The sequence below is a fragment of the Mytilus edulis genome, chromosome 12 (assembly GCF_963676685.1).
Source record: "Mytilus edulis chromosome 12, xbMytEdul2.2, whole genome shotgun sequence".
Taxonomy (NCBI): domain Eukaryota; kingdom Metazoa; phylum Mollusca; class Bivalvia; order Mytilida; family Mytilidae; genus Mytilus; species Mytilus edulis.
This window is the reverse complement of record NC_092355.1, coordinates 46,246,906-46,318,994: the sequence shown is the minus strand read 5'-3', so window position 1 is coordinate 46,318,994 and position 72,089 is coordinate 46,246,906. Positions and strand designations below refer to the sequence as shown.

Genomic DNA, 72,089 nt, shown 5'->3' with positions numbered 1-72,089 from the left:
GTTTTGTAACATTACGAAGTTTATCTCTGATTTATATACTTGTTACCTATGTAAATGACAAATTGGTGCCATTCATAGCAATGAAACAGAATCCACATGATATATGCGACCATTATTTGATAAAATTAATATTACTTTGATATTACACTTTTTGAAACCATTTCTATCAATTTTCAGATTCCATTGTCTAAACTTGTTCATGTGTTGTTTCCATATATTCTAGCCACTAATCTTGAGTCTATCCCTTTATTCAGATAACACCCCATATAGTAATTAAATTATGCTTGTAATGTCATTCATAACTCTTAACAGACCAATTAACAGACCGAGTTTTATACATCCGACCCATTAACAGACCACATTTTTATCAAAAATTGATTTATGTCACCAAAATACAGTTTTTCGTGTAGATTTTTCACATATTGATGTTAATATGGTAAACAAACATAATGCCTATCTTTTTTCGATGTTCAAAATATTGCATGCAAGTAAACTCAACCAACTTGTCATTTTTGTGTACATTTTGTGTGTGTAAAATGTGTATAAATTTACTGATGAGTAACTCGCCTTTTCATTTTATAGATCGTTTATTGAAGCTAGAAAAAAAATAATTACACCACTGGATTCAGTATTCCAAATCGTTTTGTCAGACATGAATAGTTTTTATGATACAAATATAATTAAAAAGTTATACAATGAAACATACTGACCTTGCAATGATTTTCTCGATAACACCTGATTAACAGACTTTAGCCAACCCGATTAACAGACCAACCGCCGATATAGCCGCATACTCAATATAGATTAACCGACCAACTCTCGGTTAGCCGAGTGTCGGCCGTGATCAACATCATTTGGATTACCTTCATTCTTAAATATTGGACATATATAACCTTCTGACCAACTATCAGGTATAATACGCAGTACCAGTTGTGAAATACAATATTAAATATTATAACAAAAACAGGCATTAACTTTATTGTAGCATATTTCAAGATGCTACATTCATTCAATATAAGATCACCACCACATGCTTTATTATTTTTCAACGATTTGACAGCATATAATACTTCGTCTTCAGTTTCAGATTTTTGAACATAGCGCCCTTTGATACCTAGCGCAAAAGAAGCGCCTGTTTCTCCCCTACAAGACCTATATAGTCATACCCCGTGACACCCCTCATTATTTTTCTCTAGAAGCCCTTGAATAGGCCGACCCTCCTGTTTATGCCATTTTTTTTTAAATTTTGAGCGTTAGTTTCAGATTTTTGAACATAGCGCCCTTTGATACCTAACGCAAAAGAAGCGCCTGTTTCTCCTCTACAAGACCTATATAGTCATATCCCTTGACACCCCTCATTATTTTTCTCTAGAAGCCCTTGAATAGGCACACACCCCTGTTTATGGCATTTTATCAAATTTTGAGCGTTAGTTTCAGATTTTTGAACATAGCGCCCTTTGATACCTAGCGCAAAAGAAGCGCCTGTTTCACCTCTACAAGACCTATATAGTCATACCCCGTGACACCCCTCATTATTTTTCTCTAGAAGCCCTTGAATAGGCCAACCCCCCTGTTTATGCAATTTTTGTTTCAAATTTTGAGCGTTAGTTTCAGATTTTTGAACATAGCGCCCTTTGATACCTAGCGCAAAAGAAGCGCCTGTTTCTCCTCTACAAGACCTATATAGTCATACCCCTTGACACCCCTCATTATTTTTCTCTAGAAGCCCTTGAATAGGCCGACCCCCCTGTTTTTGCAATTTTTGTTTCAAATTTTGAGCGTTAGTTTCAGATTTTTGAACAAAGCGCCCTTTAATACCTAGCGAAAAAGAAGCGCCTGTTTCTCCTCTACAAGACCTATATAGTCATACCCCTTGACACCCCTCATTATTTTTCTCTAGAAGCCCTTGAAAAGGCCGACCCCCCTGTTTATGCCATTTTTTTTTAATTTTGAGCGTTAGTTTCAGATTTTTTAACATAGCGCCTTTTGATACCTAGCGCAAAAGAAGCGCCTGTTTCTCCTCTACAAGACCTATATAGTCGTACCCCTTGACAGTCCTCATTATTTTTTCTCTAGAAGCCCTTGAATAGGCACACACCCCTGTTTTTGCAATTTTTTATTCAAATTTTGAGCGTAAGTTTCAGATTTTTGAACATAGCACCCTTTAATACCTAGCGCAAAAGAAGCGCCCGTTTCTCCTCTACAAGACCTATATAGTCTTACCCCGTGACACCCCTCATTATTTTTCTCTAGAAGCCCTGGAATAGGCCATTCCCCTGTTTTTGTCATTTTTTTTCTACAATTTTTGAGCGTTAGTTTCAGATTTTTTAACATAGCACCCTTTGATACCTAGCGCAAAAGAAGCGCCTGTTTCTCCCCTACAAGACCTATATAGTCATACCCCGTGACACCACTCATTATTTTTCTCTAGAAGCCCTCGAATAGGCCGAACCCCTGTTTATGCCATTTTTTTAAATTTTGAGCGTTAGTTTCAGATTTTTGAACATAGCGCCCTTTGATACCTAGCGCAAAAGAAGCGCCTGTTTCTCCCCTACAAGACCTATATAGTCATACCCCGTGACACCCCTCATTATTTTTCTCTAGAAGCCCTTGAATAGGCCGATCCCCCTGTTTATGTCATTTTTTTTAAATTTTGAGCGTTAGTTTCAGATTTTTGAACATAGCGCCCTTTGATACCTATCGCAAAAGAAGCGTCTGTTTCTCCTCTACAAGACCTATATAGTAATTACCCTTGACACCCCTCATTATTTTTCTCTAGAAGCCCTTGAATAGGCCGACTCCCCTGTTTTTGCCAGTTTTGTTTCAAATTTTGAGCGTTAGTTTTAGATTTTTGAACATAGCGCCCTTTGATACCTATCGCAAAAGAAGCGTCTGTTTCTCCTCTACAAGACCTATATAGTAATTACCCTTGACACCCCTCATTATTTTTCTCTAGAAGCCCTTGAATAGGCCGACTCCCCTGTTTTTGCCAGTTTTGTTTCAAATTTTGAGCGTTAGTTTCAGATTTTTTAACATAGCGCCTTTTGATACCTAGCGCAAAAGAAGCGCCTGTTTCTCCTCTACAAGACCTATATAGTCGTACCCCTTGACAGTCCTAATTATTTTTTCTCTAGAAGCCCTTGAATAGGCACACACCCCTGTTTTTGCAATTTTTTATTCAAATTTTGAGCGTAAGTTTCAGATTTTTGAACATAGCACCCTTTAATACCTAGCGCAAAAGAAGCGCCCGTTTCTCCTCTACAAGACCTATATAGTCTTACCCCGTGACACCCCTCATTATTTTTCTCTAGGAGCCCTGGAATAGGCCATTCCCCTGTTTTTGTCATTTTTTTTTCTACAATTTTTGAGCGTTAGTTTCAGATTTTTTAACATAGCACCCTTTGATACCTAGCGCAAAAGAAGCGCCCGTTTCTCCCCTACAAGACCTATATAGTCATACCCCGTGACACCACTCATTATTTTTCTCTAGAAGCCCTTGAATAGGCCGAACCCCTGTTTATGCCAGCGTTAGTTTCAGATTTTTGAACATAGCGCCCTTTGATATCTAGCGCAAAAGAAGCGCCTGTTTCTCCCCTACAAGACCTATATAGTCATACCCCGTGACACCCCTCATTATTTTTCTCTAGAAGCCCTTGAATAGGCCGATCCCCCTGTTTATGCCAATTTTTTTAAATTTTGAGCGTTAGTTTCAGATTTTTGAACATAGCGCCCTTTGATACCTATCGCAAAAAAAGCGTCTGTTTCTCCTCTACAAGACCTATATAGTCATACTCCGTGACACCCCTCATTATTTTTCTCTAGAAGCCCTTGAATAGGCCGACTCCCCTGTTTTTGCCAGTTTTGTTTCAAATTTTGAGCGTTAGTTTTAGATTTTTGAACATAGCACCCTTTGATACCTAGCGCAAAAGAAGCGCCTGTTTCTCCTCTACAAGACCTATATAGTCATACTCCGTGACACCCCTCATTATTTTTCTCTAGAAGCCCTGGAAAAGGCCATTCCCCTGATTTTGTCATTTTTTTCCTTCAAATTTTGAGTGTTAGTTTCAGATTTTTTAACATAGCGCCCTTTGATACCTAGCGCAAAAGAAGCGCCTGTTTCTCCTCTACAAAACCTATATAGTCATACCCCGTGACACCTCTCATTATTTTTCTCTAGAAGCCCTGGAATAAGCCGACCCCTCTGTTTTTTGCTATTTTTTTGCTATTTTTTTAGATCTAGTTTGAGATTTTTGAACATAGCGCCCTTCGATACCTAGCGCAAAAGAAGCGCCTGTTTCTCCTCTACAAGACCTATATAGTCATACTCCGTGACACCCCTCATTATTTTTCTCTAGAAGCCCTGGAAAAGGCCATTCCCCTGATTTTGTCATTTTTTTTCCTTCAAATTTTGAGCGTTAGTTTCAGATTTTTTAACATAGCGCCCTTTGATACCTAGCGCAAAAGAAGCGCCTGTTTCTCCTCTACAAGACCTATATAGTCATACCCCGTGACACCCCTCATTATTTTTCTCTAGAAGCCCTTGAATATAGGCCGACCCCCCTGTTTATGCCATTTTTTAAAAATTTTGAGCGTTAGTTTCAGATTTTTGAACATAGCGCCCTTTGATACCTCGCGCAAAAGAAGCGCCTGTTTCTTCCCTACAAGACCTATATAGTCATACCCCGTGACACCCCTCATTATTTTTCTCTAGAAGCCCTTGAATAGGCCAACCCCCCTGTTTATGCAATTTTTGTTTCAAATTTTGAGCGTTAGTTTCAGATTTTTGAACATAGCGCCCTTTGATACCTAGCGCAAAAGAAGCGCCTGTTTCTCCTCTACAAGACCTATATAGTCATACCCCTTGACACCCCTCATTATTTTTCTCTAGAAGCCCTTGAATAGGCCGACCCCCCTGTTTTTGCAATTTTTGTTTCAAATTTTGAGCGTTAGTTTCAGATTTTTGAACATAGCGCCCTTTAATACCTAGCGAAAAAGAAGCGCCTGTTTCTCCTCTACAAGACCTATATAGTCATACCCCTTGACACCCCTCATTATTTTTCTCTAGAAGCCCTTGAATAGGCCGACCCCCCTGTTTTTGCAATTTTTGTTTCAAATTTTGAGCGTTAGTTTCAGATTTTTGAACATAGCACCCTTTAATACCTAGCGCAAAAGAAGCGCCTGTTTCTCCCCTACAAGACCTATATAGTCACACCCCGTGACACCCCTCATTATTTTTCTCTAGAAGCCCTTGAATAGGGCGATCCCCCTGTTTATGCCATTTTTTTAAATTTTGAGCGTTAGTTTCAGATTTTTGAACATAGCGCCCTTTGATACCTAGCGCAAAAGAAGTGCCTGTTTCTCCTTTACAAAACCTATATAGTCATACCCCGTGACACCCCTCATTATTTTTCTCTAGAAGCCCTGGAATAAGCCGACCCCTCTGTTTTTTGCTATTTTTTTTCAAATTTTGAGTTCTAGTTTGAGATTTTTGAACATAGCGCCCTTCGATACCTAGCGCAAAAGAAGCGCCTGTTTCTCCCCTACAAGACCTATATAGTCATACCCCGTGACACCCCTCATTATTTTTCTCTAGAAGCCCTTGAATAGGCCGATCCCCCTGTTTATGCCATTTTTTTTAAATTTTGAGCGTTAGTTTCAGATTTTTGAACATAGCGCCCTTTGATACCTATCGCAAAAAAAGCGCCTGTTTCTCCTCTACAAGACCTATATAGTCATACCCCGTGACACCCCTCATTATTTTTCTCTAGAAGCCCTTGAATAGGCCGACTCCCCTGTTTTTGCCAGTTTTGTTTCAAATTTTGAGCGTTAGTTTTAGATTTTTGAACATAGCACCCTTTGATACCTAGCGCAAAAGAAGCGCCTGTTTCTCCTCTACAAGACCTATATAGTCATACTCCGTGACACCCCTCATTATTTTTCTCTAGAAGCCCTGGAAAAGGCCATTCCCCTGATTTTGTCATTTTTTTCCTTCAAATTTTGAGTGTTAGTTTCAGATTTTTTAACATAGCGCCCTTTGATACCTAGCGCAAAAGAAGCGCCTGTTTCTCCTCTACAAAACCTATATAGTCATACCCCGTGACACCTCTCATTATTTTTCTCTAGAAGCCCTGGAATAAGCCGACCCCTCTGTTTTTTGCTATTTTTTTGCTATTTTTTTAGATCTAGTTTGAGATTTTTGAACATAGCGCCCTTCGATACCTAGCGCAAAAGAAGCGCCTGTTTCTCCTCTACAAGACCTATATAGTCATACTCCGTGACACCCCTCATTATTTTTCTCTAGAAGCCCTGGAAAAGGCCATTCCCCTGATTTTGTCATTTTTTTTCCTTCAAATTTTGAGCGTTAGTTTCAGATTTTTTAACATAGCGCCCTTTGATACCTAGCGCAAAAGAAGCGCCTGTTTCTCCTCTACAAGACCTATATAGTCATACCCCGTGACACCCCTCATTATTTTTCTCTAGAAGCCCTTGAATATAGGCCGACCCCCCTGTTTATGCCATTTTTTAAAAATTTTGAGCGTTAGTTTCAGATTTTTGAACATAGCGCCCTTTGATACCTCGCGCAAAAGAAGCGCCTGTTTCTTCCCTACAAGACCTATATAGTCATACCCCGTGACACCCCTCATTATTTTTCTCTAGAAGCCCTTGAATAGGCCAACCCCCCTGTTTATGCAATTTTTGTTTCAAATTTTGAGCGTTAGTTTCAGATTTTTGAACATAGCGCCCTTTGATACCTAGCGCAAAAGAAGCGCCTGTTTCTCCTCTACAAGACCTATATAGTCATACCCCTTGACACCCCTCATTATTTTTCTCTAGAAGCCCTTGAATAGGCCGACCCCCCTGTTTTTGCAATTTTTGTTTCAAATTTTGAGCGTTAGTTTCAGATTTTTGAACATAGCGCCCTTTAATACCTAGCGAAAAAGAAGCGCCTGTTTCTCCTCTACAAGACCTATATAGTCATACCCCTTGACACCCCTCATTATTTTTCTCTAGAAGCCCTTGAATAGGCCGACCCCCCTGTTTTTGCAATTTTTGTTTCAAATTTTGAGCGTTAGTTTCAGATTTTTGAACATAGCACCCTTTAATACCTAGCGCAAAAGAAGCGCCTGTTTCTCCCCTACAAGACCTATATAGTCACACTCCGTGACACCCCTCATTATTTTTCTCTAGAAGCCCTTGAATAGGGCGATCCCCCTGTTTATGCCATTTTTTTAAATTTTGAGCGTTAGTTTCAGATTTTTGAACATAGCGCCCTTTGATACCTAGCGCAAAAGAAGTGCCTGTTTCTCCTTTACAAAACCTATATAGTCATACCCCGTGACACCCCTCATTATTTTTCTCTAGAAGCCCTGGAATAAGCCGACCCCTCTGTTTTTTGCTATTTTTTTTCAAATTTTGAGTTCTAGTTTGAGATTTTTGAACATAGCGCCCTTCGATACCTAGCGCAAAAGAAGCGCCTGTTTCTCCCCTACAAGACCTATATAGTCATACCCCGTGACACCCCTCATTATTTTTCTCTAGAAGCCCTTGAATAGGCCGATCCCCCTGTTTATGCCATTTTTTTTAAATTTTGAGCGTTAGTTTCAGATTTTTGAACATAGCGCCCTTTGATACCTATCGCAAAAAAAGCGCCTGTTTCTCCTCTACAAGACCTATATAGTCATACCCCGTGACACCCCTCATTATTTTTCTCTAGAAGCCCTTGAATAGGCCGACTCCCCTGTTTTTGCCAGTTTTGTTTCAAATTTTGAGCGTTAGTTTTAGATTTTTGAACATAGCACCCTTTGATACCTAGTGCAAAAGAAGCGCCTGTTTCTCCTCTACAAGACCTATATAGTCATACTCCGTGACACCCCTCATTATTTTTCTCTAGAAGCCCTGGAAAAGGCCATTCCCCTGATTTTGTCATTTTTTTCCTTCAAATTTTGAGTGTTAGTTTCAGATTTTTTAACATAGCGCCCTTTGATACCTAGCGCAAAAGAAGCGCCTGTTTCTCCTCTACAAAACCTATATAGTCATACCCCGTGACACCTCTCATTATTTTTCTCTAGAAGCCCTGGAATAAGCCGACCCCTCTGTTTTTTGCTATTTTTTTGCTATTTTTTTAGATCTAGTTTGAGATTTTTGAACATAGCGCCCTTCGATACCTAGCGCAAAAGAAGCGCCTGTTTCTCCTCTACAAGACCTATATAGTCATACTCCGTGACACCCCTCATTATTTTTCTCTAGAAGCCCTGGAAAAGGCCATTCCCCTGATTTTGTCATTTTTTTTCCTTCAAATTTTGAGCGTTAGTTTCAGATTTTTTAACATAGCGCCCTTTGATACCTAGCGCAAAAGAAGCGCCTGTTTCTCCTCTACAAGACCTATATAGTCATACCCCGTGACACCCCTCATTATTTTTCTCTAGAAGCCCTTGAATATAGGCCGACCCCCCTGTTTATGCCATTTTTTAAAAATTTTGAGCGTTAGTTTCAGATTTTTGAACATAGCGCCCTTTGATACCTCGCGCAAAAGAAGCGCCTGTTTCTTCCCTACAAGACCTATATAGTCATACCCCGTGACACCCCTCATTATTTTTCTCTAGAAGCCCTTGAATAGGCCAACCCCCCTGTTTATGCAATTTTTGTTTCAAATTTTGAGCGTTAGTTTCAGATTTTTGAACATAGCGCCCTTTGATACCTAGCGCAAAAGAAGCGCCTGTTTCTCCTCTACAAGACCTATATAGTCATACCCCTTGACACCCCTCATTATTTTTCTCTAGAAGCCCTTGAATAGGCCGACCCCCCTGTTTTTGCAATTTTTGTTTCAAATTTTGAGCGTTAGTTTCAGATTTTTGAACAAAGCGCCCTTTAATACCTAGCGAAAAAGAAGCGCCTGTTTCTCCTCTACAAGACCTATATAGTCATACCCCTTGACACCCCTCATTATTTTTCTCTAGAAGCCCTTGAATAGGCCGATCCCCCTGTTTATGCCATTTTTTTTAAATTTTGAGCGTTAGTTTCAGATTTTTGAACATAGCGCCCTTTGATACCTATCGCAAAAAAAGCGCCTGTTTCTCCTCTACAAGACCTATATAGTCATACCCCGTGACACCCCTCATTATTTTTCTCTAGAAGCCCTTGAATAGGCCGACTCCCCTGTTTTTGCCAGTTTTGTTTCAAATTTTGAGCGTTAGTTTTAGATTTTTGAACATAGCACCCTTTGATACCTAGCGCAAAAGAAGCGCCTGTTTCTCCTCTACAAGACCTATATAGTCATACTCCGTGACACCCCTCATTATTTTTCTCTAGAAGCCCTGGAAAAGGCCATTCCCCTGATTTTGTCATTTTTTTCCATCAAATTTTGAGTGTTAGTTTCAGATTTTTTAACATAGCGCCCTTTGATACCTAGCGCAAAAGAAGCGCCTGTTTCTCCTCTACAAAACCTATATAGTCATACCCCGTGACACCTCTCATTATTTTTCTCTAGAAGCCCTGGAATAAGCCGACCCCTCTGTTTTTTGCTATTTTTTTGCTATTTTTTTAGATCTAGTTTGAGATTTTTGAACATAGCGCCCTTCGATACCTAGCGCAAAAGAAGCGCCTGTTTCTCCTCTACAAGACCTATATAGTCATACTCCGTGACACCCCTCATTATTTTTCTCTAGAAGCCCTGGAAAAGGCCATTCCCCTGATTTTGTCATTTTTTTTCCTTCAAATTTTGAGCGTTAGTTTCAGATTTTTTAACATAGCGCCCTTTGATACCTAGCGCAAAAGAAGCGCCTGTTTCTCCTCTACAAGACCTATATAGTCATACCCCGTGACACCCCTCATTATTTTTCTCTAGAAGCCCTTGAATATAGGCCGACCCCCCTGTTTATGCCATTTTTTAAAAATTTTGAGCGTTAGTTTCAGATTTTTGAACATAGCGCCCTTTGATACCTAGCGCAAAAGAAGCGCCTGTTTCTTCCCTACAAGACCTATATAGTCATACCCCGTGACACCCCTCATTATTTTTCTCTAGAAGCCCTTGAATAGGCCAACCCCCCTGTTTATGCAATTTTTGTTTCAAATTTTGAGCGTTAGTTTCAGATTTTTGAACATAGCACCCTTTGATACCTAGCGCAAAAGAAGCGCCTGTTTCTCCTCTACAAGACCTATATAGTCATACCCCTTGACACCCCTCATTATTTTTCTCTAGAAGCCCTTGAATAGGCCGACCCCCCTGTTTTTGCAATTTTTGTTTCAAATTTTGAGCGTTAGTTTCAGATTTTTGAACATAGCGCCCTTTAATACCTAGCGAAAAAGAAGCGCCTGTTTCTCCTCTACAAGACCTATATAGTCATACCCCTTGACACCCCTCATTATTTTTCTCTAGAAGCCCTTGAATAGGCCGACCCCCCTGTTTTTGCAATTTTTGTTTCAAATTTTGAGCGTTAGTTTCAGATTTTTGAACATAGCACCCTTTAATACCTAGCGCAAAAGAAGCGCCTGTTTCTCCCCTACAAGACCTATATAGTCACACCCCGTGACACCCCTCATTATTTTTCTCTAGAAGCCCTTGAATAGGGCGATCCCCCTGTTTATGCCATTTTTTTAAATTTTGAGCGTTAGTTTCAGATTTTTGAACATAGCGCCCTTTGATACCTAGCACAAAAGAAGTGCCTGTTTCTCCTTTACAAAACCTATATAGTCATACCCCGTGACACCCCTCATTATTTTTCTCTAGAAGCCCTGGAATAAGCCGACCCCTCTGTTTTTTGCTATTTTTTTTCAAATTTTGAGTTCTAGTTTGAGATTTTTGAACATAGCGCCCTTCGATACCTAGCGCAAAAGAAGCGCCTGTTTCTCCCCTACAAGACCTATATAGTCATACCCCGTGACACCCCTCATTATTTTTCTCTAGAAGCCCTTGAATAGGCCGATCCCCCTGTTTATGCCATTTTTTTAAAAATTTTGAGCGTTAGTTTCAGATTTTTTAACATAGCACCCTTTGATACCTAGCGCAAAAGAAGCGCCTGTTTCTCCTCTACAAGACCTATATAGTCATACCCCGTGACACCCCTCATTATTTTTCTCTAGAAGCCCTTGAATAGGCCGACTCCACTGTTTTTGCCATTTTTTTAAAATTTTGAGCGTTAGTTTCAGATTTTTGAACATAGCGCCCTTTGATACATAGCGCAAAAGAAACGCCTGTTTCTCCCCTACAAGACCTATATAGTCATACCCCGTGACACCACTCATTATTTTTCTCTAGAAGCCCTTGAATAGGCCGAACCCCTGTTTATGCCATTTTTTTTAATTTTGAGCGTTAGTTTCAGATTTTTGAACATAGCGCCCTTTGATACCTAGCGCAAAAGAAGCGCCTGTTTCTCCCCTTCAAGACCTATATAGTCATACCCCGTGACACCCCTCATTATTTTTCTCTATAAGCCCTTGAATAGGCCGATCCCCCTGTTTATGCCATTTTTTTAAATTTTGAGCGTTAGTTTCAGATTTTTGAACATAGCGCCCTTTGATACCTAGCGCAAAAGAATCGCCTGTTTCTCCTCTACAAGACCTATATAGTCATACCCCGTGACATCTCTCATTATTTTTCTCTAGAAGCCCTGGAATAAGCCGACCCCCCTGTTTTTGCCATTTTTTTTTTATTTTGAGCGTTAGTTTCAGATTTTTGAACATAGCGCCCTTTGATACCTAGCGCAAAAGAAGCGTCTGTTTCTCCTCTACAAGACCTATATAGTAATACCCCTTGACACCCCTCATTATTTTTCTCTAGAAGCCCTTGAATAGGCCGACTCCCCTGTTTTTGCCAGTTTTGTTTCAAATTTTGAGCGTTAGTTTTAGATTTTTGAACATAGCACCCTTTGATACCTAGCGCAAAAGAAGTGCCTGTTTCTCCTCTACAAGACCTATATAGTCATACTCCGTGACACCCCTCATAATTTTTCTCTAGAAGCCCTGGAAAAGGCCATTCCCCTGATTTTGTAATTTTTTTTCCTTCAAATTTTGAGCGTTAGTTTCAGATTTTTTAACATAGCGCCCTTTGATACCTAGCGCAAAAGAAGCGCCTGTTTCTCCTCTACAAAACCTATATAGTCATACCCCGTGACACCCCTCATTATTTTTCTCTAGAAGCCCTGGAATAAGCCGACCCCTCTGTTTTTTGCTATTTTTTTGCTATTTTTTTAGATCTAGTTTGAGATTTTTGAACATAGCGTCCTTCGATACCTAGCGCAAAAGAAGCGCCTGTTTCTCCTCTACAAGACCTATATAGTCATACTCCGTGACACCCCTCATTATTTTTCTCTAGAAGCCCTGGAAAAGGCCGACTCCCCTGATTTTGTCATTTTTTTTTCCTTCAAATTTTGAGCGTTAGTTTCAGATTTTTGAACATAGCACCCTTTAATACCTAGCGCAAAAGAAGCGCCTGTTTCTCCCCTACAAGACCTATATAGTCATACCCCGTGACAACCATCATTATTTTTCTCTAGAAGCCCTTGAATAGGCCGATCCCCCTGTTTATGCCATTTTTTTAAATTTTGAGCGTTAGTTTCAGATTTTTGAACATAGCGCCCTTTGTTACCTAGCGCAAAAGAAGTGCCTGCTTCTCCTTTACAAAACCTATATAGTCATACCCCGTGACACCCCTCATTATTTTTCTCTAGAAGCCCTGGAATAAGCCGACCCCTCTGTTTTTTGCTATTTTTTTTCAAATTTTGAGTTCTAGTTTGAGATTTTTGAACATAGCGCCCTTCGATACCTAGCGCAAAAGAAGCGCCTGTTTCTCCCCTACAAGACCTATATAGTCATACCCCGTGACACCCCTCATTATTTTTCTCTAGAAGCCCTTGAATAGGCCGATCCCCCTGTTTATGCCATTTTTTTAAATTTTGAGCGTTAGTTTCAGATTTTTTAACATAGCGCCCTTTGATACCTAGCGCAAAAGAAGCGCCTGTTTCTCCTCTACAAGACCTATATAGTCATACCCCGTGACACCCCTCATTATTTTTCTCTAGAAGCCCTTGAATAGGCCGACTCCACTGTTTTTGCCATTTTTTTCAAATTTTGAGTGTTAGTTTCAGATTTTTGAACATAGCGCCCTTTGATACCTAGCGCAAAAGAAACGCCTGTTTCTCCCCTACAAGACCTATATAGTCATACCCCGTGACACCACTCATTATTTTTCTCTAGAAGCCCTTGAATAGGCCGAACCCCTGTTTATGCCATTTTTTTAAATTTTGAGCGTTAGTTTAAGATTTTTGAACATAGCACCCTTTGATACCTAGCGCAAAAGAAGCGCCTGTTTCTCCTCTACAAGACCTATATAGTCATACTCCGTGACACCCCTCATTATTTTTCTCTAGAAGCCCTGGAAAAGGCCATTCCCCTGATTTTGTCATTTTTTTCCCTTCAAATTTTGAGCGTTAGTTTCAGATTTTTTAACATAGCGCCCTTTGATACCGAGCGCAAAAGAAGCGCCTGTTTCTCCTCTACAAAACCTATTAGTTATACCCCGTGACACCCCTCATTATTTTTCTCTAGAAGCCCTGGAATAAGCCGACCCCTCTGTTTTTTGCTATTTTTTTGCTATTTTTTTAGATCTAGTTTGAGATTTTTGAACATAGCGCCCTTCGATACCTAGCGCAAAAGAAGCGCCTGTTTCTCCTCTACAAGACCTATATAGTCATACTCCGTGACACCCCTCATTATTTTTCTCTAGAAGCCCTGGAAAAGGCCATTCCCCTGATTTTGTCATTTTTTTTCCTTCAAATTTTGAGCGTTAGTTTCAGATTTTCTAACATAGCGCCCTTTGATACCTAGCGCAAAAGAAGCGCCTGTTTCTCCTCTACAAGACCTATATAGTCATACCCCGTGACTCCCCTCATTATTTTTCTCTAGAAGCCCTTGAATATAGGCCGACCCCCCTGTTTATGCCATTTTTTAAAAATTTTGAGCGTTAGTTTCAGATTTTGGAACATAGCGCCCTTTGATACCTAGCGCAAAAGAAGTGCCTGTTTCTCCTCAACAAGGCCTATATAGTCATACCCCTTGACACCCCTCATTATTTTTCTCTAGAAGCCCTTGAATAGGCACACCCCCCTGTTTTTGCCATTTTTTATTCAAATTTTGAGCGTTAGTTTCAGATTTTTGAACATAGCACCCTTTGATACCTAGCGCAAAAGAAGCGCCTGTTTCTCCTGTACAAGACCTATATAGACATACCCCGTGACACCCCTCATTATGTTTCTCTAGAAGCCCTGAAATAAGCCGACCCCCCTGTTTTTGCCATTTTTTTCAAATTTTGAGCGTTAGTTTCAGATTTTTGAACATAGCACCCTTTGATACCTAGCGCAAAAGAAGCGCCTGTTTCTCCTGTACAAGACCTATATAGACATACCCCGTGACACCCCTCATTATGTTTCTCTAGAAGCCCTGGAATAAGCCGACCCCCCTGTTTATGCCATTTTTTTTTTTTAATTTAGCGTTAGTTTCAGATTTTTTAACATAGCGCCCTTTGATACCTAGCGCAAAAGAAGCGCCTGTTTTTCCTCTACAAGACCTATATAGTCATACCCCTTGACACCCCTCATTATTTTTCTCTAGAAGCCATTGAATAGGCCGACCCCCCTGTTTTTGCAATTTTTGTTTCAAATTTTGAGCGTTAGTTTCAGATTTTTGAACATAGCACCCTTTGATACCTAGCGCAAAAGAAGCGACTGCTTCTCCTGTACAAGACCTATATAGACATACCCCGTGACACCCCTCATTATGTTTCTCTAGAAGCCCTGGAATAAGCCGACCCCCCTGTTTTTGCCATTTTTTTCAAATTTTGAGCGTTAGTTTCAGATTTTTGAACATAGCACCCTTTGATACCTAGCGCAAAAGAAGCGCCTGTTTCTCCTGTACAAGACCTATATAGACATACCCCGTGACACCCCTCATTATTTTTCTCTAGAAGCCCTTGAATAGGCCGATCCCCCTGTTTATGCCATTTTTTTTAAATTTTGAGCGTTAGTTTCAGATTTTTTAACATAGCACCCTTTGATACCTAGCGCAAAAGAAGCGCCTGTTTCTCCTCTACAAGACCTATATAGTCATACCCCGTGACACCCCTCATTATTTTTCTCTATAAGCCCTTGAATAGGCCGATCCCCCTGTTTATGCCATTTTTTTAAATTTTGAGCGTTAGTTTCAGATTTTTGAACATAGCGCCCTTTGATACCTAGCGCAAAAGAATCGCCTGTTTCTCCTCTACAAGACCTATATAGTCATACCCCGTGACATCCCTCATTATTTTTCTCTAGAAGCCCTGGAATAAGCCGACCCCCCTGTTTTTGCCATTTTTTTCAAATTTTGAGCGTTAGTTTCAGATTTTTGAACATAGCACCCTTTGATACCTAGCGCAAAAGAAGCGCCTGTTTCTCCTGTACAAGACCTATATAGACATACCCCGTGACACCCCTCATTATGTTTCTCTAGAAGCCCTGGAATAAGCCGACCCCCCTGTTTATGCCATTTTTTTTTTTAAATTTAGCGTTAGTTTCAGATTTTGTAACATAGCGCCCTTTGATACCTAGCGCAAAAGAAGCGCCTGTTTCTCCTCTACAAGACCTATATAGTCATACCCCTTGACACCCCTCATTATTTTTCTCTAGAAGCCCTTGAATAGGCCGACCCCCCTGTTTTTGCAATTTTTGTTTCAAATTTTGAGCGTTAGTTTCAGATTTTTGAACATAGCACCCTTTGATACCTAGCGCAAAAGAAGCGCCTGTTTCTCCTGTACAAGACCTATATAGACATACCCCGTGACACCCCTCATTATGTTTCTCTAGAAGCCCTGGAATAAGCCGACCCCCCTGTTTTTGCCATTTTTTTCAAATTTTGAGCGTTAGTTTCAGATTTTTGAACATAGCACCCTTTGATACCTAGCGCAAAAGAAGCGCCTGTTTCTCCTGTACAAGACCTATATAGACATACCCCGTGACACCCCTCATTATGTTTCTCTAGAAGCCCTGGAATAAGCCGACCCCCCTGTTTATGCCATTTTTTTTTTTTAATTTAGCGTTAGTTTCAGATTTTTTAACATAGCGCCCTTTGATACCTAGCGCAAAAGAAGCGCCTGTTTCTCCTCTACAAGACCTATATAGTCATACCCCTTGACACCCCTCATTATTTTTCTCTAGAAGCCCTTGAATAGGCCGACCCCCCTGTTTTTGCAATTTTTGTTTCAAATTTTGAGCGTTAGTTTCAGATTTTTGAACATAGCACCCTTGAATACCTAGCGCAAAAGAAGCGCCTGTTTCTCCTCTACAAGACCTATATAGTCATACCCCGTGACACCCCTCATTATTTTTCTCTAGAAGCCCTGGAATAGGCCGATCCCGCTTCTACATATGTGTATGTTAGTTGAATTAAATAATGACATCAAAGGTGCTATATTTTACAGGGTAGGACTACTTTTACGTTCTAAATTGAAGTGGTTGCATTAAATGGTGGTCCTACACCTACAAATAATCCGTTGATAGATGCAGAGTTACTGTTGTACTGAATATTAGCATAAAAAGAGATGCGACTTGTTTTATCAATGGATGGGATAAAAACCGTTTCAAAATTGAGTTAAAATAGCTATATTCTGACGGATTTTCTGCCTTTTTGAATATTTTTTTATTTAACGGCCGTTGTTGTCTTATTCTGTTTTTTGGTTTCTCGATATACCGCCTTATTGTTCGCTGGCTTATTGTTCGCTAGCTATTGTTCGCTAGCTTCTGCCTGGTCAAGATTCGCTCCCAGAACAAACAAATAAAGTTTAAAAATGTTGATTTTCGGTTATTAAATGGTAAACTGTCTATAGGCTCCACTGTACAGCTACATTTACATGAATCACATCTAACCGTTTGTTTGGCAAGGCGGGTTAGTTTTTAGGGGATGGAGGGGACAGGAAGCACGCCCCTTTTAAAGAACTTTAAATATGGTAAATAAATAACCTATTTAATAGTATTTTCAAATGTTGGCTTGCTTTACCCCCACCCCCACTTTAAAAGTGTTTGATCCACACCCGGTTTATTAAACACTGCTGACATCGACTTTTAATGTGGCTACTCTGTGTTTGACCGTTAAAATTAGTTAGCGTTTGTTTCCTCTAAACAGGAATATATATATATATATGTTAGATATACTATTTTCCCAGCTCTAAAGTAAATGAGCTATTTCTTTTTTTTTAAATTACATCGTCGCATGTCAATGAATTTAATCGTGAACATTTTGAAATCCCGTTTAATCAGGGGAAATCATAGAGAGGGGAGCCTAACTCGCTTCCGATGATAATCAGACAATGGCGGCTTAATTTCGGAAATATCTAGACTTTACATAACTAATAAGCATACAGTCCGAACATACCGATAAATTATCCTGCTAGTTCGATTGGCTGAAAGTTTTTTTGTGTTTTTATTTTGACAAGTGTATGAACCCTTGACCGGTTATTTGGGGTCTTCTTCTACACTCCCAAAATAGGATAACAAACACGTGCTAGCACACGAATGCTCTCAATTAAAGTGTTTCTACGTGTATTATAAAAACTAAATAGGGGGTGGGGGGGTAAAATTAATTGAAAATGAATTTAAATTTGTTCGATTCGTTAAATTCAGAATACAGTAGTCTACCGATATACAAATTTCATTAATCGAGTTAAATTAGTTGAAAAGGAAGATTTTTTTTTCTGTAACAAATATATACGCGCTTATATTTTCAGCGGAGGACTAAAACTGTCGGTGCTTTTACATGCATAATTTTGAGTTCGGATATCATTTTGAACAGATATATCATGTAAAGGAGGGGTATTTGCGAAAAATACCAGTCGAGAGAATGTTAAATTTCACGAGCCGTAAGGCGAGGGAAATTCTTTCTCAAGACTGGTATTTTTCGCAAATACCCCTCAATAACATGATATATCTGTTTAATTACACCGAATGTTAATGTACTAAAACGCATTGATGATCGTGACGTTACAAGCGTCCAGTCGGATAGAGTATTTTTTGGCAAATACCACGGCAGAGAGGGTAAAAAAGGCATATCCTTTTAGCAAATACCCGGCGGCGTTAAAAATGAACGATATTCATTTGATAACAGTAAATTGGTGAAAAATACACTGGCTATTAACCAATCAAAACCCCGGATTCTTACATAAGGTGTAATTAATCATGTAACACTTGCGGCATCCTCGTGTAAGCGTTGATTTGCTTAAACTGTTACAATTTTTGAAGATTTGTAAATAACAAAAATATCAATGTCTTGTTTTTAACTATTAATTTATAGATATCAATAATACTGCATTGGAAAGCCTTTGAAACTTGAAAATTATCCCCCGCCTCCACAAAAAACATTGACCAAAGAATGTCATTTGGTGTATGTCATCCAAATATGTGGATATTAAAAAGGACTCCGTGAAGCGGTATTATAATATAATTAGACAAGGCGCTGAGAGTGTGATCCAATTATATATAGCCTCAGAAAATAGTATAATAGCTCTATCTGCAACATTATTAACTCAAAACTTCTGTTTTATTCTCACATTATTCACATCTTTTTGTAATTCTTTTAAAATCACTATATTGACAAAATAAAAACCAGACGATTCCAGAATGTATATAAATAATGCGAGTATACAGAGGTTTGATATAATTGAAATTTCGTATTATTATCCTGTACTGAAAACCTGTCCGATATTAATTTAGGGAAGAACCTCTCATATATATAGTTTGCATGCTTGGCTACTTTATCTTCAGCATAGGCGGATCTACGCCCAATTTAGAGTGAAAAATTTGGTTAATATATTGTATATACATAATGTACACAGCCATGTATCACCATCACTGCTGGTGATCCGATGGATAAATCTGTTGTAGAGTTGTCACTGGCTCAGACGTACTTATAAATATATTTATTTTCTGTGACTGTATCTTACTTTAATTTGTAGGATCCTTTTCTATAGATAATTTAGCTTATCTGTAAAAATAACATCGCCATGCCTTATATATATCATGTATTGTAGAACGACGCTAGATTAAAACTGACGTGGAAAGGTCACACCCGGCCACCGAAAGCTTCATTTTTATGAAGCCCAGGTGGTCGTGTGGTATAGCGGGACTGTATTTGAATAAAATGTTATCAAGAGAAATATAGCGGGACGGCTACAGTGCAGGCGATTTGGTGTCACGATTTCTCAGTAGCATGGGTTCGAATCCCGGCGAGGGAAGAACAAATTTCGCAAATTTACAGATCTAACATTGTTGGGTTGATGTTTAGACGGAGTTGTATATATATACATATGTGTTGTGTCATCTGTTCAATAATTTGTATATTTATTAAATCTGAACTGCAGATCTTTGATGATTTTTTTTTTAATTATGACGATTTGAAGCTGGACATAAGAAACAGGTAGGAACCGTTTATAAAAAACGACTTTCAATATCGTGAATATTTATTAAACAATACGGATACAGGAATTAGGAGTTTCCAATTCACTCCCACGTCAATTCTTTCAAGAAAGAGGACATCTTAAAAACACATAGGCGTGCTAAATGTTTTGTTTTTGTATATCAACCAAACATTTTGCCAAAGATGCAGACACTCGAATTTTCTTTGTTAAAACAAATGTGTCCTTTTCTTGACAAACACGTCCCATTAACTTTATGAGGCAGATTTCACACAGAAGCATGTTACAAGAAATATAAGAAGCTGACATACGTACTCATCCTTCTTATTTGTTGGTTCCAGCTGCAGTCAGTAATGTAAACATAAATCGTATGTCGATAATATTTGGGATGCAGTTGTCAGAGGCTGAATAAAACTTGGTAGTCAGGGTGCCCGCTCCCCTCACTTAAAGCTTCATTTAGGGTCAGTCCAGATTTTTGCAGGTTCCACTCCAAACTTCGTCTAGGTTGGGGACCCCTCTATAAACCCCTTTTAAAAATCCTAGATCTGCATCGGGTTGTATTAACTGAAGCATATCTTATTCCCATGGAGATTTTTAGACCAGCCAATGTTCCGGGTTTATTGACTTGAGAGCTTTGCATGCAGGAACACAAATAAGTAAATTTTTTAAGTAGATTCATTTGGTCTCTGGTGGATAGTTGTCTTTTTCAATCATTAGCAATCTTACCACATATTTTTATTTATTATAAGGGTGACATTTCTGTGTGACAACTTGAACTGTTTGTTCTTAAATGTTAAGCTGTTACACCGACCCAAGTTTTTTTAAGCACTTACAGTATGTGCAAGCGGCACCACATTCTCATTCTGTATGACCTAGTTCTGATTATTCTAGATTGTTCCTAGTTTATGATGAGGGCCTCAGGGAAGATTAGTTATATAGCTAACTGTGTAACCCTCTTTAAAATAAAGTAGTGTTGTTGTTGTTGTAGTTCTAATTAAGTAGTGTGAAACTGATTGCTTTTAGTGGAAGATATTAGCAAGCAAAATAGAGGGAATTGTGCAAATGATGATACAAGCATGAAAATTACCACAAAGCATCATTATTATATACTTTGTAAGAAATAACTGCTGGCCATTAAAACAAATTTTTTTTTCAAGATGGCCTCGGCCATTTTCTAAAATCGCTGTTTTCTTTAGTTTGAAAATACTGATTGTTCTGGAAAACTTTTCTTTGAACTTCTTTTAGTAAAAACCAATTACCAGGTTTGGTGGCTACCTTCCTTACATCACATATTTATTAAAATTGAATATTTGACATATCCAGTATTTGCGCATGCGCGAAAATGTTACAAAATTCTTTCAAAAACATTTGAACAATTTACTATATATTTAAGTGTTTTTGGATTTCTAATGATATTATGAATTGGTTTAATAACATTTTTCAAGGTTATGAGACACATGTGTTTCACACTTTTGCGCATGTGCAAACTATTTATAGACATCAAGAGCGATTTGTATGCACTACCAGGCAATTCTCAGGTATTCGATGGTTAAACGAAAATGTGGTTAATCCCGGAGAAACATCAATTATAACAGCAGATCAGCCACTTTTGGAAATGCCTAAGCAAATTCAGTGGGAATGGCCTGATTTATAAGGAAGATATAAGTGTATCGTCATGTTTGGTGGATTGTACATTGATATGACTTGTTATAAAACTCTTGGTGATATATTGCATGATAGGGGATAGACATGTTGTCTTACTGAAGCCAATATTGCAACACCAAGAACGGCAGATTCTTTTTATGTATGTTCATATGTACCTATGACTAGACAGGCGCATCAGACAACTGCATGTATTTTGCTTAAACATTGTTAATTTCAGATTATGAAAGCTTAACTCAGAATATATAATTATGTCATGACTCTGTGATGTTCAATGATTTAAAAGACTGGTGTAAGGAAATAGAGTCATCTCGACCACAGTTTAATTCCTGGCGTTCAATTACAAATTAAGGTATTATGCTCACTTCATGAATGAGATTTCGCACCTTTCAAACAGTCCATATAAAGCATGATCGCGTATTGTTTTAGGTCTTGATCGTGTAAATTATGCTTGATCGTTACCGAATTATCTCCGAGATATGAATTCCCTTCCCGAACATGACCCACAGGTGGCAATGGAATTTGAAAATGACATTTCACTGTACGTAAGAGCAGCAAATTTCTTTCTTGTATCACAATTGATCAGGCACAAAAACAGAATAATGCAATTGTGAAGGGCGATGTTGGTGCCATAGGATTAACCGAAGATCCCTTTTAGACAAATGGATGGTTGCTGGACCAGGAGTCAGTATACTAGAAGATTAATTTGAAAGATCTAGTGGTTTGGGTCATTCTAAAACAGCTTTAAAGGCTTTGCAAAGTGATGAACGAGTTTGGAAATTCAATTCTAGAAGAGTCGTCAAATTTGTAAAAAAAATTCTCCATTTAGGAAATTGTTGATTCGGAAACAGGTAAAATATGTAAATAAACTCCAAGATATTGGTCCAAACAATACGAAGATCTTTTGAAGCAAATGCAAAACGAAAGAGAACCTGCTTTTTATAACCAAATAAAAAAGAACAACTTCCTATTTTGGCCGCAAAATGAAACTGGAAACGTCTTTGTCAAAAACAAAGCTAGAGAACTTTAAAAGTGATTGCGATATCTTTTCTAGACTTTTCATTTCTTGTCACAGAAGACGCATTTATCGTTGGTGGGGCAGCAATGGTTAATTCCAGGTCACAAAGTTGGGCCAAAATATTTGATGATTATGCTAATGATGTCATACTGCCTTGTATAAAAATCTTGCATCGATAAGTATTCAAAAGTAGACATTATATTTGATGTTTACTAAATGAATAATTTAAGGGCTGTGACAAGACAAAGACAAGGTTCTTCTGCCAGATGGAAAGGTGTTGGTTCTGGTAGAACACCAAGGGTATGGAGTGGTTTTCTCTGTGAAGATGACAACAAAACGAAATTGTTCAAGTTTCTTGCTGACAAAATTGCTTCTTAATAAAAATGTGTATGTTACTCATGGTGAAAATATTCTTTGCAATTTCAATAAAGATACTTCCTATCTATCCCCTTGTAATCATGCAGAAGCAGATACACGAATGTTTGTCCATGTTCGTCATGATTATGAAAAGTGTTGTAAAATGTAATTTTCGGTAGTACTGACACAGATGGAATAGTATCAAGAATTGCAGCAATCGCAAAATTAGGTAGAACAAATTGTGGATAGGCTATGGAAGGAATAACGACTGTTGATGGTTTCCTGCACGTGACATATCAAATGCGTTTTGTCCTTGTGTAGCTGCTCTTCCTTTTGTCCATGCATTTAGTGGATGTGGCACTTTGTCCAATTGTTATGAGAAAGGCAAAAGGTCAGCTTGGCTAACAATGGAAGGTTTTCCAGATGTAAAGGACCTTTTTTTAGGCTTAAGTATGAAGCGAGGCACGATGTGAATTATTTGCCAGGAAGTAGCGGCATTGTGATGCAATTCCGCCTACAAGAGGTTCTTTTCCAGAGCACATCAAAAGAGAAGTATATCAAGGAGGAGTTGTTTGGGCTCAGCCTGATTCATGTATTCGACAGGTACGTACACGTGTTCCAAGTCATGAACACTGGGGTTGGATGAAAGAAAGAATAAATGACAGTTGGAAACCAAAATGAACTTCTTTGACTGCCGTTGCATCTTCGTGTCAGAAAATTTTGAAATGCGGAGGCGAAAATCAAGCTGTGTTGGTAACTGTAGATGCTACCATTCTGGCCTTCCTTGTACGGGTTGTTGTATAGGCAACTATCAGATAATTATAAAATACATGTAAGCAACCTGCCTTTCTAACCAAACTAGGCATTTAAACTTAAAAAAGAGTGTTAACACTTGTTAAGTTGATGGAAATTATAAAAATATTTTCTACGTATTTGCCGCCATTTTGGAACCGGAAGTCACTATTTTTCACCATTTATGTGTTGTTTTGTCATACTTAAGAACTTTTTTTTAACGTTTATCATAACTTACATTGGATTATACCTATAACACATCTTTCAAGAATTTTCATCCCTTGTGAAGTTGCTTGAAAGTATAAAATTGAAATTTTTGACTTTTTTGCCGGCATTTTGAAACCGGAAGTCACCTTTTGTTTCATTAATGTATTGTTTAGTCGTAATTTAGGAACTGTCATTTACTTTTTATCAAATCTAACATTGGATTTTACATATAACACACCTTTTAGAGGATTAACGAATTATTGTCAATTTGTAATGACGCCATTTCCGAAATGTGTGGTGGCCATCTTGAAAAAATGATTTTTTTTTCTGGCCAGCAGCGGATTTTTTTTAGGTATCATTTAGTCAACCTTTATACCAAATTTCATGCTTGTATCACGATTTGCACAATTATGTCCATAATATCTCCCACTATTTTGGAAATATTAAGTTTTATTTGTTTGATACTTGCATTTTTAGATGTCTTGGGATCATGATTTTACACCAACAAACAACACTACTTATAAAAACACCATAATGATCAATGTGATAGGGATATCAGCATGCATACGGTATCCTTTGCCTATCCTAGGACCATGTATCTTAAAAGTCAAACAAAAAACAACAAGAACTGTCAGCACTAAATACATTGACGAATATCTCAGAACCACCAAATTGAATAAGATTACCAAGGATTGCAAAAAATTTGGAAAGAGGGTTAAATAAATATGAGTAATCGGAGCTTGGTAATATAGCTGTATATAGCTACTAAAAAGTGTGAATAGAAAAAGAAAATAAAGTGTCTACTCTTTATTTACACTTATATTCATTTATCTCTCAGTCAAAAAATGAATATTTTTGTTGTTGTGTTAATAGTTGAACATCTTTCTAAAACACACTGTTTTTTTTTATTTCACTCTTAGAACAAAATCTGCTTCAAATCAATCAATATGTAGATCACAATTATAACCTTCATCTTCACCAGTTTTGCATTCTATCCTGAAATTATAATTCTCGACTCCTAGGAGTCGAGATTAAGAATTGAACGATGGACAGATAGTGCGTGAATTTTTCTTGCTTCCTGATTGGAAGATATTACGAGACGTGAATAATCAAAGTTTATTGATTGGTTAGGACAATCCAAACCAAGTAAATGTCCTTCAATCCCGTAGAGTATCGGATTTGTCCTCTCTATTTTAGCAATTAGATTTTACACAGGTAACATTTATCTATAAATAGTCGAATCTTCTGGAGTAAACGATAATAATTCATAGCGTGTGACCTCGCGTGTTTGGTAAAATTTGCTGATTGATGCACGTGGCTATTCTAGTAAATGAATTAATCTACAAAGCGAGAGCACTTTCCATTTTTATCAGCTAAGAGTCGAATAGCCTTTTTGAAAGGCTAACGCTTGTGTTATACATGTAGTGAAAAACAATTCCAATTTAAGAAAACAATACAATATGCAATTTAAAAGTACAAATTAAATGTGAATTATATATTAATGTCTAAAGACAATTATAACACTTCTCATTTTAGTGCAGATATAAAAAAAAGTTTAAAACAAAACGCTTACATTGTTTTAAGCTTTATCAAATTATCATAAATGTGTATAACTAAATTTTACAAAAGCATTTCAACCTCAAAATGTAATTGAAATAATCGATGATGTTCTTAAAAAGTGGCAGCCCTGTCACATTTGACCCCAAAAATGAAGAAGGTCAATGTTGATGTAGTCCAGATTGTAAACTATTAAAAAAATTATGGTTGTTTTATTCTCTTATTTTAGAGTGTCAGGTATTTTATATTGGTATACATGTAGATTCTCTGTGGCAAATCCAGAACTTTTTGTACTCTGACTGACATTAGGGGGCCGCTCTCAAGTCATGCTTCAGTGATTTCCAATATAATTAACCAAAAATTTTCCAACAATTTCAAAAAGGCTTCATCAAGCCCCCTGGATCAGCCTATGGTGCTCATTACAAAGTACATCAATATTTTAAAAGTAAACTGTTCCAGCACATTTTTCCATGCAGTTTGGCTCAATCTTAATTACACCTACATGTACGAAAGATGAAAAAATCTGCAAATACATGACTTAATTTCACTGAGACCACAAAATTTGTAGTCTGTGTTGTAAAAATGGTTAATAGTTGTATACTATAAAAATATGTTGATATCTTGCATGGCAATGTTAATATAGTCAATAATATGTTAACGTTTGTTTATGCACATGTGTACTTGTTTGTATTCTTAAATCTTTGAACTTTCATTTCATTTGAGACTGAGTTATATTTGGAAGTCAATAACAAGAAGAAGAAGAATCATTTTCTATGAAATATTACATGCAACTTTCTCACAAGTAAAAATGACTATTTGAGACTAACTTTAATATCTTACCTTCTTTCATTCATTTTGTACATGCAGTTTATGAAAAGTAATTTGTTACATCACAACAACATGTACCACTTATTAAAGAGTCAAAGAACTACAGCAGTGTTTTCATAGTCTGTATGAAAAATTGCAAAATCAGCTAGGATGTTGATTCTATGTATTTCCACTGACTGAAATTATACGAAGACATAATATAAATATATGGACATGACTATAAAGTACTGGATCATTCAAAGCATAAATAAATATTATAGTGTACATGGTGTAGGGTAGCTAAAGGACACATATATAGAGTGAAATAACTTCACAAATGATGGATATACAGTATATTGTTTTGCAACATGATAAATTGAAATACAGATATATAGGTAAAAATGTTTTGTAACCTTTACCTATATTGTTTGGGTTTCATGTGGGTATTAATGCTCTGCAATAAAAGAGTGGAATACCAATGTGTAAAAGAAGATTGATAAAAACACTAAGCTTGTCACACCAAGAAGGATGAGAGACGAAGAAGTTATTGGAAGATTATTGATATAATCACAAATTTCTTATATAGTTTTCCTGACCTATCCACATATTTTCAAGCTTGAAAAGATGACCTATTCCAGTGGCACATTTCACCTTGTGTATAGGAAGTGCCCCCCCCTTAAATTATGTCCTCCCAACTCAAGTCCAATGAAATGAAACTGAACAACACCTGATACTTGTTTAAATTGAAACTGATACTTGTTTGAATTCAAATCATTAAACATGTATATATGTGTGAATTAAAAATATAAATAAGAAGATAAGGATGGCATATACATGCATATATGATTGTCAATGAGACAACTCTCTGTCAAAGTACATGTAACAATGTATTGAAGTTAGCAATTATAGTTTAAGTTACAGATATATAGAAATATTCATACCATACAATGTCTACACGTTTTCAATGATACATCATGTGTGTTAAAGTACACAAACAACCGGTTAGGCAGCAACCATTTGATTTTCTGGGGGGGGGGGGGGGGGGGGGGGGGGGGGGGGGCTGTGGTTTTTTTTTGGAAAAAAAAGTTTGTTTCCAGTTTTTGGAGAAAAAAATAATTTGTTTTGAATTCTGAAAAAAAAATTGTTTGTTACACCCTCAGCTGCCACTATATGTTATGCTAAAATTGAAAGAAAAAAATTGTTTTCGACTTGTCGCGAAAAAAATTAAATTAATATAAATTAATTAGCCCCCCCCCCCCCCCCCCCCCGAAAATCAAATGGTTGCTGCCTTATGGTCGCTCATTTGAATAACAATGAAGCGGCATAACATGCGCGTCAAAATGCATAATTTGCATTCGATCTGCAATGATGTTGTCATATAAACATTCAAAAACTTATTTAACTTCTATCGGACCTTTAATTTCAAGAAAATTCTTATCCAAAAACGAGCAAATTATTGTGAAAAATTCATAAAACCATGACTTAATTGGTTTTATCAGACATGTGTTTTCCGGCGCAACATTCTTGGCAATGCTGAACTTTTTCTCAATAACCATAATAATTTTCTTTATAAAAATATGATAACATCAAAATTTTTAACTCACAGTACAATAAAAACTAATCCAATATAAAATTGGTTTGCTCGATTTTCTTAATTCAACATTTCAAATTGACGACTTACCTCTTTGAGTAACATCAGTTTTTTTCCAATATGGCGCCTATCCAGAAGTTAGGGAGGCCTGGTTTGATTAATGTACGCCATGGGCGAGGAGGGGGGGGGGGGGTAGGACCTTTATCGGGACTCCGGGATCGGGTGTTTTTAAGCTCGGGATTTCGGGATTGACCCTTTCGAAATCCGGGAATTCTTTTTTTCGAAATTCGGAACCTCGGGATTTCGTGTTGTAAGCCCGGCATTTCGGGATTTCGTGTTTTTAAGACCGGGATTGCGGGATCAGGATCCCTCCTACCCTCCCTCATGGGCTTCTGGTTTCAAGTAAAACGTGGAATAATTCATACAAACTCTCAGACAGATTCAGAAAACAAATAATAAATAAAAAAACTTACCGTTTGCAGTTCAACTGTACGTAAGTTTGGGATTGCAGCAATCTTCCAAAATATCAGAAATCTGTACTAGAAGTTTCTTGTGTCCTTATCCAGAACATCTAAAACATCTTTTTCGTCATCAATGTACAGATGCATCCATCGCTGTCGAAAAATCTTTTCAAACTGATTACCCGCTGTTTCTGAAGCCCGTGCTGGTTTTAAAAAGTAGGCGGAACCCTTAAGTGTAAGGTTCGAAAGGGTTATTTTACAGATTCTTATTAAAATAATTTCGAAGTTAACAAACAAAAATATATGAAATACACAATTTTTAACAGCGAAAGATGCTATAGGTTAAAACAGATATTTCATATTTTTTGGAAAGTTTTGTGTTGTTTCGTAAATTATACCATAGTTTTTGTTGAAACCCCTCGCAAACCTCCCTCGACTTCGTCTCGTGAGGTTATTGCTGGGGGCTTCAACAAAAGCTATGGTATAATTTACGAAACACCACAAAACTGTCCAAAAGATATGAAATATCTATAACATAAACAGTAAGTTCGTGCGCGTGTGTCAAACAAATGTTGTGCTCATTAAAACACGGCTTTATTTACAAAGCGTAATAAGGCTGTCATATTAGAATTGCATGTATTTTTAAAGTTTGAACAAATTTCTAAACTATAAAATTTTAAAATGATATTTAGAATTTAAATATTTTAATTATTTGGTTAAAATTTAAAAATTTCAAAACTTTTACACAATTTGGAATAAAATTTTAATATAACAAATCTAAAATTTCAAAACTTTTTAAAACTTTGAATTGATAAGTGTTACACGGACCGTTTCCACCAGAGACCAAATGATGTAAATTTTAGCAACTATAGGTCATCGAACGATGCCCATATTGCATAGCAAGCTATAAAAGGACCCGAAACATCAATATTGAATGTAAAATAATTCAAGAGGGAAAACTAACGAACTGATTTATGTTAAAAAAATAATCGAAAAACAGTTATGATAAACGACATTAAACTGCATTAAGTTACAGGCTCCTGACATAGGACCGGCATATACAGAATGTTTGTTTAAATAATGAATAATTCAGCATTTTGTAATTATCTGTGCATTGATGTGATGATTATTTTAATCATTCAGTGCACTCATAGCTCAAAATAGAGTTTAGTTTTACCCCAGTGGCAAAATTAACAAAATAGGATATTTTGGTTTTGCGCTAGCGGTAAATTCTATCATTAAAAGATGTTTTCGAACTATTACATAACTGCTAGATTTCAAAATAACTGTGCATGTAACTAAATACGTGTATTTTGAAATTTTTTTAATGACAAAGAAGTGGCAAACTTTAAATTCTTATTTATTTTTCAATTAACAGAATTGTTAATAAATTATTACCAGTATACGCGTATTAAGAGGAATCAATTGAAGTATTCTTTGAGATATAACAATATATTGGATATTCTACATGTCAAAACTACTACTTACGGTAAGAAACTTCAAATTTGATACAAAGTGAAACAGTATCCCGAGTTCTTGAAGACTTGAAATATTGCTGTTATGCATATAGATAAGCTTTCATTTCACAGTGCTTATTTAACATTACTTAGCACTTGTTATATCTTTGTCATGATTACACTGTTTGATTCTCTAAACTATTTTTAATTTATTTGAATTATTGTGCTTTTTATTTTGTTTTATATGTTTGTATGCATTTAGTTGAAAACTCCAAAGATATAAAAATAAAGATATGTGGTATGATTGACATCTGAGACAACTATCCACCAAAGTTCAATTGAGGTGGATATAAGCAATTATAGGTAACCATATCACGGGTGTCATTCGGTTTAACGAGAGAAATGATCGTGAAAGAATATCTAACGGCGGTCAAGTATTGAGAGACGATCGTGAAAGTTCTGGTAACGGATCGTGAAAGACATTTAATCGAGAAGACATATGAAAGGTCAATACATATTCTAATTTAATTAATTACACAGACAAATTTACGACAAAATAAAACAGTCTGTCAAAATCGTTCAACATTAGGATCAGTATGTGAGAATATCCAGTTTCAAAAGTACATAGTTATTACAAAACAACAAAAGGCAGATTGCTTCTCGACATTTCAATGACATAAAAAATGTAAACAAACATGTTTTTTTTTCTTCACAAATTCGACTAGAAAAACTACTTTAATACGAATAAGGGCATTCTATTTGAATTAATCAAATAGTTCTCATAGTTATTTTGTATAATCATAATCTGAAACTTGGTAAATAAAGAACTATTAACACAAAAATTGATTTTTCGGATCGTGAAAGATCACGTACCGCATTTTTGAAGATCGTGAAAAGGATCGTGAAAGACGTTCAAATTAATCTTCAATTATATCATAATTAATATTTGTTATTGGTATTGAGGAAAGCTATGTATTAAGGTCAACATCATCAATAGCTTTAAGCTTTTCAAAGTATTAATATTTTCAGAAAATGAAATGTAAAATAGTTGGATGATTGTAGGATGAAGTTTTTTATTGTCATGTGAAGTACTCACTTATCACGTGTTATAGGATACCCACATTTTAAATATTGGATCCTATAAACAACATGTCCGTCAGACATGATTCACCTGACCCCGAATTTGCCTTATTTCATGTTCAAAATCAATTGAAAAGGCTTAACTCATCAGATGGACAAAAATACATTAAGCGCATTAAGCGCATTTGACACTTCTAGTAAAACCCTTGATATTATAGACGTTCCAAACATTATTTATCATAAGTAAAGCAGGCGAGACATTACAGCATTTGCGCTCTGGTATTCTATAGTCTGTAGTATATAGTTAAATCAATCCACATCTTTGTTGTATTTACAGAACTTTTAAGAAAGTACTTTCCTATCGTTAATTATCCATTTTTAGATGGTGACGTTCCCTTGTCACCATCTTACGGTGTTTATATATCTCAACTTGTACGATTCGCTCGTGTATGTAACAATGTTTTAGATTTTAACGAGAGAAATTTATGTATTACTGAAAAATTATTACACCAGGGTTTTCGATATCACAAACTAGTCAAAACATTTAAATTGTATCATCGGTATAAGAACATCATTCGTAAATATAGCTCAACATGCAGACTTCTTATACGTTCAGGTATTTCACATCCAATTTTTTATGGAAATATTCTTTATAAAGCACAAAGGTGTCAGTATTCACCTCAAAAACTAACAAAACCTATGAATAGACTTATTAATAAGGGATAAAGTTACGATACTGTTGTCAAGTCATTAAAGATTGCATATTTTGGCGTTAATATTGATTTACTTATAGGGTCTTTGCATCGGAACTAAACACATTTATTCAAAAACCAGTTGTTGGCATGACACGGATTATGTTCTTTTCATATATGTTATGATGGTATGATACTAAACCCCTAACGGGAAGGATTGTGCCTGGTGTTCATATGATGTAATCATAATCTTTCAGTCAGTTTAATTGAAGTCTGGAGCTGGCATGTCAGTTAACTGCTAGTAGTCTGTTGTTATTTATGTATTATTATCATTTTGTTTATTTTCTTTGGTTACATCTTCTGACATCAGACTCGGACTTCTCTTGAACTGAATTTTAATGTGCGTATTGTTATGCGTTTACTTTTCTACATTGGCTACAGGGGAGGGTTGAGATCTCACAAACATGTTTGACCCCGCCGCATTTTTGCGCCTGTCCCAAGTCAGGAGCCTCTGGCCTTTGTTAGTCTTGTATCATTTCAATTTTAGTTTCTTGTGTACAATTTGAAAATTAGTATGGCGTTCATTATCACTGAACTAGTATATATTTGTCTAGGGGCCAGCTGAAGGACGCCTCCGGGTGCGGGAATTTCTCGCTATATTGAAGACCTGTTGGTGACCTTCTGCTGTTGTTTTTTTCTATGGTCGGGTTGTTGTCTCTTTGGCACATTCCCCATTTCCATTCTCAATTTTACTGTTGCACAAAATGTTGGTTATCGTTGAATCTCAAATTACTCATGAAAGATGCTGTTTTGCTGTAATTTTTTGTTTGATGGACATCATTTTGGTTTAAACGTTGCATATCCATATTATTGGCTAATTAGTGTCGGTCTGCCTGAATTGCACTTGACCGATTCTCAGAGCTGAATCTTTCACACTTATTTAGAGACGGTTTTTTTAACTTTCGTGGTAAAGTGTTGAATAAAAAAAAATAGCTTTAATGTTCATCCTTATCAAAATTGTTACAGGCTTCAACCAGTTGCAGGTTTATCAAATGGTTAAAGAAATACTGATTTCTGATTACTAGTAATAAGTCTGGTCACGCATTATCTTTCACTATCAAAATAATGCGTTGCCTGATCTTTCACGATCAAGTTTGATGGATATTCAACAAATTGAAGGTTTTCATATACAAATTAATGCTTTTAAGAGAAGAACATACCTTCGTTTTACTGTACTATTAGATACACCAAAGATTAAATTTCAAATATATCACGATAAACTGAAATATGACCATTATAGGTACAAAAAGCGTGTTATTTGTAATTAATTTCATAGACATGCATTGCGCCTTTTGTGTTTTTTCATAAAGTACTGCATATTTTCTCTATCTTATTTCACAGTTATGTTGAGGAGGTTAAACCATTTTGACAGACATATTTTTTTGTTCGGATTTGTTACGCGTTTTGAAAATTAAGCGATTTTTTCAAAGATTCTGACCTAGAATTTTCATTAAATGTCTTTCACGATCCGTTACCAGATCGTCTCTCAATACTTGATCGCCGTTAGATATTCTTTCACGACCATTTCTCTCGTTACACCGAATGACACCCGTGCATATAGCAATCAACACTCAGAAAAAATGCATATCGTATATAGTCGTCTATAAAAGTTCTTTGCATGGAAATTCTGAAACGATTCAATTGAGAAAACTAACTGCCTAATGTATAACAAACCAATTTACGAAAAATACTTATGACCACTGAACTACAGGCTCTTCACATGGGACAGGCACAGTCATGCATGTGGCGGGATTGAATGTGTTTGAAGGCGACTACACCTAACCTGGGACATTGGTGGAACTGTATTATTGCGCCTACAAATAGTAAACAATCGTACAATACTATACATATTAACGGAATCCCAACCCTCTCTTAACCTGGGACATTGGTATAATATAAGAACGAACTATCAAAATCAGCTGATCAAGGCTAAACTTATCAGATGGATACAAATAGAAAATAAATACACATCACAAACACATAGAGTGAACGTGGCCGGAAACTTGTACATTCCAACAACGAAAATACACTAAGTACAGATCTGAGAGTACTCGTAGTCACTGACTGCTAGTTCAAAGCTAATAACAACTAATAACAAAAATTCAGCATCTAAAACTAAATAATCAATCAGTACACATCCAACATTCAATGGATTTAGTGTAAAGACGTTATAAACAGTCAGAGAAAAACATTACCTTGTGCAAAACCAAGCTACAGGAATCGATCCATGAAAGTGCATACTAGTATGTATAAGACGATAATATTTAGTTTGCTTTTAATTTACTGATCACAAAATCAATATTTATACAAAAAAAAACAATGTTCAAAGATCTAATGACAGTGTTGAATTTAGTTACCTTTTAGAAAAAGTTTATTTAAAGGATTTATGATTTTACCATCATAGCATATAAATGCCATACATGAACAAAATCACTTGAAAACAGATAGAAAATTGTAAAAGGTAACATCAGAACAAGTGGAAAAAATCGTTAATAAATGTAAAGTTCACGTGAAAAAAAGCAACAGGAGCAGATCGGATACCAGCAAAAATAGTTAAAGCAAGTAAATCTGTCGTTGCACCTCAGCTGACTATTCTTATAAATTTGACTGTAGACACGGGCAGATTCCAGATCGACTCAAAGAAGCCCAAGTTACACCCTTGCATAAAAAGAACGACCCACTACTGAAATCAAACTACAGACCAGTCAGTGTGTTACTTTTTTTTCAAAATTTCACGAAAAGATATTTGAAATACAGTTATATGATTTCTTTGATTCCATTTATATCCTTATCTATGTGCTTTCCGTAGAGGACATGGATGTGAGACTACACTGCTCAGATTACTGGAATTTTTAAAAATTACTCCTATATAATATGCTTCATATATATGTTTTGGTATTTTAATAGCAAGATACATGTATATGCTAGAATTAAATGTGGTGCTGTTTTTTTTATTATTTATTTGCATGCTGCATGCCTTGTGTTATTCTTTTTTTATTGTATATGTTTTTATATTTGGCGAAAAGCTCATTATGTTTGTAATGTTTGTCAACTGGTATGCAGTTCAAAATAAAGTTTTACTTACTTTTTTTACCAGGTTCAATTCTAAATTTCCGGGCACGGTAAACAACATCTCCGTAAAAATGAGGATGTGCTATCCCGTTTAAAATAAGTTTTCTATAGGTACAACCAAATGTTTGTATCCATAGAAAAATTTTGTAAAAGTTTTAAGTAATTTGGTAACGATATCCCTGACTTAATAATTTACCAGTAATACATTCTAAAAACATTCAATGTTTTAAATGAATATAGTTCCTTATTTTCTAATTTTTGAAGTTTAATATTCACCAAATGATCATTGTGTTTATGCATTTGCGTATATAATCTATGTTTCCCCGATTCATTTAAATTCCGCAAAGATCCAAGACATTTGTACAGTTTGAGAAGTGAAGAGACAAGATTGCATGGTATTTAAAAACTTAAAACACAAAGAAAGATGATTTGACCTTTAAAATTCCATATCTTTAGTTGACTATTTTTGACCAGCTTAAAGCGGCTTGATCAATGCAGAACAATACCACAATGAAATAGAGTAAGTTTTGTTTTGATTACGAAAAAATACTAGAAACTGAAGATCTTTTAATCAGTTAATATTAAATTTTGGAATATTATATTTAAAATTTCATTCGTCAAGTACAACATTTCATCGAAATAACATGCATGTAGAAGAGACAAAAATCCCAAAAATTAAATTATTGTCTGAAATTATGTTTGGCAATTGGTTGAATAATCATCATCTAATTTCAGGAAATAAGCTTATAATGTCAAGAAATTTCAGGCAATAAGGCGTAAGATTATTGCCTAGGATATAAGCTTACTTTAATGCCTAATTTCACTTATTGTCGATAACATATATATCGTGCTTATTGCTCCAAGGGAAGCTTAAATTACTTTAATTAATTCAACTTATATTAAACAAATAAATTGTAGCTATTACCACAGTGATACATAAACGTGTTAATAAATGATTATACTTGAAAATTTCAGTCTTGGTTGAATATAATACCTTAATATGCGAGATCCCACGTTTTCCGTTTGTCTGTAACACTTGATACATATTGTGTTGTATTATAATTGGATCAACAAAATACAAGTAGGCGACAGTTATTACCTCAGGTGTCAATCAAAAGTATATATATGTAAAGGAAAGAAAGGCAATCTCAGACAACTTTAATACTGTCAGCGCTAGAAATTTTAAATAACCAATTGTTTATGATGCTCATGACATGTAAAATTTTACAACTAAGAATTGCTTTTATTTATTTGGTAGTTTTGTCGACGTTTCAAATCTCCGCAAAAAGTGTAAATATTGGATACAAACCAAACAGAAGAGGAATATCTCGAGAAAGACAATTCTTTCCCACAGAAAAAGGTATGACATATTTACTGTTTTATAGGACCGGTTGAACGGAACAAAATAATATGGACTCGTCCAGTGTCCATTTTAAATGTAATTCAAGTTGCATGTATACAATCAAATTGCGTAAGATTCTTCTATAACAATGAGAGCATAATTAGTAATAGGGCAAAACTGATTTTCAGGGAGAAAAGGACAAATTTTTCAAGTTCCTTTTTTTCAATAACGCATAAAAATTTGAAAATTAAAAGTTTTGCTATAATTTCACCAACATGCTGTTCTGTATTGGTTTTAGGATCTTTTATTTGCGTTAGCAGTTTAGGATTCAAAAGTCTACATAAGTTTTGACTTTATACAGAAAATTCGCACTTTACACAATTTATATTGTTTTAAAGAAAATACATGGAGACAAAGTAAAATCACTTCTGAAAACACTGTAAACATTTCTATTCTGATTGGTTTCGTGGTATTATCGTAAAGGGCGTTCAAATGAATCGTAGTATAGCAAACAACGAATTCCCTCTCAAAATGTATCACACGTTGTAGATAAACTTCAAACTGTTCAGGCGCAAATAGAACAAAAGAATCAAAGCTCTTTGTTAGCGATAAATGTTTACTGTAATGTTTACTATAGAAACATTTTTTTTAAAGTTAATAAAAACAAAAAAAATTAAAAAAAATTCTGATCAATTACGAAGTATTTTATTTAAAAAAACACCATTTGCATAAGTTTTCAATTTTTCTGTTACAAAGTTAAGCAGAACAATTAGATATCAAGTCGACGACATGGGTATCTATCAAGTTGGATACATGTAGAAAATGCATAACCTCCGATTTAAAAAAAAAAGAAGTTTTTTTTTTACCACGGACGGAGAACATATTAATCTATTACTTCAGTAATTTTCGTGTCTGTCCTTCTATTATGCGTTTCAAGAAAAAAATTCCACACAATTAGTAACAATTGTATCGAAAAGAGAAAATCGAGTGTATATTTGGTAAAATTGAAAAAAGAAAATAGAATATATATTACCAAACTTAGATGCTCTTTCAAAATTCCACTAGAAACTGGTCGATGGCATAATATTCCAAAAAAGGAAAGACTATGTACTTTGTGCAAAAATAATTGTATTGGAAATCAGTTTCATTACTTATTTGTATGCCGAAATGACGAGGTTGAAAAATTAAGACGTGCATATATCCCAAAATTACTATATTGTTAACCCTTCAGAATATAAAATGAAAGGTTTGGTGTCTTTATGTAATGTAAAAGTCTTAAATTACTTGTGTGTTTTTGTCAAAAAACTTATGAAATATCTATGATTCTAAATATATTATCACTTACATGTACATGTATTCAACTGGCGAGCTCAGATCCTATTATTATAGCTTTGAATGATGATCACGTGTTATGTATGTGTATACTTGTGTACAGAGAATTAGGTAAAATGAACTATGTATGTATATTTCTTTCTATCTTGTTCACCATTGTAAATTATTATTTGTATAATTTGTCTGCCTCTTGTTACAGTGTAAACTGTCTAGAGTGTTAATAAAGTATTAAGTTCTAAGTTTAACTCAATTTGGGAAAATTGATTGACCGATATGGATATATGTAAAATCGATTTTGGATTAACAAAACTTGCAGCAAATTAAATAAGTAGTAAATCAAGAAAACATTTCCGATCTGCCTACATTTTTACAGAAAATTTCTTCTGATGGTTTTATGGTGAATTTTTTTTCTATATCATAAAATCTTTTTAGGCACTATGAAACGAAAATTAATCATGGTATAGGTTTCTGTTAGAAAAATGATAACTTCAATGTATAAATGCACTAACATTTCAGTGAAATAACCGTAATTATGGTACGACCAGTATAAATTAATATATGAACGTTTAAATTCCATTTTTTTAAATTTTATTTCTGGGGATGTATATATCTCAGTCACACTAATACGATGATGATGGTAGAAAACATAGAGATTAATACATGACCGTTTCCATATCGGCCCGGTCATCATCCCGAGACCCCCATATCAGCCCGAGACGAAGTCGAGGTGCTGATATGGGTCGAGGGATGATACCCGGGCCGATATGGAAAAGGCCATGTATAATATCAGATTATTACATGGCATTTTTCATATCGCATGTATTATCAGCCCTAGGTTCAATATCAGCCCAAGAGCCGCATGGCTCGAGGGCTGATATTGACCGAGGGCTGATAATACATGCGATATGAAAAATGACATGTTATGATCTTTTTATCATATGCTTAAACAATGGAAAAAAAATAACAGATTCATATATTGAATACAGATCCTTTCATGTGGTTCCCAAATAGAAGTTCACGAACGTCGGACCCCAAATTTAGTACATTCGATATGAAATCTTTCTATCATATGCATCAAAAGAGAAGAAAAACATTTTAATATGGACGAATCGACAAAAATAATTAATTTAACAATCTACGTAATGAACACTGTTAGCCGGGAAAAGTCAAATTTTATAAAAGTTACTTTCTAAATTATGTTTGAAACTTTTAAAAATGCATTTATTTTGGGTCTTTCCGGAATTTGCCGAGTATCACCGGAATGCCATGCGATAACGTTACGGAAAGGCATGTGATAACGTTCGAAGCATGTGATAAACTTTTCATATCATGTTTTAGTTATTTTATTTGTTAATTTGCCATACATAAAACAATTGTTGGAATTATATGATAAAGTGATATAACTAAAACAGTCAAAAACTTTATAAAAACGTTAAATCATGAATCCAACAAATACGTACCGATTATCAGGTTATCTGCATGTTGATATCGTAAAATATCAGCTGCGAGACATAATATGAAGCTTTTTGTCGAGTGAGCGTAGCGAACGAGATCAAAAAGCCTTCATATAATGTCAAGCAGCTGATATTTTACAATATCTATATGCAGATAATCTGATAATCGATTTATCGGGCTATATTTGCGTGTTTCAGAAGTGTTTTCTTTGTTTCACCAGCACACAAAATATGACTTGATAAGTTCGGGTCAAAGTTATTAACGTCGGTTCAAACATTATGACGTCGCTGATATGTCCGGGTCAAAGTTATTAAGGCCGGGTCAACGTATTTGACGTCACAAAGACATGATACGGAATAATATAAAAGAGCTGAACAGAGTGATATAGACAGTGGGACGTCCGATAAACTATAATAATTGCCCAACAATAACATCTTATTTATTTATGTTACTATTTCCTACAGAGACATTTTGAAACATTGAAAATTTGGAAGAGTTTTATGATCATTAATACTCCATGTTTGTTGTACTATAAAATTAAGAAATAATTCATGGAAGCCTTCAGTTTTTTAATGATCGTATTTGTCCTATTAGAATCGAAATATGTTGGAAATTTACACATGGCCTGGGCCGTGATATTCGAATTTTATCCTGAGCGTTAGCGAGGGATAAAATTAACGAATATCACGGCTCAGGCCATGTGTAAATTTCCAACAAATCTATGGCTTCCATGAATTAAATCGATTCTAATAGGACAACGCTAACGCTCAGGATAAAATTCGAATATCACGGCCCAGGCCATGTGTAAATTTCCAACAAATCTATGGCTTCCATGAATTAAATCGATTCTAATAGGACAACGCTAACGCTCAGGATAAAATTCGAATATCACGGCCCAGGCCATGTGTAAATTTCCAACAAATCTATGGCTTCCATGAATTATTTCGATTCTAATAGGACAAATACCACAGTGTAGATACTATTCTGTACGCTATCCGGAAGTCGCGATTTTCGAAGCGATGATTTCCAACTGGCTGACAGGACGGTTTTGCCTACGGTAAATTTTCTCATCATTTGTTTACTCCTATATCTACAAAGTGCTTTGAACATCTTCAAGGTATATATAGCATCATAAATATGAGTAACTGTAACAAAAACATGCATTAGAATATAAAATATACGTGTGCATCACATCAACTTGGTAGAAAAAAGTGAATTCGATGGACAATTTTGCTCTCGTAGTACAAAGCAAATAATCTTTTATTGTAAATATTTGCATCAGTTTACAGTTAAATATATACTGTTTCAATATTCTTTTCGTATTTAAGTAGAATATTCGTATTTCCCATAAAAAATATGTTTTCCTTGAGGATCCCAAAATAAATTACTGTACGATCAGTCTAGAACTGACTGTATTCTAGAAGCGATTTCAGATTTTTTGACTGTATGACCAGTCGTGATTTTGAAGGAAAAACAACAGCAATTTGAAGGTATATACGTGTATATGTGATATTATGAACTATCCAGGGAACTATAACGTGTAATTACTTTCATCAGACAATACAAATATATTTCTGATGAATTTTTTAGACGGCAAAATAATTGTATTTTTGTTCCATCAGTCTTATTTAAAATCAAATGCCTAAAAAGTAATACATGATTCTCTTGTGGACTTTGTAATAGTGTATCGTTACAGTTATCTGTTTAGCTATTACATTTTTAAAGATTATTTACACCGTCCGCCGTTGACCAATTGATGATAACATAAATCAAGCTTGTCTTTTAAAATAACAAAAAAAGGATAAAGACAGCTTTGCGTAGGGGGATAATTCATGTGATATAATTTTGGTAAGTTTACAGAAATAGAAGGTCAATAATGCATTAATCGAGTAAAAATGGAGTTCAGAAAACTTTAATGATTGGTTTAGGAGGTGTTGGAAATACCTGATGGGTGCCCCCATATAATGTAATGTTCAAGTCCGTATCTTATATAAAGTAACCCCATAAAAGATTTTTACTAAAATTCGAAATAGACGGTACACAATACAGTCATTATCATTTATGATAAGGAATCCGAATAAGATTAATTAATAGTTATATCAGTGACTGATTCAAAAAAAGGGGACCCGGCAGTTTGAAACCCTTTTTTAACTATCAATTCATTTGTATGGGAACATATATTTGGAATCCCCTTTTCTCCTGGATTGGACCCCTCTCCATTTAAAAATGGCCGGAACCCCCAATGTATATTAAGTGGTTTATGAGGAGATGCGCTTACAAAACCGGCGAAACATATTGTATCGGTCTAACGGACGAACGGAAAGACGGACTTCTTTATCACTTTAACCCCCCGCTTGACAAAGTGGTGTACAATTGACACAAAAGACAGTTTTCTCGTTTGAATTGTTTTACATTGTCTTATCGAGGCCTTTTATAGCTCACTATGCGGTATGGGCTTTGCTCATTGCAATTTGTTGAAGGCCGTACGGTGACCTATAGTTGTTAATGTCTGTGTCATTTTGGTCTTTTGTGGATAGTTGTCTCATTGGCAATCATACCACATCTTTTTTTATATAGCTCTACATCTTAAACAAAGTGAAGGAACTGTGATCAATTATAGGCTACAGTACGGCCTCGAATGTGTGTAAATACATGCATTTTTATATAACAACTAAATCTGGGTGTTTGTACAATTTTAAGTATAACGGAGGACATTTCTGAAACTTATATACTAGTATACATCAAACCTTCCTCTTATTTTAGCAACATTTAAACATCCTTATACTAAATATAGTAAGTCGAGTACACCTTATCAAGCTAAAACATGTTTCATAAGTTTTCAGGATGTGAATGTATTGAAAGATATTTGTGTTATTTAGAAAAATGCCACCTTCTAATGTATCGTAAATAACTTTGAAATCACCACTAGAATACAGTGACATAAAGACTGATCATACAGTTTTAAAATAAACAAGCGAGACTGATCGTACAGTGAGAAATTCAAACAAGTGTAATTTTCTTATTTCTGGCTTCAAAGATCTGGTTGAAACTTTTACCACCACTTGAAATATACTTCATTGAGTTAATTAAGTCTAGTTTTTACGTTAATTTGTACACTACGAGGGCAAAAAGATTGTTTTTAGGTTCGCCGACTGATTTTTCTTAGTGATGCACTTGAAAATCTCTTGATTAAGGCAAAGACACGAATATTGAATGTGCGGAATTTAATTCTAAACCATTTGAGAATATCGATGTCGGCTGAATTAATCATTAAGCAATGTACAGATGACCAACTTACCGTTTAATTCAGTATACCCATCAAATTTAAAATGTGATCCAAAAAGTTCTCGCTTCGAAAATAACGACTTCCGGATAGCGTACAGAGTGAATATTGATCATTAAAAAACTGAAGCGATGATGGGTATACCGTGTGTGTGGCTGTTCTATTTTACCCACTGTTCGATAAATGTAAAACAAATCTAATAAACCTGCATGAATGATTTCTTAACTAACCGCTAGGAAAAAAAATGTAATTACTTTTTTTACTTCTCAGTAACCCCAACATTTGCAATTTTAAATTTATATATTTTTTTATCGTAAGCTACCGTTAAATTCACTGTTGACATGTTGTAACCAAGGAGCCGCCATGTTGACTTGCTGAAATTAGTAAATGTGCGAATAATGCAATAGCACAGAAAACAAGCAACACCTACCTCAATACTTTATTTTAATGCAATTGTATCCGAGTTTAGAAGGTAAACGCAATAGAAAAACCTTCAGCTTTGACGTTTTCATTCGTATGACGTCATGTTTTGAAATGACGTTAATGCGCCAAAATCATTACTGGAATTTCGCGGAATTTTAATTTATTTTGTTTTTGTCCATTTTTCCGTTCTCTAAATGTGTAAATTCTTTTTGTTATGCGTCAGAATCAGAATAAATGTTCTGTAGGGTTTTTATTCAATTGTAATTGTTGACACAGCGAAATCCACAACCGTTTACACATAGGTTACGATACATGTGGATTTACGTGGGAGGCATATTTAAACAGCCATTTATGTACATCTTGGAGTCTGCGCTAAGTATAGATATATCGAGAATTTTTTCACGGTGTTGTTTATAAAGCGAAAGAAGCACGTCATATTAGAATGATTCATAATTGTCAATGGCATTTGTTAGCAAACACTAAACTATTTCCACAAAAGTTCCCGTAAATTTTGACGTCGTCATAAAAAATATTTGACGTCACAATGGAAAAGTAAACAACCGATACCGGTAATACCGGAAGTAACTTGCACGAGAGGCACTATTATGGGTTTTGTGCACGAGATGCCCCTGATATGGGTTATCAGCCCGGGGGGGGGGGGGGGGGGGGGATAATGGCTTGTTTACTTCCGCTCATTACACATATGCAAAAGCTATCATATCAATGCTAAGTATATGATAAATACAAATAACTTGTAATAACCAAATGGTTTTTTTTTATAGCCCCGCAATATATAGTTTTAGCCTTATCCGAAATTCCGATATTCCGAAATTCCGTAATTCCATAATTCCGTCATTCCGTCATTCCGCAACAAACCATTATACGGATTTTTTTTTCTAAACGCCTTCAGATATTGGGCTAATTTTTGGTATGTGAGTTCACCATGATGAGTTACAGATCAAGTTTAAGTTTTGTTCCGCTCCACTAATTTTTGACGAAATTACGGGCTTTGGACTTTAATAAATTGTTGAAAATCACAGTTATACGGAATTTTTTTCTAAACGCCTACAGATATTGGGATGATTTTTGGTAAGTGAGTTAACCATGCTGAGTTACAGATCAAGTTAAAGTTTTGTTCTGCTTGGCTAAATTATGCCGAAATTGGGGACTATGGACTTTTGATGAATTGTTGAAAATCACAGTTATACAGACTTTTTTTCATAACGCTTTCAAATATAGGACTGATTTATGGTATGTGAGTTACCTATGATGAGTTACAGATCAAGTTTAAGTTTCCTTCCTCTCTGCAATTGTTTGCTGTAATTTCGGGCTTTGGACTATGATACATTTTTGAAAATCACAGTTATACAGACCTTTTTTCTAAATGCTTTCAGATATTGGGCTGATTTTTAGTATGTGAGCAAACCATGACTAGTTACAGATCAAGTTTAAGTTTCGTTTCGCTCGGCTAATTTTGGCCAAAATTTTGGGTTTACAACTTTGAAAATTGTTGAAAATCACAGTTGCACTGACTCTTTTTCTATATGTCTCCCGATTTTGACCTGATTCTTGATATGTGAGACCACCATCATGTTGTCCACATGTGTTATTGAAATTGCAGATCTTTCAATTTTTTGAGACGGGGCCGTTCGTGTCGCTTTGACAGATCTAGTTTATTTTTCGTCTGATAGTTAGCCATTATAGGATTAAACACATTTTTTTCTAGAGGTTATTGATGTGTAAACCGGGGCGATTAACTCACAAACTGATTAAAGTCTTCGGACTTTTATGTTAAGTTTGTGAGTAAGAGCAACATTCAAGTATGGACACCGGAATATCTAGTTCAATTAAAGACGCCATTTCGTTGGAAGTGAAAAATGCCGTTTCTAACCTTCAACAAGATATATTGAATAGCATTTCTACTATAATGGATTCCAGATTATCGTCTTTCCAATCCAACATAAGACAATCTCAACAGGACATTTCACAGTCTCAGATGTACAAAATCGAGCAGACCGTAACCGATAATTACTTATTCAAGAGAAAAGGCAATGAGAACCAGTTCAAACATGAATCCAGGGTACTTTCCAAGCTGAAAGAAGCAGACGTGAACTAAGAAGGGCCAGAATTGAGCGTCGATTCCGTACAAACAGCTAAAGCCAAGATAGTAGAAGGTATGGAATTAGTGAAAGAAAGACAAAAGCTTATAAAAATGACAGATTCCTCAGAACTGGAGTGGAAGGTTGTGAGTGAATATGTGAAAAATCCTATCGCCGACGATTCGGAAGATGAGTAGAAAATAATCAGGGCACAAAACAGAGCAGAAAGAAAACAGAAAGCAGAGAAATCCAAGAAAATTATCACAAGAAAAACACCATACACACGAGAGAAGGCAGAGAATACCATCTCTTCTTGGAAACCTGGCAGGTGCTTTAACTGTGGAGTAAGAGGCCATTTGAGGGACCATTGTCCGGATAAGAAGAAGATAAGTACTTTTAAAACTTTATTTAATTTGCCAATCTTGACTAACAGTATTTGTTCAAATTTAAATGATACTAAACAGAGTTCAATAGAAACTGATGGTCACATGACAGTTTATTGCAATGATGTGGTCAATAATAAGGTCAGTTTTAAATCACCGTTAAATGTCACGGTTGATCAGCCTTCAGGTATTTTCTCACCTGTTGGTCAGTTAAAATCTAAATTACCTGAATGGAAATCAATTACAAGCAATACATATATTTTGGATGTTATCGAAAACGGATACAAGATACCTTTCAAGACAGAACCAAAATCAGAATTGTTGAAGAATAACAGATCTTCACTTGATAATCCAAAATTTGTAAAAGATGAAATACGAAAATTAATAGAGAAAAAATGTATTTCAGAAGTAAAAGAAAGGCTTTTTGTTGTAAACCCTCTCACAGAGGCTTACAATAAGAACAACCCTAGGCTGGTTTTAGATTGTCGGCATTTGAACCCACATCTTTTTAAATTTAGATTTAAGTACGAAGATACAGAAAATGCACGAGACCTTTTTAAAAAGGGTGATTTTCTATTTAGCTATGATTTGAAATCGGCATATCACCATATTGAGATCACAGAAATATACAGGTCTTTTCTTGGTTTTGCATTTGTTTTTGACGGTATTGTGCGTTATTTTGTGTTTAATGTATTGCCATTTGGTATTGCAACAGCTGGGTATATATTTACCAAAGTGTTAAGAGAAGTTGTCAAAAACATGAGAGCAGAAGGTAAACGTGTCATTATGTTTTTAGATGACGGTCTCGGAGGAGACAATGATTTTGAAAATTGTATAAATAGTAGTTTTGAAGTTAAAAATACACTCGAGAGATTAGGATTTTTAATAGCTCATGAGAAATGTCATTGGTTACCTAGTCAGAGTATGGATTGGTTAGGTTACACATGGGATACCAAAATAGGTAGAGTTTTTATTAAGGAAGAAAGAATTGAGAAAGCCGAAAATAGTATTCGCAAATTATGCAGAGAAACTTCAAACGGTAGAGTGTTATTCAGTGCTAGATTTTTAGCAAGTATTTTGGGTCAAATAATTTCCATGATGATTGTTATTGGTGACAACGTGACATTGCACACCAGATACTTGTATGATTGTATCATGGGGCGAGCAAGTTGGGATGCTCCTGTAAAGATGAACCCAGATGCTCTCACAGATATTTTATTCTTGGATAGTTCGCTCAGAAAATTAAATGAGCAGAGTGTTGACATTTGCAGAGTTGATCATGATTTTGTGTCAGATTTTGACATTTTTTTGTGACGCCTCAGATGTAGGCTTCGGTGGTTATTTATCCACTCAGTGTAGCGTTGTTATTTGTGTTGACAACAGTGAAATGTCTGGTAATTGGACAAGTGATGAAAAGTTGGAAAGTTCAACATGGCGCGAATTAGAATGCGCAAGACGAGTATTATGCACTTATGAAAGTAAATTTAGCTTAGATAACAAGTCGGTTAAGCATTAATTCGGACAATGAAAACGTCCCCGCATATACTAAAGGTCGGCAGTAAGAAAAGCATACTACAAAACATAGCAGTAGATATTCACAATATTTGTTCAGCAAAGAAAATTACTTTAAATGATAAATGGCTACCAAGGGCCGAAAATCAATACGCAGACAAATTGAGCAGAAACACTGATAACGATGATTGGGGTATTAATGTAATGGCGAATTGTTTAATTATTTCAATGGTACATGGGGACCATATAGCATTGCCAGGTTCGCTACTCATTATAATACACAATGCACACGTTTCAACTCAAAACATTGGTGCCCAGGTTCAGAAGGCATAGACGCATACTCTCAAAATTCGGGTAACGACACAAACTGGTTAGTTCAACCACCATTTCTTGTTCCTATGGTTTAACAAAAAGTTCAGCATGACAAGGCTGCATGCACCTTAGTTATTCCTGAATGGAAATCGGCCCCTTTTTGGCCGCTGATTTACACATCAAAAGGTATAGCACATTATATACAAGACATAGAATATTTGTCTGGAAAAAGGGTGATAGTAAAAGGAGCAGGCAAAAACGGAGTATTCATAAAATTGACAATGAAATTTAGAATTCTAGCTTTGAGAATAGATTTTTAATAATACAATTGTTATTTGCAGGTGTGAACCTTAGACAAAACGTTGAAGCTGCTTTAGTAGAGAGTGGCGTTTCAGAGAACTGTAACATTTACAACTTAGCTAGAAAGATGACTACATTCCTTGTTGATTCGAGAAGTGAGAATACCTGTAAAAAGAACTATTCAAGTTTTAATAGATGGAAGAAATTCGCTATCGAAAACAGTTTAAATGAATTGCCTGCCGAGCCTGTTCATATAGCACTTTACATTACAAAATTGATAGATGAACAATGTTCTCCAAGTGTTGTAAATTCAGCTGTATATTCAATCAAATGGGCCCATGATCTTAACGGTTTTAATGATCCGACAGAAAATTCATTTGTAAAATACCTTTTAGAATCCGCCAAAAGACGTAATGGTAGGCCTGTAAACAAAAAGGATCCAGTTAACAATGACATGTTGATTGATTTATGCTCTATGTACACAGATAGTTCAGATTTACTTATAGTTAGGGATCTCACTATGATTTTGTTGTCTTATTCAGGTTTGCTTAGGTTCGATGAGATTAGTAAATTAAGATGCAAAGATGTTAGTATTTTCGAAGATCATTTAAAACTTTTCATTTTTCATAGCAAAACGGACCAATACAGACAAGGGAATGAAATTCTTGTTTCTAAAGGACCTAAAGGTATCACTATCGCTTGTCCAGTTAACATGTATTTACGATATTTGTTTTTAGCTGGTTTAGACGCACAATATGAACAATTCATATTTAAACTATTTTTAGATCCAAAGGCGTAGCCAAACTTATATATAAGAATAAACCTATTAGCTACAATGCTAAACATTGTAAAGAGATTTAAGCTGGTAGCCCCAAGTTTAAATCTTGGTCTTCATTCTTTACGATCATGTGGTGCAACTGCAGCTGCTAAGTATAATGTAAATGAAAGATGCATAAAGCGACATGCATGGGAGGTGGAAGACAGATTTTGTAAAATGGTTATATCGAAGATACTTTGGAAAAGAGAATTTCAGTCTCACAAAAATTGGGTCTTTGATATATTTTTACTACACTCCAACCCTTTCTTTGGTATTTCTATGCTTGCTGGGCTATCGGCAATACTATATATATTGTATTCATTCATGCCTTATAATAGATATGAGCGTATAGGGTATACGTATAATTTCTCACGTTTCGTAGTATAGGGAGAAATTATTGTATATACGGTACTAGCGTACTAGTTTTATAAGTTTACGTCACTAGCGTACTAGTTTTATAAGTTTACGTCACTAGCGTACTAGTTTTATAAGTTTACGTCACTAGCGTACTAGTTTTATAAGTTTACGTCACTAGGTATAAGACACGTGACTTATTTTATAGCGGGAAATTTTCCCCCTGATATTATCACTTTCTAGCCCGCCGCAGACAGGGCAGCATTCAAGTTCCATTTATGTTATGAATATATTTTGATACATGCATTTATATATACTTTTAAAAACAATAAATACGTCCGAGTATGTCTCGTGAGATGACTTGTCGCATGGGGTCGGACCCAGGTTTCCAGTTTATCCCATTAATGGGTTTTGTTTGGTTGTTCCTGGCTGGCGAGGTCGTTGATGATCGAGTTATTTATGTATTTAATTACACGTTTACATACATGTCGGCTATATTTTAGCTTTCGTTGGTACAAGGTTTACTTTTTCTAGCTAAGTTGTACCTAACAGTATATTTTAAGGTTTTGTTATTAGGAGTAATTGTGTTTATTGCTTTTTTCATATGTTTATATATATATATAGATTTAAGATACATGTATGTAAATAAATTAATAAATTCCGTTGTCCACTATGCTTGCTGGGCTATCGGCAACACTATATATATTGTATTCATTCATGCCTTATAATAGATATGAGCGTATAGGGTATACCATAATATTCAATGACATCTATTACACACATTCATTAATTTACAAGATTAATTTGAGTTCCCTTAACACCAAATAATAAAATATTGATATATCTACTGAATGAATGAATGAATGAATGAATGAATGATTTTATTCTCATAAACTAGTACATAGCTACAGAGATAATAACAGTTCATATATAATACATATGTTTGTTTCGCATGTGTGAAAATAAATAACATTATAATTAAAAACCAATTGTTCAAAGAACAATTGAAGGCCTTTCCACAAGTTTATATCTATTTTGATATTAAAATATAAAAAATCAGTCTAAAATGTCAGGTCATATGGCTTTATGATGTATAGATATGAATTTAAAGCAAAGGTCAAAATCTAGAACGTCAAATTAACCTATGACCTTGACCTCAATTTCAAGGTCTCAAACTGAGGATTTCAAATCAAAAGACCCTAGTCTGTAATATGTATGGTTAATAAGTGATATCACTTTAAACATAATTTAAGATATGATAGGGGCTAAAACTCCCATTCATTGTTTACGCACCCTTTCAACTAAAATTATTTAGTTACCACATGTCGCAACTAACAATTTATACAAAATAATTTGTCGATATCTTATAAGGTTAATGAAAATGAGTGAAAATAAGACAAATTCAAAAATTAGAATATGACCTTGACCTTTGACCTTGACCTAATTTTCATTTTTTTGGACCAAGGACCTCAAATCAAAAGATCCTAGGTCTCTATCACTTAAGGACCTCAAATCAAAAGATCCTAGGTCTCTATCACTTATGGTGTTCCAGTTTAAAATACATTTCAAAATTTCAAATACAAAAAGGGAAATAACTCTCATATGGAGCATTCATATTGCTTCGGTCGAAATTGGACAAATCATGCGAAGGATATAACGAGCAATTTTATAAAATAAATTTGTCGTAATCTTTTACGGTTGCGAAGGAGTTGTGATCACAAGGAAAACAGTATTTGGGGAGATAACTCCTACAAAGAAAAGTATTCGGTTACGCAGGGTAAATTTCAAAAGCGCATAAACTGTTCAATATCATATACCAAATATCTAAGCGACAGATTGCGAAACAAATGTTTATTGCAAGAAAAAAATTTGGCGGAAGAAAAAAATAATAATCAGAAGAAAAACAATAGGTCTTTCCACAGAAAAGTGGAAAGACCTAATAATATTACAGTTCCTCTAACCAGGAGGACAGACTTTCAATGATATATATCGTATAAATCTACACAATTTTTCTAGTTCTACAACATTTTCAGATGAGAATACATTTTTAAATTTAATAATGTTTGCATTTTTGTTACAATAGTGTGGTAAATATTTTTCTCTTTCTATGTTAAAACAATTGCATGACATAATGTAGTGAAATTCATCGCCAATATCTTTAGAGCTACAGAGATTACAAGACCTTTCCGATCTCGGAATAGTTTGCCACCTTCCTGTCTCCACTGGCAAACGATGATTTCCGCATCTAATTTACACAAAGTATATAAAAAATTAAAAGGCAGAGTCGACAAATACTTTTCAAATTTAAATTCAGTCTTGAAAATTCTATAACATAAACCTTTTGAAGATTGGTGTAAATCTGCACACCACTCTTGTCGAAATTGCTCTTTAAGCTTTTGCTCAATACTTAATTTTATCCATTTTTTTGTTAAAATAATCTTGGCAATGCCATACATTTGACATGCCACATTCATCAAAAATTTTCTTAATACATAAAATCCATTTATTTCCAATACCATAATTGTTATAATTAATGTATAGTAATTTATATAGTATACAGGATAATTTATTTTCATTTGTATTATCAAGAAGGCGACACCAAAAATTTATCATTCGTAATTTTGCATATAAAGAAATGGGGTATCTCCCAAGTTCTCCATAAATCATAAAATTTGGAGTCGAATTTTTAAGTTTTAAAATGTGCTTACAGAATTTCTAATGAACTCGCTCAAGTATATCAAAATTTTCGTATCCCCAAATTTACAGCCCCGTATAGAAGAATGGGTACAACAGCTTTATCAAACATTTCTAGTTGGCATTCAATCGATAAGTGATTCAATCTGCTCTTCTTGATAACACTATACATAGCCTTAGTTGCTTGGTCTCGTAAATATTTTCTAGTTTCGAAAAAAAGATGCATTTCTAGAAAAAAATAACACCAAGGTATTTATAATGTTTAACTATCTCTATTTCTTCTTTTTCAATACAAAATTTCAATTTATTGGATATTCTTCCTCTTGTAAAACAATCACTTTGGTTTTGCTAACATTGATTCTTAATTTCCAATTATTACAATACTGTGAAAAATTATTTAAAAGTAACTGTAAATCTGAACTTGATTCAGCAAGTAAAATAGTATCATCAGCATATAATAATACAAACAGTTTTAGGTATATATTAAGTTCATTTTCCGTATCTAATGTTAAAGATTGTACACAAGTTATGTTAACATGTTCTAAATACTGCTGTAAATCGTTCAAATATAAAGAAAATAACAGAGGAGAAAGATTTTCCCCTTGTCTAACACCAATTTCACTAGCAAACATGTCAGATAAATTATTATTATGTACAAATAGTTATCAAAGGTACCAGGATTATAATTTAGTACGCCAGACGCGCGTTTCGTCTACATAAGACTCATCAGTGACGCTATCAAAATATTTATTAAGCCAAACAAGTAAAAAGTTGAAGAGCATTGAGGATCCAAAATTCCAAAAAGTTGTGCCAAATACGGCTAAGGTAATCTATGCCTGGGATAAGAAAATCTTTAGTTTTCGAAAAATTCAAAGTTTTGTTAACGTGATTTAACATCATCATACATATTTTTAACAACTCTAAGAAACTTTCCTTTTACATTATTCAAAAGGAGTTTATATAATAAAGAATTTCGGTGTACAAAATCAAACGCCTTTTCAAAATCTACAAAAGCGCAAAAAAGCTTTTTCTTTTTAACACTGAGAAGTTCAAAAAGTGCATATAAAGAAAAAATATGATCTGTTGTAGATTACCCATGTCGGAAGCCGGCTTGATTTTCCTTTAATATATTCAATTCATCAACGAAAACCCCCAACCTGTCGTAAAGAATAGATGTAAATATTTTCCCCAAGCACAACAATAAAGTTATCGGTCTATATTTTTTTGGATCTAATTTGCACCCCTTGTTCTTAAATATTGGTATCACATTACCAATAAGCCAGGCTTCCGGCAATATACCCGTATCAAAAATAAGATTAAACAATTTTGTGTATAAATCAATCATACTGTCTAGAGATGAAGCAATGTATTCATTAATGATTTGATCTACCCCAGGCGATTTATTATTCTTGAACGAATGAACTTTATTCTCACAAAACTACATGTCATAGTTACAGAGAAAATATATATTTACAATTACATATATGATTATATAAGAATGCACATGTGTGAACAAAACAAAACGTAACTTAACTTGGAGGACTGACTTTCACCTGTACTGTTTTTATAAACTTACATAATTTTTCTAAAATGATAATATTGTCTGAATTAAATAAACTATCAAATTTGTATGTATTTGGATTTTTACAGCAATATTCAGGTAAAAATTTCTTTCTCTTTAAATCTAAAGATTTACAAGTCATTATATAATGATATTCGTCACCGATTTCACTTGAATTGCATAGATGACAAAGTCTGTCGTTTCGTGACAAGCCTCGCCATCTTCCCGTCTCAATTGGTAAACGGTGACTACCGCATCTAAATTTGCAGTATACAAATAATAAATAATTAGGCAATATGTTGAGATAATTCTCTAATTTCAGATTATTTTTAAAAATTCTATAACATAGACATTTAGGTAAGGTTTCTATCTGTGACAAACATAATTGTGTATGGCAAGCCGTTCTCGTCAAAACTATGTTTAAACCATTTTTCGAAAAATTTACACACTGAGAATTACAACAAAGCACACTGAGATTTAAAAACTTCAAAACGCACACTGAGAATTGAAAATTACACACTGAGAATTGAAAATTACACACTGAGAATTAAAAATTACACACTAAGATTTCATAAAGACGCACTGAGATTACAAAAATGAAAAACGCACACTGAGAATTGAAAATTACACACTGAGAATTGAAAATTACACACTGAGATTTCAAAAAGACACACTGAGAATAAATAAACTGAAAACACACACTGAGAATTTGAAATTACACACTGAGAATTTAAAATTACACACTGAGATTTGTGCGCACTTTTTATGCGCACATATCTAATTAGCATACTTAATCTTAATCTATTACAAGCTTCAAACAACAAGGGGACATAACTCGTTAGTCCTTCGATTCGGTTCCAAATTATTAATAAAAAACCTTTAAAAATACAAGAACAAGAAAAATACCCACTTACTCTTATTACAAAATATAACCAAATGGTGAAAAACTTTATTGAAATTATAAGCAAAACATTGGAACAATCTGCAAAAGAATGCAGTGAAATTTTTACTCAAGTGTCTATTATAGCATATAAACGTAACAAAAATATAAAAGATTAACTAGCGAAATCAGGGAAACAGTTGGCAGACTTTTGAAAAGGGACACATGTTTAATTACTGGTAGTAATGATCTGAATTATAGGCAACAAACTTATGAATATGAGCGATGTTAAGTCTTGAAATTTATTACGAATGTTCTTTTTTGTTGGTTGAAGGAATCGCATTTCATTATAATGACAAGAGTTCTTGAGATCAAGATGTTAATCTGTTGAATTATTCATCTCATGAATATTCATTAGTAATTTGCATATTAATCTCAGTGTGTATTTTTGAAATCTCAGTGTGTAATTAACAATTCTCAGTGTGTGTTTTTCAATTTATTTCATCTCAGTGTGTCTTTTTAAAATCTCATTGTGTAATTTTGAATTCTCAGTGTATATTTTTGAAATCTCAGTGTGTAATTAACAATTCTCAGTGTGTGTTTTTCAATTTATTTCATCTCAGTGTGTCTTTTTAAAATCTCATTGTGTAATTTTGAATTCTCAGTGTGTGTTTTTTATTTTTTTAAATCTCAGTGTGTAATTTCGATTTCTCAATGTGTTATTTTAGGTTTTTAAATCTCAGTGTGTATTTTTTTTCGAAAAAAGAGTTTAAACATAGTTTTGACGAGAACGGCTTGCCATAATTGTGTGAACTGATCTTTAAGCTTTTGTTCCACACTTTTTGATACCCATTTGTCAGCAAAATGAAGGTTCCAAATATTAGACATTCCACAATTATTAAAAATATTTTTAATATAAATCAACCATTTACTTTCAAAACCATAGTTATTTAAATTTATAAGTAATAATTTATAAAGAACATGAGCAATTTTACACTCTTTAAAATACCGTTTATAATTCTGCCCCAAAAATTTATCATACGAACTTTGGCATAAAGAAATAATGGGAATCTGCCTAGTTCTGCATAAACTATACAGTCTGGGGTTGATTGCTTCAAATGTAAAATGAGTTTACAAAATTTTAGGTGTACTCGCTCTAACAAGTCAAAGTTTTTAAACCCCCAAATCTCTGATCCATATAACAAAATAGGTACAACAGCCTTATCAAAGAGATCTAGTTGACATTCAATAGATAAGTTATTAATTCTACTCTTCTTCAAGATAGAATACATAGCCTTTATTCCTTGATCTCGTAAGTATTTTCTAGTTTGTAAAAAAGAACCACTTTTAGAAAAAAATATTCCTAAATATTTATAATTTTTAACAATCTCAATTTCATTATCATTAATAAAAAATTTCAAATTTTGTGGAAGTCTGCCATTTTCAAAAACAAGAATTTTTGTTTTATCAACATTTACCTTAAGTTGCCATTTGTTACAATATATGGCAAAATTGTTTAACATATTTTGTAATTCAGTGCTACTATCCGCTAATAAAACAGTGTCATCAGCATATAACAATAAGAAAATCTTAAGATACACATCTAGTTCATTTTCTAGGTCTGCACTTATTGACTGTAAACCTTTTGTATCTAACTTGTAACATTATAAGTATTCAGCTTGCTTATAACAAAATCAACTTTATCTGTATCAATATTTTTTCTATATTCATTTATTTTTTCTATATTCATTTATTTTTTCCATTTTCCATTTTCCAATCATATTTTGCTGTACAGAATGGTTTTCAATTTCATTATTTTTAATCAATGATTGACAATCTATATGTAATGATAAAGGTGAGTGCACATCAGAAAAAAGTTTGGAAAACTCACCAATTTCAAAATTACTTACAAATTGTAAAAAATGTGAGGTACATATAATATAATCAATAACACTATTGTTTCTACTTGTAGGTTTTGCATTAACATCTTGACCTACTCTTCCATTTAGTATAAAAACTTTGTTAGATTTACAAAAGTCTAACAATTTTCTACCAAAGCCATTAACTACATTATCTGGAGAGTTTCTTTCTCTAGGTATATTCAAATTATCTAGTATATGTACATCAGTATAATCAAATTGATCAGTAAAATGTCGAACAATAAACTCATCGTCAGAATTTTCATCATAAAAATCGGACAAATTAACAGTGCGACTATTGAAGTCACCAAGTAGTACAATATATTTACTATTTTGAGAAAATCTTTGAAATTCAACATCAATCTCGTTAAAAGCTTCTTCTGATGTGTAATTTGTATTAACAGGTGGTATGTAAACAATGCCAAATACAATATTTTCATCAACAGAAAACCATTACACAAATTTGCATTCGGTATCAAAAGTTTTAATACATTTATCCAAGCACTTCCGGTAGCCTAGAGCAATACCACCAGACCTATGGCTTGTAATTTTATGTCTATTTTTAAAACTAAAAATAAATTCGTCACAGTTTATAACATCACAATCATCTAATTTAGTTTCTGTAAAACAGACAATATCATAGGTGTTCAGCAGTGATTTAAATTCAGGGTATAGTAATCGATTTTTTATACCAAAAACATTTAAGGATAATAGTTTAATACAATTGCTAGAGGGTTTATCTACAGAAACACTATTATAATTTGATTGAAAGTCACAAGTGTCAAATAATTCGTCTGATATAACGGTTTTGTGTTCTATTCCTCCAAGGTTATGCGGTGAACTGCGCCTTTGTCGTCGCCCGGGGTCGTTTAACTTTTTTGGTCGGGCTCCTTGTTTGTTGTACTGTCGTCGAGGTACATCATCATCTTTCTTGGATGGGCAATATTCAACTCCGTCGATGAATAGGCGGTCCCGTTTGAAAAATGCCCTTTTCCGTTGTCTACGGGCTTCTTTAATAGTTATCCCACAAGGACGCGGTGTGTCAGTGTAAGATCATCCCGATGGCCGGAGGCCAGAGGGTGATCTAACACTGACACACCAAGTCCGAATGGGATAACTATTTTACATCCTAGCTGTTTTAGATTAGACGGAAAACCATTTACAATTCATAAAATCTAGTGTAGAATACCACACAACCATTATAATATACTTTATATATTTCTACAAATTATATGATCTATACCCTTAATGACCCTCAAACACGATGAGTAGATATCAAATAATGTAAACTCGCCCCGCTTGCCAATCGGCCCACACTATATCGCCACTTTATAAAAAAATCGCCCCATTCTTGTTTACCGACTCGCCCCACTTTTGAAAAAGTGTAAAATCAAATTGAACAATCAGTCTGAAAACTCACTTATTCATGTAATTAACGAAAAAGGTTTGACAACTCGCCCCACTTATAAAAAGATCTTGCTTCCTTTAAGTATGTCAAATTACTAGTAATTCGTATCCAGTCGTCCTGGTGTAGTGGTATGTGTCGTGGCTTGATATGCTAAAGTTCGAATCCCAGCATATACACTGGATTTTTTCTACGTGAATTTTGATAGATAGTCTTTTCCGTATAATTGATTATAAGTTTTATAGTGGATTTGACATTCCCGCCAAAATGTTACAGAACAAAGGAGAGCATGCATAACAAATTAACTCAAACTGGGGTGATCTGGTTGGGATGATCCGGCTCAGATCACCCCTGTTAGAACAAAGGAGCTGGGATGTAATGAAAGTGTGGCCAAAGTTCTTTGCGCTTATCGTTAACTTCTTTAGGAAATTGCTCACTGATACCGAAGTGAGTGTCCCTCAATTCCTTTGCTGCTTTTCTTACGATTTCTCTTTCTTTAAAATTTCGAAATCTGCAAACTATTGGCTTTGTCATGAATTTCACTGATCCATCGGGGTACCGTTCGACATATTCCTTACCAAAACGGTGGGCGCGGTCGTATTCAGCTATTCGACATAATTTTAATTGTTCAGTCATAAATTTCTCGAGAACTTTTTCAGTGGTCTCTGACTCTTCAAACTTATCATGCATCGGTATTCCGGAAAAAAATATTTTTTTCTCGCATTGATCTCGTCTGTAAGTCAATGTGTCTTGTATACAGTTTATCGAGATCTTTTTGTAAGCGAAATATAGCATCGTTCGCAGAATCAGCATCTTCTCGAATTCCCGCACATACACCTTTGACATCTGACACTTCCTTTTTTGCATCTTCAAATTTTTCATTTATGAAATTCATACCCTGCTCAACATCATCAACTCTTTCTACAGTTTTGAATAAATTTTGGACTGCTCTGTCAAATGTAGAAATCTTGTTTGAAAGTTCATCAAGTGTTGACATTTTGTCAAATATCATATTTACCTTTTGAGAAAGATCGTTTAGTTTACAATTTGTGTCTAAATAAGGATTCACCATTGGCTGCATAACAGAGTTTATATTCTGTGGAGTACTGGTGTAAAAACCAACGGCCGGAGAATTTGGAGACTGTTGTGTAAAATTTGGATTCTGAACTGGTTGCGTCATTGAGTAAGGTTGAAATTGTCTATTTTGAGTAACTGGGGTATCGTAGACGGGAACATTAAAAGTTGCCATATTTACAGTATTGGTCGAGTCTTGATTTGTTTTGTTTTTGTTTACATTTCTCTTAGTTTTGTTTACGTTTGACGAGGACTTTTGAGTATTAGTCACTGCCTTTTTGTTTGGTTTCTCACCACTCACATTCTGTGTACTTGATTTTTTCCTTTTCCTAACCTTCTTTTCTCCTTTTTTTGAATTCATAAAGAATAACTAATGTTCCTTTTGTAAAATGTCACATTCTATCACTATAAGTTCACTTGAAAACACTTCATATTCCACTAGTAAGTTATTCTTTGTAGGAGAGAAAAACAAACACGACATTTTTTTTCACACATGTATGCGTAACCCTACTAATTACTGACGTCAACAAAATTGTATTGTACGTAGACTATGATACATTATACACTATTTGTTAATAGGTTTAGTATTATCTAAAGGAAAATGATATATAATGTGTGATATTTATGAATAAAGAAATTGCGTATAGTTATTGTGAAATATATAGGCGATGCTTTATGGCATGGTATTGGTTGCAAAAATTCGACATTTTTCATTTAAATGCAATATTTTATATTTAATTGGTACATTTCTTCATTTAAATGCAATATTTTTTCATTTGAATGGGATATTTTTTCATTTAGATGCAATATTTTTTATTTCAATGGTATAATTTTTCATTTAAATGGTATAATTTTTCTTTCAAATGGTATAATTTTTCATTCAAAAGGTGTAATTTTCATTCAAATGCAATATTTTTTATTCAATTAGTATAAAAAATCATTTGCATGCAATATTTTTTATTCAATTGGTATAATAGTTTTTTTATTTATATGCAATAATTGCATTATGGGAAATTCTTTGACGACTTAAGGTCAAATTTGCAACAACGTTTGTGATTGGTCGATAATTGTTTGGATTTCTCCCCTTACGTCCCTTTATATTCCATATAAGGTAGTAGGGAGGCGGTGCTTATTTCATACACGGTTAGTGGTGGTGTTACGTCCCTTTAGAAAAACAAAACAGTACTGAGAAAAAATCTTAAAGGTTTCGACAGACGAAGAAATTGATGATTAAGATTGAAATAAATTCATAAAACACATTTAAATCTAACAAGTTGTCATTGTTGGCATCTGTTTTTGTAGGATCAATGGAGTAGTTTCTAAATCATGTTAATGCTAATTGTATTGAAGACTTGCTCATTTTGATAGGTCACTGGTCTAAATTTTACACGTAAAGATAGTCGGTAAGATAAATTCGTTACATAGTGTGCTAGTGACGTAATACGGTATATATGGGGTCAGTAAATTCCGTATGGGGATTCGAGTTTCGCTAAAGGTAACATGCATAGTCGCATTTGTCATCCATTCTTATGATTATTCAGATTGAGTTATTTTTGGAGAAAAACGACAAAAAAGAAGTCCGGATATTGATTCCGTCATCAGACTGACTTTTAGTCATAGATAAGATTTCCGGTCTGAAACATGCACAAGTACAACCAATCGTATGATAGATAACAAAAATGAAATATAAATAAGCCAACCAGAGCGTTCTCCATATCATGGTGTTTAGATCGCAAGAACCACAACTATTATGTATACCTCCTTAGAGAGGACAATTATTTTTCGCGTTTATCTACATGTAAACTACGATTATACTACTTTAATATATAGAGACTCACTGTATTCTGTCTACTGCTTTCTTTAAAATGTTTACTATTTAAGGGGTCATGCCAATTGCATTATATATTAAAATAAGTAAAACATGTGGAAACAAGAATGTGTCCATAGTACACGGATGCCACATCGGCACAATATTTACTAAGTTTCAATTTGATTGGACTTCAACTTCATCAAAAACTACCTCGACCAAAAAAAACTTTAACCTGAAGCGGGACAGACGGACGGACGAACGGACGAACTCACCGATGCACAAACTAGAAAACATAATGCCCATAAATGGGGCATAAAAATTTATAGTTGACAGTGAAAGTACTGATTTTGCAAAAATGAAAGTAGGGTAGAGATTTGTGGGAGGCAGGACCTTTTTCGGGACGTCGGGATCGGGTGTTTTTAAGCTCGGGATTTGTGGATTGGTCCTTACGGGATCCGGGAATATATTTTTCGATTTCGGGATTTCGGGATATGAATATCTTTAAATTCTGCATCTCGGGATTTCATGGTTTTAAGTCCGTGATTTCGGGATCAGGACCCCTCCGACCACCCCTCAAATTAGCATTAGTCGGTCGTAGTCATTTATAATACAAGATTCATATCCTACCATTGGCATGTTAATAAGGCTCTCAAAAGAACAAAAGCACTGATGGATTGTCCAAGAAGCATATTTTATTACACTAATAATGATCTATTATATATAAGCAGTAACATTTATTTCATGTTTGAAGCGGTGCAAATTTTTAATTTAATTTGACTTTTACCAAAAGATGCATTGTAGCAAATGAGAAGAATAATTGTGGTCTGAGGCCAGAAACACGAAAATAATTGAATTTAACAGAAAGGAATTACATATCGGACTTTTGAAAAAGGGAGAAGGCTTTTATGAAATTCTCCATACATAATATCTAAATACAAAAAATCATTCTACAACAGTTCACAATCTGTATATGCCCGCGATTTCGCGGGTGTGTTCTAGTATAATATAAAAAAAGGCAACTATCCACCGGAGTTCAAATATGAAGTGGGTGTAAGCAATTATAGACAGTCGTAAGGCCTTAAACAATGACAAAAACCTGATACTGTAAAGTCGTATATAAAAGGCCCAACATGAAAATGTAAACAATTTAAACGAAAAAACTAGCAGTCTAATTTTACATGACAAAACAATTTACAAAATATCAAATATAAGTCGAGACATTGAACCAACGACAACCACTTAACTACAGGCTCCTGACCTTGGACAGGTAAATAAAGAATATGGCAGGGTTGATATAGAAACGAAGATGTGGTATGATTGCAAATGACACAACTCTCCACAAGAGACCAAATGACACAGAAATCAACACTGTACGGCCTTCGACAATAAGCTAAGCATGCATCGCATAGTCAGCTATAATAGGCCCCGAAATCACAAATGTAAAACATTTCATTTGAGAAAACTAACGGCCGAATTAATGTACAAAAAAATGAACGAACACAAATATGTATAACAAAGCAACAAACGGCAACCACTGAATTACAGGCTTCTGACTTGGGACAAGCACATACATACAGAATGTGGCGGGGTTAAACATGTTAGCGGGATCCTAAATTCTCCCCCTAATCTAGGAAAGCGGTGTAACAGTACAACATGTTTGTGAGCACTCAATCCATCCCGAATCTGGGACAGTGGTGTAACAGTACAGTAAAATAGCAACCTGTACAATCAGTTGCAATTAGATTAACTCAAAAGATAGAAATGATACACATACAAAAAAACTGATTTTAAGATAATAGAAAAAGCACTGACATAAGAGTATTTGCAATTACTAGAAATTAGCTCAAAGCTAATAACAACTAGAACTGAAATAAATCTTGTTCTTCAAGTTGAGTTATCAAACAGACACAACGCGCGGCAAAGGATTTAAAATGATAAAGAAAACAGTCTGAAAAACGTCTAGTTTACGTTGTATATAGATATAAGAAGATGTGGTATGAGTGCCGGTGAGACAAGTCTTCATCCAAGTCATAATTTGTAAATGTAAACCATTATAGATCAAAGTACGGTCTTCAACAAGGAGGCTCGAGCCTTGGCTCAAACCGAACAGAAAGCTATAAAGGACCCAAAAAAAAATACTAGTGTGAAACCCTTTTAAGTCTAATCTATTTTAAAAGAGGTATACTTGCATATATATCTATATACACTGGAAGTTTTTGAAAAGTGGCCGGCCGAACGTTGTGACCATCGACATTTTGCAATAGAAATACATGTTGGGATTCAAGATTTTTATAAAACAGCCAGTACAGGACTCGCATGAAAGCCAGATTTAGTTAGAGGGGCGATATTCTGATGCTTTTTTTTTTAATTATAGGTCTCCCATGTTTAGAAAGAAAGGGGAGAAATCCAAACAATTATCGACCAATCACAAACGTTGTTGCAAATTTGACCTTATGTCGTCAAAGAATTTCCCATAATGCAATTATTGCATATACCAGTAAATAAAAAACTATTATATCAATTGAATAAAAAACATTGCAAGCAAATGATTTTTTATACCAATTGAATAAAAAATATTGCATTTGAATGAAAATTACACCATTTGAATGAAAAATTATACCATTTGAATGAAAAATTATACCATTTGAATAAAAAATATTGCATTTAAATGAAAAAATATACCATTTAAATGAAAAATTATACCATTTAAATGAAAAATTATACCATTTAAATAAAAAAATATGGCATCTAAATGAAAAATTATACCATTCCAATGAAAAAATATTGCATTTAGATGAAGAAATATACCAATTAAATATAAAATATTGCATTTAAATGAAAATAATCGAATTTTTGCAACCAATACCATGCCATAATGCTTAGTCTCTAATTAGGTGAACTACCTTAACATTTGATAATAATGGGGCCACCTTTAGATCTCGCCAGACTACGGAAGCCGATAAGGGTCATTAAAAAAAATTATGTCGTAATAAGCGACATATTATGTGGAAATAACGACATCTTTTTCAAAGTTTTTGTCATAATAACGAAATAACGACATCGCTATATCATCTTTAACGACTACCTTAGCATTGCTACTTTGTGAGCATCGAAACACTATAATATGGGAAACAACATTTTCATCTTTATTTTAACAACCACTTATCAGAATTGATACAAACTTGATATACGTATGCAATATAAGGTCCTATTCAAGTGCTGTTACTTAGTTAAACATTGGTTAAAACACATGACCGCCAAGGGACTTTGACAAAAAAATCAATGTTCAAAATCTTCTCAAGATCGCTGAAATGACTAAGTTTAAACTTAGTAAAGATAAACAATGTGTACCAAGAATCCAGGTCCTTAAAAAGAGTTTTTACGTTTTGAGCTTATCCGAAGATAGAAATGGCCGCCAGTAAGGGCAAAGTTTGTATCAAAACCCTATCGTAAACATATTCATTTTTGAGAATAATAATCACTGAAGTTAATCAAACTTAATTAGTATTAAAGGTATTTACTCTCTGTATGTCTGCACATGATAGAACTTTATTTCATAATCAAGTCTAATGGGACCCAATGAAATGGTGAACGATTCAGGCTTCTTGAAGCCTCTTTTTATATTTGGCATGTAATTTGTAGATCACACCAAGCAGATGTGTTAGGTGCCCGAGGATTATGTGTGCTATCGCAATCGTTTGTCGTTCGTCGTCGTCTGTAGTTACCGTTAATTTTGTTTAAAGATTACAAAAATCACAAAATGTTGACAAAAATCCGCTATGTGGTCTCTTTGTATAGTATTGTGGAAATAATTGCATAAAGTTCACAATTGCATGTGATTTACGTGAGCGCGTAACTGCTTTTTTTATATCCTGTGGTATTCGTTGTTGTTCTGCAGTTTACATGTTTTACGACTATTACTTTACTGTAGTATATTACATGTTTGTGCGATTCTCTGTCGTGAAAGTTCTTGCGTGTGTTTGATCTGTATTTCTGTTACGTAGTGTTTTTTTTTAACCTTGTCATAAAGCGGGAGGTTTGGCTAGCCCTTAAACCAAGACCAACCCTCCATTTGTTCTTAAATGTCCTGTACTAATTCAGGAATATGACAGTTGTTATCAAATAGTTCGTTCTATGTATGTTAAGGGTTTATTTTTGTTCACTTTAGTGTTCCTGTTGGTCGTTTATTTTCCTCTTACAGTTGATATGTTTCCCTCGGTTTTAGTTTGTAACCCGGATGTGTTTTTTCGCAATCGATTAATGACCTTTGAACACCGGTATACTACTGTTACCTTTATTCAGTAACAGTGTCCATGCTGTTTGTTGCCGTTTAAAATCGACGGACTTCAAGGGATGACAATACATGTAGCTATCCCCCAAAATGTTTTACAGAACACAGCTTAGATATGGGTCAAACTGATCTTTCTGAAATTTTCGGTATAGGTCCATTTTGTCATGATGAACCTTCAACAGATTTGCGATAAATGTAACGATATACGAGACATTACGAAAAACTAATGTGTGACCATTATGTCCTATTTTTTCAAGTTAATTACAATGGCTGTGTTTTAAGGAGTCGAAAATTAAAGCACGCCTTTTGTGAAGGAAACATTTAAGAAGGAAAAATCAAACTTACTTTTAAAGAATTTTTGCACAGTAGTTTCAAAGGAGATTTTTACAAACCAATCAATCGTTTGTTTTTCTCTCTAGTTTTATGGTAATCTTCTTTATTCGTATAATAACGATAATCGGAATGACGGACTTCTTGTTTTTAGTACCCTTTTATAATTTACCATTTATTTTTTGCAGAGCGAATTATTTCATTAGACAAGAAAAATATCCACAAACAGATAGAAGAAATGTGTCCCCCAAATATCGACGTACGTGATTGTTACAATGGATTAATGAATTTGTGGATGCGATACATGTTATCACGGAATATTGTCTGATTATCACAGAACATTGTTTGATTATCACGGAACATTGTCTGATTATCACGGAACATTGTCTGATTATCTACAACAAAACTTTCAATGTATCCAAAAAAAGAAACTATCACAACAATTATCTTTTATTCAAATTGATAAATGATATGACATTTAATTTGTACTTTCTTCTGTTTTGTGACTTATATACTAGTAGTTTATCTTACAAACAATTTTTTTTTTTAAAACGAACTATACGATTATTTCTTCAATAAATAACAAAAGTACGTCCAAGAGGTATGTATTTCACAATCTATTCGTTCAGATTAGAGAACAGTTGATATAAAAATAAAAAGATGTGGTACCATTGCCAATGAGAAATCTTTCCCTATAAAAACAAATTGATACAGAAGTTAAAAACTATAGGTCACCGTACGGTCTTCAACAATGAGAAAAACCCATACCGCATATAAAAGTCCAAAAATGACATACGTTATACAATTCAAAAGTTAAAACTAACAAAAGATTTATGTACAAAACAATGAACGAAAAATAAATATATGATATACATCAACAAACGACAACAAATAGCCCTGACTTGGGACAGATATCTATGCAAATAAGCTAATTGCTGGAATATGTCTAATCTGGGACAGTGGGTTACCAATACAACATACTAATTAACTATAAAAAGCATTTGAAAACTATTAAAAAAAAGCATTTGAAAACTATAAAAATCATTTGAAAACTCGATACAAAAAAAAACATCTCACAAAAACACACAGCGGTACTGATCTGGGTTTACTCTCGTTTACATTTTGGTATTGTAGCCAATAACAACTACTTAAAAATTCTGCATCTTAGACTCAAATATCACAAAACTTACGCATCAAACATCCGATGGATTTAGTGTAAATACGTATTTAACAGTCAGAGAAAACATGATGTTGTGCAATGCTAGGATACACCTATGAATGGTAATATGTCTCATATTTTTTTCTTATCATAACCACATCTCAGCTTTAAGGTATATGAAATTTCGAAATTATGCATGTTTTTATATATATTTGCTAGTTTTTATTATACGCCCGTCGTCTTTTAGACGGGACGTATTATGGTATACCGCTGTCCGTCCGTCTGTCCGTCCGTCTGTCCGTCCGTCTGTCCGTCCGTCCGTCCGTCCGTCTGTCTGTCTGTCCGTCCGTCCGTCCGTCCGTCCGTCCGTCCGTCCGTCCGTCCGTCCGTCCGTCGTCCACACTTCGGACAATAACTCAAAAACACTTTCACCAATTTCCATGAAACTCAAGTGAATTGTTTATATCTATTGACGTAAGCTCCCTTTCGGTTTTTTTTAATTTCAGATTTTAAGTTTTGGATTTATGGGCCTTTTTTCATAAAAAAAAAAGGGGGGATTTTCAACACTTCGGACAATAACTCAAAAAGGCTTTCACCAATGCCCATGTAACTTTGGTGAATTGTTTATATTTATTGATGTAAGCTCCCTTTCAATTTTTATAAATTTCAGATTTTAAGTTTTGGATTTATGGGGCTTTATTTATAAAAAAAAAGGGGGGATTTTCAACACTTCGGACAATAACTCAAAAAGGCTTTCACCAATGTCCATGAAACTTTGGTGAATTGTTTATATCTATTGATGTAAGCTCCCTTTCAATTTTTATAAATTTCAGATTTTAAGTTTTGGATTTATGGGGTTTTATTCATAAAAAAAAGGGGGCTTTTCAACACTTCGGACAATAACTCAAAAAGGCTTTCACTAATGTCCATGAAACTTTGGTGAATTGGTTATATCTATTGATGTAAGATCCCTTTCAATTTTTATAAATTTCAGATTTTACATTTCCTTGTTATGAATTTTTATGCTTAAAAAAGGGGGGATTTTCCAATTTTGGGATAATAACTAACACTTTCACAAAATTTTATGCAACTTTGATAAATTGTTTATATCTATTGACATAAGCTCCCTTTCCATTTTTATAAATTTTAGATTTTACGTTTTCTTAAGTAATGAATTTTTATACTTAAAAAGGGGGGATTTTATGAAACTTTGGTGAATATATTAATGTAACATCCCTTTTGATTTGTATATATATTTCTAGTTGATCATATAAATTCATTTAAAGCATAAAAGACAAGTTAAAAGAGCAACGTGCGTATCATCGCTAAAGCGCAGCCCTTTATTATAACACTTGTGTTCGTTTACTTTTTTTTTTCTCAAGAAAATTCTATAAGTTGTTCAAATTGAGAAAAAGAATTGTATTTTAGCTCACCTAGACAAGATAGGCTCAGTTAGCTTTTCATATTACTTCCATCACTTCTTGTCGTCTTCAACAAATTCGTCTCCTCTGAAACTACAGAGCAAAACAAAAACATAATTAGCATAAATAAAGGCAACATCGGTATACCGCTGCATAAATCATCCTTAGGGTATTTAGTTTAAAAAATGTATCAACCAAGATGATTGACATGGCTAAAATAGAACTTGATAATTGGCTTATATCTCTGAAACGAAAGCGTTTATAGCAAATCTGACATCTGTAGAAATGTTCATCAGGTCAATTTCTTTCTGCCCTGAAATTTTAAAAGGCCGATATCAGACCCGTTGTTGGGTTGCAGCCTCTGAATTGGAAATTTCAAAGACATTTTGGTTACTATAATAGATAGAGATGATTCATAAAAAAAATTTCAACAAATAAATCAATTTGTAGATCAAAATTAAAAGTCAATTTAAAAAAAAAGTCGTAAATTAATTGTAAATTTTGTAATCTTTCACAAAAATCGTTCAATCTACTGGGCCAAACACAATTATAATTAACCTTAATTTTCAATAGGGCATCTTGATTTAGAAATGTATCCGATGACCTTGCCTTCCAACCAACATTGCCATCATGGCCTAGAATAGAACATAGGGGTTTCTTATAGAAGTCTATGGGAAAAATCTAAAAAAAAAACAATTTCAAATGGTCACAACTTGACAAGTAATTAAAATAATGATAAAGGATCTTAAGTAATTATTGAATGACCAGCTTTAAATTTAACTACTAAGCTAATTAAACCGAACTTCAACAAATTCGTCTCCTCTAAAACTACAGAGCCAAACAAAAACATAATTAGCATAAATAAAGGCAACATCGGTATACCGCTGCATAAATCATCCTTAGGGTATTTAGTTTAAAAAAATGTATCAACCAAGATGATTGACATGGCTAAAAATAGAACTTGATAATTGGCATTGAGAAATTCTCGCAACCGGAAGCGTCATTCAGCTGACCCCTAAATAAATATATATACTAGTTCAGTGATAATGAGATGATCATTATTGGTGTCTCTTTTAATTATAATGATTCACTCGTAAAGACGAAACTAATTACAGCTAACCATGCGACTAAGGAAATTTCGAAATATCCTGTAGATTTTCAACTAATAATAGTAGTTATCAAAGGTACCAGGATTATAATTTAGTACACCAGACGCGCCTTTCGTCTACATAATACTCATCAGTGACGCTCATATCAAAATATTTATAAAGTCAAACAAGTAAAAAGTTGAAGAGCATTGAGGATCCAAAATTCCAAAAAGTTGTGCCAAATATGGCTAAGGTAATCTATGCCTGGGATAAGAAAATAATAATAATAAAATTGAGAATGGATATGGGGAATGTGTCAAAGAGACAACAACCCGATCATATGACAGACAACAGCAGAAGGTCACCAATAGGTCTTCTATGCAGCGAGAAATTCTCGCAACCGGAAGCGTCATTCAGCTGGCTTCTAAATAAATATATATACTACAATGTAGTTCAGTGATAATGAACGCCATACTAAACTCCAAATTATACACAAGAAACTAAAGTGAAAAATAATACAAGACTAATAAATAACAAAGGCAAGAGGCTCCTGACTTGGGACAGGCGCAAAATTCAGACTGTTTGATGCCCTAGTACGCATCTACGTATCTTGTAAGAGCAAGGTGTGGGGATTTTTTTTGTGAAAGACACACCTTCAGTTTTGTAGAAATATTCTAGGGGTTAGACCAATCACTATAAATTTCATTAGTCGATTTTCAATTTTCAACAATGGTTTTCACAATTCAACATTCGTGTTTAACATTCAATTTTCAACTTTCAACATTCGTTTTCAACATTCTAAATTAGTTTTAAGTATTCGATTTTCAATTTTCAACAATGGTTTTTAAAATTCATCATTTGTTTTCAACATTCAAAATTCACCATTCACCATCGTTTTCAACATTTAACATTCGTTTTCAACATCTAAAATTGGTTTCCAACCTTCGATTTCCAATTTTCAACAATGGTTTTCAAAATTCAATATTCGTTTTCAACATTTAATTTTCAACAATCAACATCTTATAATTAGTTTCCAAAATTCGATTTTCAATTTTCAAGAATGGCTTTTAAAATTCAACAATCGTTTTTCACAATCAATTTTCAATTTTCAACATTCGTTTTGACCATTATAAATTAGTTTTCATGCAACATTCTATTTCCAATTTTTAACAATGGTTTTCAAAATTCATCATTCGTTTCCAACATTCAAAATTCAACATTCACCATTCGTTTTTAACATTTAACATTCGTTGAACATTAAAATTAATTTCCAACCTTCGATTTTCAATTTTGAGCAATGGTTTACAAAATTCAATATTCGTTTACAACATTTAATTTTCAACAATCATCATCCGTTTTCAACATTTAACATTCGTATACAACATCTATTATTTATTAGTTTCCAACATTCGATTTCCAATTTTCAACAATGGTTTTCAAAGTTCATCATTTGTTTCCAACATTCAATTTTCAACATTCAACGTTCGTTTTTTACATTCATAATTCGCTTCCAACATTCACAATGAGTTTCCAACATTCGATTTTCATTTTTCAACAATGGTTATCAAAATTCAACATTCACGGTTCACATTCAATTTTCAACTTCCAACATTCGTTTTAACCATTCTAGATTAGTTTTTTACATTCCATTTCCAATTTTCAAAAATGGTTTTCAAAATTCATCATTCGTTTCAACATTCAAAATTCAACTCACCATTCGTTTTAAACAGTTAACATTCGTTTACAACATCTAAAAGTTAGTTTAGCAACGTTCGATTTTCAATTTTCAAAAATGGTTTCAAAATTCAACAATCGTGTTTAACATTCAATTTTCAACTTTCAACATTCGTTTTCAGTAATATAGTTTTCGTTATAAGACTTTCAATTTTCATCTATGGTTTTCACAATTCAACATTCGTTTAAAACATTCTAAATTAGTTTTCAACATTCGATTGCTAATTTTCAACAATGGTTTTCAAAATTCATCATTTGTTTCCAACATTCAATTTTCAACATTCAAAGTTCGTTTTTTACATTTATAATTCGTTTCCAATATTCAAAATGAGTTTTCAACATTCGATTTTCATTCTTCAGCAATGGTTATCAAAATTCAATATTCGTGGTTTTTTTTAACTTTCAACATTCGTTTTGACCATTTTAAATTAGTTTTTAACATTGGATTTCCAATTTTCAAAAATGGTTTTCAAAATTCATCATTCGTTTCAACATTCAAAATTCAACTGACCATTCGTTTACAACATTTAAAATTAGTTTTCAAGCTTCAATTTGCAACACTGGTTTTCAAAATTCATCAAAATTCGTCCAACATTCAAAATTCAACATTCGTTTTTAACATTTAACAACATGTAAAATAAGTTTTCCAACATTCAATTTTCAATTTTGAGCAATGGTTTTCAAAATTCAATATTCGTTTCCGACATTCAATTTTCAACATTCAACGTTCGTTTTTTACATTTATAATGTTAAAAACATGTAAAATAAGTTTTCCAACATTCAATTTTCAATTTTGAGCAATGGTTTTCAAAATTCAATATTGGTTTCCAACATTCAATTTTCAACATTCAACGTTCGTTTTTTACATTTATAATTCGTTTCCAATATTCAAAATGAGTTTTCAACATTCGATTTTCATTCTTCAACAATGGTTATCAAAATTCAACATTCACGGTTCACATTCAATTTTCAACTTCCAACATTCGTTTTAACCATTCTAGATTAGTTTTTTACATTCCATTTCCAATTTTCAAAAATGGTTTTCAAAATTCATCATTCGTTTCAACATTCAAAATTCAACTCACCATTCGTTTTAAACAGTTAACATTCGTTTACAACATCTAAAAGTTAGATTAGCAACGTTCGATTTTCAATTTTCAAAAATGGTTTCAAAATTCAACAATCGTGTTTAACATTCAATTTTCAAGTTTCAACATTCGTTTTCAGTATTATAGTTTTCGTTATAAGACTTTCAATTTTCATCTATGGTTTTCACAATTCAACATTCGTTTAAAACATTCTAAATTAGTTTACAACATTCGATTGCTAATTTTCAACAATTGTTTTCAAAATTCATCATTTGTTTCCAACATTCAATTTTCAACATTCAACGTTCGTTTTTTACATTTATAATTCGTTTCCAATATTCAAAATGAGTTTTCAACATTCGATTTTCATTCTTCAGCAATGGTTATCGAAATTCAATATTCGTGGTTTTTTTTTAACTTTCAACATTCGTTTTGACCATTTTAAATTAGTTTTTAACATTGGATTTCCAATTTTCAAAAATGGTTTTCAAAATTCATCATTCGTTTCAACATTCAAAATTCAACTGACCATTCGTTTACAACATTTAAAATTAGTTTTCAAGCTTCAATTTGCAACACTGGTTTTCAAAATTCATCAAAATTCGTCCAACATTCAAAATTCAACATTCGTTTTTATGATTTAACAACATGTAAAATAAGTTTTCCAACATTCAATTTTCAATTTTGAGCAATGGTTTTCAAAATTCAATTATTCGTTTCCAACATTCAACGTTCGTTTTTTACATTTATAATGTTAAAAACATGTAAAATAAGTTTTCCAACATTCAATTTTCAATTTTGAGCAATGGTTTTCAAAATTCAATTTTCGTTTCCAACATTCAATTTTCAACATTCAACGTTCGTTTTTTACATTTATAATTCGTTTCGAATATTCAAAATGAGTTTTCAACATTCGATTTTCATTCTTCAGCAATGGTTATCAAAATTCAATATTCGTGTTTAACATTCAATTTTCAACTTTCAACATTCCTTTTGACCATTTTAAATTAGTTTTTAACATTGGATTTCCAATTTTCAAAAATGGTTTTCAAACTTCATCATTCGTTTCAACATTCAAAATTCAACTGACCATTCGTTTACAACATTTAAAATTAGTTTTCAAGCTTCAATTTGCAACAATGGTTTTCAAAATTCATCAAAATTCATCCAACATTCAAAATTCAACATTCGTTTTTAACATTTAACAACATGTAAAATAAGTTTTCCAACATTCAATTTTCCATTTTGAGCAATGGTTTTCAAAATTCAATATTCGTTTCCGACATTCAATTTTCAACATTTAACGTTCGTTTTTTACATTTATAATGTTAAAAACATGTAAAATAAGTTTTCCAACATTCAATTTTCAATTTTGAGCAATGGTTTTCAAAATTCAATATTCGTTTCCAACATTCAATTTTCAACATTCAACGTTTGTTTTTTACATTTATAATGAATTCGATTTTCATTCTTTATTAATGGTTATCAAAATTCAATATTCGTGTTTAACATTCAATTTTCAACTTTCAACATTCCTTTTGACCATTTTAAATTAGTTTATAACATTGGATTTCCAATTTTCAAAAATGGTTTTCAAAATTCATCATTCGTTTCAACATTCAAAATTCAACTGACCATTCGTTTACAACATTTAAAATTAGTTTTCAACCTTCAATTTGCAACAATGGTTTTCGAAATTCATCAAAATTCATCCAACATTCAACGTTCGTTTTTTACATTTATAATGTTAAAAACATGTAAAATAAGTTTTCCAACTT

At 34.1% G+C, this 72,089-nt stretch overlaps 1 protein-coding gene and 2 long non-coding RNA genes across 3 annotated transcripts; 2 read left to right on the top strand and 1 right to left on the bottom strand.

The window, feature by feature from the left end:
* Positions 1–24,275: 24,275 nt before the first annotated feature.
* On the bottom strand, positions 24,276–28,070 carry LOC139497134 (uncharacterized). The gene is made up of 3 exons (XR_011657687.1): positions 27,514–28,070; positions 25,866–26,029; positions 24,276–24,464 (listed from the first exon to the last, which is right to left on the bottom strand). It is a non-coding gene; the product is annotated as an uncharacterized lncRNA (long non-coding RNA).
* A 7,308-nt stretch (positions 28,071–35,378) lies between these two features.
* Positions 35,379–64,303, top strand: LOC139498600 (uncharacterized). Its single transcript, XR_011657971.1, has 2 exons — positions 35,379–35,605; positions 64,010–64,303. It is a non-coding gene; the product is annotated as an uncharacterized lncRNA (long non-coding RNA).
* LOC139498598 (uncharacterized) lies at positions 43,896–48,556 on the top strand. The gene has a single exon (XM_071287059.1). The coding sequence runs from the start codon at positions 44,668–44,670 to the stop codon at positions 45,874–45,876; it is 1,209 nt and encodes a 402-aa protein (XP_071143160.1). The 5' UTR covers positions 43,896–44,667; the 3' UTR covers positions 45,877–48,556.
* Positions 64,304–72,089: the final 7,786 nt, after the last annotated feature.

Coding starts and splice junctions, on each gene's coding strand:
- LOC139498598 (XM_071287059.1), top strand. CDS start 44,668: ATGACAGTTTATTGCAATGATGTGGTCAATAATAAGGTCAGTTTTAAA.